This window comes from Hylobates moloch, unplaced genomic scaffold (assembly GCF_009828535.3).
Source record: "Hylobates moloch isolate HMO894 unplaced genomic scaffold, HMol_V3 SCAFFOLD_6, whole genome shotgun sequence".
Lineage (NCBI taxonomy): Eukaryota > Metazoa > Chordata > Mammalia > Primates > Hylobatidae > Hylobates > Hylobates moloch.
In genome coordinates, this window is record NW_026652281.1 from 157,634,679 (window position 1) to 157,706,767 (window position 72,089).

Genomic DNA, 72,089 nt, shown 5'->3' on the forward strand with positions numbered 1-72,089 from the left:
TAGTGTGTTATTAATATTAAACTTAATTTTAATAAAACTTCATAGACATATTTATCCAATTTTTCATATTTGACCATAAGGTAAGATTTTATAGACTCTGTTTAAACTTTTATAGTTTTTGTTAAGGAGCAGGTTGAAGCTTTAAGAAAAAAACCTGTTGCATTTTTACTTTCATGCCTAGTTCACAGAAAAACTGGATGATACTTTTTTAACTTTATTTACACACAGAATTTTCTTTACAATTAACGTTTTAAAACTTGCTTAAACTTTTAAAACAACAATTTTTTTTAACTTTTTAATGTAGGTAAAAATCCACATTCTTATGCCTCTTTATAATCTTTTTATTAAAGGTATATTTTACTTTTTTATACACCTGCACATAAACTGTTTCTTCAATAGTACTCAGGAGGCCTTATTACTTTTAAATTATGCAACATTTTTTGCATAAAATTTTTAATAACTTTTTTTATGACTTTCGCCGACAATTTTTCAACATGTCTCAACTTTCTGACTTATTATGAACATTTTTTTCTTCTCTTTAAACAACCAGTTAATTTAATTCAGGACAAGAATTTACCATATAACACTCGTTTTACATAAATTTTGCCTCTTCCCCCCCCCTTTTTTTTGAACCATTCCTTTTTTTAAAAAGTGAATTTTCTTTATGTCTTTGGACTAGACTGTCTAAGGCCACAAAATTAGGAGTTACCATAATATATGTTACACTGTCAACTTTTAGCAAACTTCACTTTTGTTGAAAATCTTCTAAGTTTGAAATTTCAATTATCCTTTGCTATTAATAAGACCTTGTTTCATCTAAATTAACTTAGAATTGGTATAGATGGCCTTTTTTTTTTTTTCTGTTGGTCTTTCCTTGCCTCTGCCAGCTGCTTATGCTGCTGTTCTCTTAACTACTTTGCAGGGGGAAAGGGGCCTAAAACCAGCTGTAACTGTCGATGTACAGAAACTAGTCTGGGTGCCTTGGCTTACAGGTGACCTTGTGCCATACTTTAGAAACTAAAGACCTATCTAGGCTTCTTTCTGATGGCTAGCCTACCTCTAATGCTGGCCAGTCTATTTCACACAAAGTTCTAAGTTTTCTTGGAGTCATAGTGACTCCATAGTCTCTATTAAATCCTTTCTTGAAATTCATTAACATAGTTCCCAGTGCAGTGGGCTTACTTTGCGCCTGACCTATGTTTTTTTGAGACAAAACACCATGCTCACACCACACACACATCACAAAACAAAGAACAGGTAAAAGGGCACACACAAGCTTTTGCAGTTTACACCAAACCAAAATCAAAACCAAAATCAGAGTATCCAGAAATCCAAGCCAGGTCAAAAACAGAAACCAAAGTATCCAGCAATTCAAGTCAAGTCAAAACCAGAACAAAAGTGCCGATACAGGCACACCTTGGGGTGATCAAGCCATGCTTCCAGTCAGATGGAGTGGGGCGAGTTCAAAGGACTAGTCCTACCAAGTCAAGCCAAGTCAAAACCAGAACAAAGGTGCCAATACAGGCACATCGTGGGTGATCAGGCCACACTTCCACTCAGGTGGAGTGGGGCGAGTTCAAAAGACTAGTCCTACCAAGTCTAGCCAAGTCAAAACCAAAACAAAGGTGCCAACACAGGCACACCATGGGTGATCAGGCCAAGCTTCTACTCAGGTGGAGTGGGGCAAGTTCAAAAGACTAGTCTTATCAAGTTTCAGATGTCTGGACTCCAAGTGCCAGTTCCTTCCCGGTGTTCAGCCACTGTATTAATCCTCCATGGGGGTCTGCTACGTGCTGCTCTGGTGAGGCGTTACACCAGGGCCATTTGCTACGCGGGAGCACTCTTTGGATCACTCAGGCTGGCCAGAGTCCCCTGCAGGGATACTCCACAGGGCAGGCTTAAGCTGCCTAAGGGGCTGACTCGGACTTCTGTCAGTCACCTCGCTTCTGGGTCAGGAGACCAAGAAATGTAGCAGGACAAGCCACAGACAAAACCTCTCAGACACTGAGTTGTAGAAGGAAGGGCTTTATTCAGCTGGGAGCATGGGCAAGCTACTGCCTTAAAATCTGAGCTCTCCGAGTGCACAATTTCTGTCCTTTTTAAGGGCTCACACACTAAAGATTCCACATGAAAGAGTCGTGATTGATTTGAGCAAGCAGTGGGTATGTGACAGGGGCTGCATGCACTGGTGGTCAGAGAGAAACAGAACAGGGCAGGGAGTTTCACAATGTTCTTCTACACAATGTCGGGAATCTATGAATAACATCGGTTTCTAAGTTATGAGTTGATTTTTAACTACTGAGTTTAGGCTAGGCAGGCCCATGCATAGTTTCAGGCCTGGCGCAGGGCTGCCTGTCTTTGGTTTCACTTCCTTGTTGTTTTTTCTTAAAACAGGAACTGAGTGTAAAACAATATAAAATAATATGAGAAGGTTTTTCTCTTTCTTCACATGCACATCAGTCACTGATCTCGCCTACTGCTAAGTTTCCCTGGGAACCCAGTTAACAGGGGAAAATCTGCATGACCTCTCTTGGTTTCTCCTGTCCAAAAATCCAACATTGATCCAAGGAGGGTCCAGTATGTGCCAGGCACTCGCTGATCATCTGATCTTAGGGGGACACCTCTAAGCCATTTTATAACATTCCGGGAACAAAAAAGGCAGAGGTTATGATAACTCCTTTTATTGTTTTCCTCCAGCTGTCCAGGACGGTCTTCTTTTTCCCTGTTCTCCAGAGCCTACCCTATGGTATGGAAAACTCCCAGTCCTCCATACCAAAAAACTGTCCTCCAGGATGCCTCGTAAAAACTCTGCAAACCTTAGGCCTCAGGCAAGATACCCGCCCTAAGCACCTTGTCTTTTTTATACAATAAAACCTGGCCACGGTATGAATTAGATAATGGGTCCAAATGGCCAGCAAATGGAACACTCGACTTTACAATTTTAACTGACTTAAGCAATTATTGCCAATGACTGGAAAAATGGGGAGAATTTCCTTGTGTCCAGGCCTTTTTGCACTCAGATCACAACCTGAACTCTGCAATCCTTGCTTACCTGTTCAAGTTGTTCTCCATTCTCGCCGCCCTCATAACCTTTCTCCTCCCGACCCTACTTCTTTTTCCTTGTTGGATCCAGCAGACTGCTGTCCACCCCTCCCAGCCCCTACCCCCACGTCTCAACCATCTTCATTAACTCCCCAAGCTTCCTCATTGTCTTCTCAGCCACCATCTTCCCAGCCGGCATCACCTCCAAAAGTACCACTTCTTTTCCTACACTGTCCTCTCCTCAGGAAAACTCTAGCCTTACCTGTACTCATTCTCCTTCCTCACTGCCCTCTCCTGAAGCCTGTAAACCCATCAAGCCACCTTACACCCCATGTATCCTCCACTGCCTGTCAACTCAACCCCCCTTCCCTCTTCAAACCCTCAGCAAGAACCCCTTCTGGCTTCTTCCTTCCCTCCTGTCCATACCAGCTGGGGCACCATCTTTGGCCCATGCCCCACCCGTACTTCAGCGCCGGTGCTAGAATGCCCCCTTCAGGAAGTAGCAGGAACTGAAGGTATCATTATAGTTCATGTTGCCTTCTCCTTCACTGATCTCTCAAACTAACAAGGCTCAGTTCATTTCCAGAAGACCCTACCTCTTATATTAGGGAGTTTCAGTACCTTACCTGGTCTTATGAACTAACCTGGTATGACCTCTACTTATCCTCTCTTCCACCCTCACCCCAGAAGACCAGGACTGTACTTGGACCCTAGCTCAGGTGCATGCTAATACAATTCATCATCAAGCTCCTGTCCAGCATACTGGCACAGAGGCAGTCCCCAACCAGGAGCCCCACCGGGATTATCAAGACAGGGCCCCTGGACACAGCCATCAAGACCACATGATTGTGTATCTCCTTGCAGGACTCAAAAAGGGTGCCCAAAAAGTGGTAAACTATGAAAACATTTCAGAAATCACCCAAGGTCCTGACAGAAACCCAGCCCTTTTTCTCTCTCGTTTAACTGAAGCCATGAGAAAATATACCAACTTAGACCCAGCCAACACAGAAGGAACCACTATTTTAAACCTTCAATTCCTCATCCAATCTACCCCTGATATTTGGTGCAAGCTTCAGAAGCTTGAAAATGGCCCTGAAACCCCACAATGAGATCTTCTTAATTTAGCCTTCAAAGTCTTTAACTGTTGTGATAAGGAAAGTAAAAGAAAGAAAAAAAAAGACAGAGTTTCAAATGCTTGCCTGCACCATCAGGGGCCCTGCAGGCCCACGGGCTGCAGCTCCACACAGATGCCTCCTAGCAATCCACCTCCACCTGTCACCTGTTTCAAGTGTGGCAATGAAGGCCACTGGTCCAGGCAATGCCAAACCCAGGTAAGCCCACCAGGCTGTACCCCTTCTGCAGAGGACCTCACTGGAAGTCAGACTGTGAGGTGCCCCAGCAAGGACTGCCCCCATCCCTGCCCCAGCCGGCCAAAACCTCCTACTAGGATCTCATCAGCCTTGCCGCTGAAGACTGACAGTGCCCTGGAACAGATTCCCCAGCAACTACCATTGCTTCGTTTGAGCCAAGGATAACCTTGATTGTGGCAGATAGGCCAGTATTTTTTTTTTAATTAATATTGGGGTAACCTACTCTGCTTTACCTAAATTTTCAGGACCCACCCAGTTCTCCCAAGTCTCTGTTGTGGGAATCAATGGACAAGTCTCCAAATCCCAAGCCCCCCTCCACTTTTCTGCTCCCTGCACACCTTTTCCTTCAGTCACTCTTTCTTAGTCCTGCCCTCATGCCCAGCTACGTTCCTAGACGGAGATATCCTTTCAAAACTCCACACTATTCTCCATTTCCGTGTACCCCATAGTGTCCAACACATCAACCCAGACCTCTCCAAGGCTTCTAACTTTCTTCTACTCCTCCGACCTCCCACCCTAAAACATGCAACTTTTCCTTATCCCCCATCTGTAGTTAACCCCACTGTTTGGGATACTTCCACACCCTCAGTCACAGAGCACCACACCCCCATCTGTATCACCCTTAAAGAGCCCACCCAGTTCCTATCACAGAAGCAGTATCCCATCCCCCAAGCAGCTCTCATAGGCCTAAAGCCTACCATTTCTCTCCTCCCCACCAGTCATCTACTCCGCCCAACAAACTCTCCTTTTAACACATCAGTTCTACCTGTTAAAAAGCCAGATGGAACTTATCACTTAGTCCAGGACCTCAGGCTCATTAACCAAGCTGTACTCCCAGTATGTCCAGTAGTTCCTAACCCATACACTTTACTTTCCTCACTTCCCTCCAATACCACCCATTTTTCTGTTCTAAACCTAAAGGATGCGTTTTCACAATTCCTTTACACCCTGGTTCCCAAAACCTCTTTGCCTTTACGTGGGAAAACCCCGACACCCACTTTTCACGTTAGCTCACCTGGTGCGTACTACCTCAAGGTTTTAGAGACAGCCCCCACTTTTATGGACAGGGCTTTGCTACTGACTTCTGTACTTTATCCCTAAAATTGTCCTCTCTCCTTTAATATGTTAATAATCTGCTCCTGTGTAGCCCCTGTCAAAGAGACTGCAACACCCATACATACTATCTCTCTTTTAAACTTCTTGGCAGAATAGGGGTATCAGGTCTCCCCTAAGAAAGCACAAATATGCACCCCCTCAGTCACTATCTAGGCCTAGCTCTTTCCCCATGAGCCCAAGGGCTCACAACAGACCACATATTCCCTCCTCCAGTCCCTCCCGCCTCCACAATCTAAGCAAGAAATTCTCTATTTTCCAGGATTAGCGGCATATTTTAGGCTCTGGGTTTCCTCCTTTGCTCTACTTGCCAAACCGTTGTACCAAGCTGCTGAAGGCCCTCTCTATGAGCCTTTAAAACCAGCACAGCCTATTACCCAACCTTTCCATCTACTCCAAAAGGCTCTCATCTCAGCCCCCATGTTCACTGTCCCAGACTTCACCAAACCTTTCTCCCTCTATACCGATGAATGGCGTGAGATGCACTTGGTGTTCTAACCCAGTCTAAGGGACCCACCCGCCCAGGTTGCTGCCTACCTCCCTAAACAGCTTGAGGCCACAGTTCTCGGATGGTCTGCCTGCCTCTGAGCATTGGTGGCAGCTGCTCTCCTCACTCTTAAAAGCCTAATACTGTCTCTTCATGCCAACCTAACAGTTTATTCAACCCATAACATCAAAGACATGTTAGCTCACCGCAGTGTACTAAGTCTTTTCTCTGCCCCATGGCTCCTCCAGCTGTATGCTCTATTCATAGAAACTCCCCACATCACCATGCTAACCACCTCCCATCTAAACCCAGCCATGCTCTTACCTGAAGCTACAACTGCCCAAGACTCTACACTCTTCTGTGTAAATAATGCTCAAACCTTTCTTATGCCTTTTCCAAACCTAACAGAACAATCCCTTCCAGATGCTTCCTTTACTTGGTTTGTAGATGGTAGCTCCTTCCTACATCAAGGACACCGACGTGCTGGCTATGCTATAGTGTCACTCCCAACACTATTGAAGCCAATCCGCTCCTCCTAGGCACCACCTCCCAAAAGGCTGAACTCATTGCCGTCACTCGAGCTCTCACTCTCGCATCCGGAAAACAGATCAATATATTCAAATTCTCATTATGCGTTCCATGTAGTGTACTCACATTCATCCATCTGGAAAGAACAGGGTTTCCTAACTGCAAAGAATATTCCTGTCATAAGTGGCTCTCCCATCAGCAAGCTCTTCAAGCTGCCAGGCTCCCGTAGAAAGTTGTCATCATTCATTGCAGGGGCCACCAAACTCCAGACAATCCTAAATCATCTGGAAATGCGCTATCAGATCAGGTAGCCAAACAAGTAACCCTACTACCCTTGCAAGGCCAGTTGCTGTCCCTGTCCTTGTTCTCTCCTCTTTACTCCTCAGAAGAAAAAGAAGACTTCCGAGCCCCAAACCTTCAAAAGCAAGGACCATGTTATGTGAAGGAAGGGTGCTTAGTTCTTCCTCACTCTCAAAGCCTTCCTCACCTCCAAAGCCTCCACAACTCTTTCCATGTTGGTTACCAATCTCTCTTGCAACTTCTCTGCCCTATTCTCACTTGTCCTCGCCTTTCCAGAAATGTTCAAGAAATTATCCAGTCCTGCTCTATCTGCCACTCAGTGTAACCCCAGGACTCCCTCCAGCCGCCGCCTTTTTCTACCCACCAAGGCTGGGGCCAGGTACCTGGGGAAGTTTGGCAAGTAGACTTCATTCCTATGCTGCATGATAAATGGCTCCACTATCTTCTAGTCTTTGTCTGTACTTTCTCTGGGTAGGTAGAAGCATTCCCAACAACTTCAGAAGGTGCAACTGTCATCACACAAACTCATCATGCATACATGCAATTCCCCGTTTCGGACTCCCAACATCCATCCAGTCCTGCCTTCATCAGCCAAATTACCTAAGGCATTTCTACATCCTTAAGAATAAAGTAAGTTCTCCACACACCCTACAGGCCTCAATCTTCAGGCAAAGTTGAGAAAATTAACTCTGTCTTTAAAGCCCAACTCACCAAGCTGACTCTAGAAACCCACCAGTCATGGACAAAAAAAATCTCCCTTTCACCCTCATGAGACTTTGCACAACACCAAAAGCACGCTCTTTTTACAGTCCCTTTGAAATCATGTATGGCCAAATTTTGTCTTGGGGCCTCCACCCTTACCATACTCTGAGCCACTCAGGAATTACCTCCGCCCCTTAATCCAGACATGGTCTTTCATTTGTGAAGCAGCAAATGAGGTCATGCCTCTCCCTGTCGACACCTCCTGGCCCTTTCAACATAACTGTCTTGCAGTCACAGACATGTTTCCAGACAATACAGATGGTGCTCCTGCTACAACGACATGGTAGATACCAACCTGTCTCTCAAGAATAACCCAAAAGTGAAGTTTTTTTTTCCAAGGTGCCCACTTCAACCCCTGTGTAATGCTTGAAGTAGTTATTGAGAAAGTCACCCCTTTTCCCTTTATTCTATAACCAAATAAACAGGAAGATTCTCCCTGGGGCCTGAAAGCTTGAAGGGATGAGTAACTCCTCCTCTCAGGCCCAGTTCCAAGATGCAAGGCCACTTGCATCAACAGCGTGCATCAGAAAGATAGCAGAAGCAGGAGAGAGCCAACTGGAAGACACCTACCCTGACTGGAAGACACATATCCCTGAAGATCAAGAAAGAGGCCGTCTGGGTACTACATAGCCATCACATCAAACTGGGACACTTACTGTTTACAGAGGACTATAAAACCCTTGTCCCATCCTCACTTGGGGCTGACGCCCTTTTAAGCCTCAGCCCTCCCACACCCAGGTGCTCATTAAAACAGCATGTTGCTCCATACCGCCTCGTGGTTTCTGTTGGCACGCTCTCAGGGTTTGAACCGATACAAGAATATTACAGGGGTAAAACTCCACAGTGAGAGGGACTTCTCTAGCTGAACTTTGTAACAATTTGAACAGGCAAGAAGCCTCATGGCCAGAAATTGGGGGAGGGCACGAATCAAGCTTGCAGACTTCACAGGCAGGGGAAGAACTAAAGCCCTTTTCTTTGCAGCTGGGAGGTGGAAAATCTCAGACAAATATTCAAGTCCAACTCGCCCTCCTCCTGGAAAAAGACTTGGGACTGTTGCAGGGGCCACGGTGGAAGTGAGAGTGGCCCTTCAGTGTGCATGGGAGCTGGGTTAGACCTGAGACTGCTGGCTTTCCCCCACTTCCCTGACGACCTCATGACTCAGCAGAGGCAGCCAAAATCCACCTAGGTACACAACTCCAGTGACCTGAGAATCTCACCCCCATCCCCAGCAGCAACCAAAGCAAGGCCCGCTCAAGGAGGGTCTGAGCTCAAACATGCCTATACCTGCCCCCACCTGATGGTCCTTCCCTACCCCCCTGGTAGCAGAAGACAGAGGACCTACAATCTTGGGAGTTCTAGGGCCGTGCCCAACACCAGTCCCTCTCCACACTACTACAGCTGATGCTTTCTGGAAAGCACCACCTCCTGGCAGGAGGCCAACAAGCAGAAAATAGAGCATTAAGCCACCAAAGCTAAGGACCCCCACAGAGTCATTTGCACTCTCCACCTGAACAGGCACTGGTATTCACAGCTGAGAGATCCATAGATATTTCATATCACAGGACTCTGCAGACAACCCCCAGTACCAGCCTAGAGCTGGGTAGACTTGCTCGGTGGCTAGACCCCCAGGAGAGAAAACAATCACTGTAGTTTGGCTCACAGGAAGCCACATCCACAAAAAAAGGGAGAGTACCACAACAAGGGAACACCCCATGGGACAAAAAAAATCTGAACAACAGTCTTCAGCCCTAGACCTTCCCTCTGACAGAGCCTACACAAATGAGAAGGAACCAGAAAACCAACCCTGGGAATAGGACAAAACAAAGCTCATTAATACCGCGCCAAAAATCACACTAGTTCACCAGTAATGGATCTAAACCAAGAAGTTCCTGATTTACCTGAAAAAGAATCCAGGAGGTTAGTTATGAAGCTAATCAGGGAGGGAACAGAGAAAGGCAAAGCCCAATGCAAGGAAATCCAAAACATAATACAAGAAGTGAGGAGAGAAATATTCAATGAAATAGATAGCTGAAAGACAAAACAATAAAAAATTAAGGAAACTTTGGACACACTTTTAGAAATGCAAAATGCTCAGGAAAGTCTCAGCAATAGAATTGAACAGATAGAAGAAAGAAATTCAGAGCTCAAAGACAAGGTCTTCAAATTAACTTGGTCCAATAAAGAAAAAGAAAAAAGAAAAAGAAAATATGGACAAGGGCTCCAAGAAGTCTAGGATTATGTTAAATAACCAAATCTAAGAGTAATCGGTATTCCTGAGGAAGAAGACAGTTCAAAAAGTTTGGAAACATATTTGGGGGAACAATTGAGGAAAACTTCCCCAGTCTTGCTACAGACCTACACAAGAAGCACAAAGAACACCTGGAAATTCATTGCAAAAAGGTCTTCACCTAGGCACATTGTCATCGGGTTATTCAAAGTTAAGATGAAGGAAAGAAGCTGGGCATAATGGCTCATGCCTGTAATCCCAGACCTGATCAGGTGGTCAGAGGTGGGTGGACAACCTGAAGTCAGGAGTTTGAGACCAGCCTGATCAACATGGAGAAACCCTGTCTCTACTAAAAATACAAAACTTAGCTGGGTGTGGCAGCACATGTCTCTAATCCCAGCTACTCGGTAGGCTGAGGCAAGAGAATCACTTGAACCCAAGAGGTAGAGGTTATGGTGAGCTGAGATTGCACCATTGCACTCTAAGCTGGGCAACAAGAGTGAAATTCCATCTCAAAAAAAAAAAAAAGATGAAGGAAAGAATCTTAAGAGCTGTGAGAGAGAAGCACCAGGTAACCTATAAAGGACAACCTATTTGATTAACAGCAGATTTCTCAGCAGAAACCCTATAAGCTAGAAAGGATTAGGGCCCTATCTTCAGCCTCTTCAAACAAACAATTATCAGCCAAGAATTTTGTATCCAGTGAAACTAAGCATCATATATGAAGGGAAGATAGCCGTTTTCAGACAAACAAATGCTGAGAGAATTCGCCATTACCAAGCTACCACTACAAGAACTGTTAAAGGAACTCTAAATATTGAAACAAATTCTAGAAACACATCAAAACAGAATATCTTCAAAATATAAATCACACAGGACCGAAAAGATCATTCAAGGCTGCTACGAACATCTTTATGCACATAAACTAGAAACTTAGAAGAGATGGATAAATTTCTGCAAAAATACAAGCCTCCTAACTTGAATCAGGAAGAATTAAATACACAGAACATACTAATAAGAAGCAGCAAGGTTGAAATGGTAATTTAAAATTACTCAAAATTATTGAGTTCTCTCCCAGTCAAGAGGCATGGGGTTCAGGGACCCACTTGAGGAGTCAGTCTGTCTCTTAGCAGAGCTCGAGCACTCTGCTAGGAGAATCCTCCTTGTCAGGATCCACTGTTCTGTTCAAAGTTGGCAGGCAGGAAGGTTTAATATGCTGAAGCTTTGCCCACAGCTGCTCCTTCCCCCATGTGCTCTGTCCCAGGGAGATGGGACTTTTATCTATAAGTCCCTGACTGGTGCTGACTGGTGCTGCTCCCTTTCTTTCAGAGATGCCCTGCCCAGTGGGGAGTTATTTAGAGAGGTAGTCTGGCCACAGCCACTTTGCCGGGCTGTGGTGAATTCCATCCAGTATGAATTTCCTGGCCTCCTTAACACTGTCAGGGGAAAATCGCTTACTGAAGCCTCAGTAATGGCCCCTCCCCCCGCCAAGCTCCATTGTCCCAGGTTGACTTCAGATTGCTGTGCTGGCAGCGAGAATTTCAAACTAGTGGTTCCTAGCTTGCTGGGCTCCATGGGAGTGGGACTACTAAGCGAGACCACTTGGCTCCCTGGCTTCAGCCCTCTTTCCAGGGAAGTGTACGGTTCTGTCTCACTTGGGTTCCAGGCACCAGTGGGGTACAAAACAAACAAAACAACAACAACAACAACAAACTCCTGTAGCTAGCCCGGTGTCTGCCCAAACAGCTCCCCAGTTTTGTGCTTGCAACCCAGGGCTCTGGTGGTGTCGGCACAGAAGGTAGTACCCTGCTCTGTGGATTGCAAAAACCGGGGGGAAAGCATAATATCTGGGCTGGATAGCACAGTCCCTTATGGCTTCCCTTGGCTGTGGGAGGAAGATCCCTGGCAATGCAGAAACACCCTGTCTTCTGCATTGGTCTCACTGAGAGCTGCAGACAGGAGCTGCTCTTATTTAACCATTTTGCCAGATCTCCATCTTCTGAAAGTTTTACTGTTTCCAGTCTTATGTTGCTGTCTTTCATCCATTTTGAGTTGATTTTTGTATATGATAAAAAACAAGGGTTCAATTTTTTTCTTTTGCTTGTGGACATCCAGTTTTCTCAGCACCATTTTTTGAAGAAACTCATCTTTCTTCATTGAGTATATTTGTGACTCTTGTTGAAGATCAGTTAGCTGTATATATTCATGGACTTATTTCTAGGCTTTCTAGCTTGTTATGTAGATCTGTATCTGTTAATGTGGTATAACATACGTGTTAATTTTTGTATGTTAAACTATCTTTCATTCTAGAAATAAACTTGCCATGTCTTCTAGGAAAGAACTGATGCTAAGTCTGAATACACAGTAAAAGCCAAAGAACACTATCGGTCTTGCAATCTCAAAAGGAAGAGTGAGACTTTTTACCTAATTTAATTATTGAAGATTTCATTGGCAAAAGTAAAAACAAAAATTCTGCTCAAAATGAAGCCAAAATATTCTGAGTATTTGCAAAACAGTGTTGATACTATGAGTGGAGTTCTTAATGTTGTTGTGTTCAAATACAATGTGTGAAACATAAGGAAGTTCAGTAACTTTTGGATTAGAATAATAAATTTCAATATAAGCCCATAAGGTTTTATGTTATTGTTATTTTTCTTTTTTTTTATGACTTGGATGACACTTTATTTTCAAATCAAATAGTAAAAGTTGTTTCCGTGTTCACATTTTCCATCCAGGTTTAAAAAAAATGAGTTTTTTTTTTTTTTTTTTGCTTTTTTTTAATCATACTTTAAGTTTTAGCGTACATGTGCACAATGTGCAGGTTAGTTACATATGTATACATGTTCCATGTTGGTGTGTTGCACCCAGTAACTCATCATTTAACATTAGGTATATCTCTAAATGCTATCCCTCCCCCCATTGTTATTTTTCATAGCTTAAAAATCATTGACATAGAATAATTCCAACTAAAGTACATATTAAATCCCTGGAAAATAAATTTTGACTTAACAGGGTAAGTTGTGAAAAGATGTTTTGTCACAGGAAAAAGGAAATACTCCATTTAAACCGTCCATGCTGGAACAAAGGAGGAGTCCCATCTTTCGGTCATTCCACTTCAGGCTTTTGATATAACTAATCCCTTTTCTTCTTCTTTCCTGTTTTGGCAAGCTTTCGGAAACAAAACAGGCAACATTTTGTGATGATAAATATCACAGTTGCCACGCAGGTCAGCAGGAATGCTATGACATCCAAAGAGTGGTACTGGATCCAGGTGAGGTTGTAAGCTGCGACCCGAAGGTGCTTGGCTCCTTTGTGGCGCATGACAAACTCAATCCAGAAGACTGCTCGATCCAGGGGCTTCATTGGTTGATCATGATGAATTCTTGACAATTTCATAGCATTCTCTTTGTAGCTGAAGGATAAATATAAAGATATCAACATTAAAAGTAAGTTTATTGCTTAAGTATATCAAGTCTATGCATGGTCTTTGAAAAGTGTCACACAAATGATTCAAAGTAAGTGTCACTGGATTGACATAAAATTTCAAAGTTTTAATGTATGTCATTACAGAAAGTTTGGTTTTTAAATTGGAGTTTTATAATTGACAAATACCTTTAAAAATGAAAACTGGAATTTTAGTTGGGAAAGTTAATGTTTTTCTAGAGCAGAAAATATTGTGAGCCATTCTAAGTGCTATAAGTAAGATAGTGGAAATAGAATCTGGGAATGATCATTTTGATATTTTTAATTTTTTTTTATTTTTTGAGACAGGCTTTTGCTCCATTACACAGGCTGAGGGCAGTCAAATGATCATGGCTCAGTGTAGCCTTTCCCTTTCAGTCTCAAGTAATCCTCCACCTCAGCCTCATGAGAAACTGGGATTACAGCTGTGCACCACCATGCCTGGCTATTTTTTTTTTATTTTTTACTTTTTTAGATATGAGGTCTTGCTGTAGTGCCCATACTGGTCTGGAACTCCTGTGGTCTAGTCATTCTCCTACCTCTGCCTCCCGAAGCGTTGACCCTACAGACATGAACCACTGTGCCCAGCCCATTTTGACATATTTGAAGAAAAATTGTGTCACAACTGGTGAAATGCCTCCTAACTAGTTTCTCAGCTTCTACTCTAATCTTCTGTCTTCTACCGTATTTTCCTTCTAGTAGCCAGAATATTTTCTAAATCAATATCAAATTATGGCACTTGCCTGTTAAGATTTCCATCTGGTTTCTTGTTACATTAAGAATAAAATCCAAATCTGTCTTTGGTCTAGAGAACTCTACACAGGCACCTACTTGTCCTAACCCTTTCCCCCTGTACACTCTCTTCTAGAGACAATGGCCTTCTGTTGTTCTTTAAACCCCTGAAGGTGTTCTCACCTTAGCCCCTTTACACCTTTTGTCCCCTGTGTCTCTCTCATTGAGCATTCTTTCTTGCAATTACTTGAGGTTTCCTTCTATTTCTTTTTGAGGCTTCCCCTTAAGTAATACCCCTTAGGGAGTCTTTTCCTGGCCACACTATAGGCACCCATCGGATTTCTCCACTGCTTTGTGCTTACTTTGCTATTTGATTTCTGGAACTTTAAAGCATGTTATATATCTTCTACAATAAAACTTAAAGTATGAAATACAAAGGATAAATATATATACACTGTGTGAGTATCTCAAAATTTTAAGATTATCTAAAACATCATCCCAAAGTGAAGACACCAATTTATCACAAACTGCCTAGAAAGAACTCTCTTCTCCTGGGCCATTTTAGTCACTACTTTTATCCTCAAAGTAAGTATTAACCTGATTTCTAATATCATAGATTAATATTGTTTATGTAATTGAATAATACATATTCATTTCTCTCTGTTTTTGTTTAGCAGTTGTTTAATTGCACTGGTGTAGAGTATTCAGTTGATTGACAAAGACCACAGATGATCTCTTCATTTTATGATTAATGGATATTTGTGTTGTTAACATTTTTTGACCTTACTAATAATTATGGTATTAAGATATTTGTATGTTTTATTAGGTTTACATATTTATTCATTTTTGTTAGATGTGTACTTGGAAGAATAGTTGATGAGAGAAAGGCATATTTATAATTAGAATTTTTTGTTGGCTGAATTTTTTAAAAAATATTTTTTATTTTAAAGAATCAGAGATTGTTTTAGTTATCATTTTTGGATGATTTATAATTTATTTCTAGTATGACTAGAACATATAATTTTTATGAATTTGAATCTTATACAATTTACTTAGTGTTTATTTATGGCCCAGCATATAGTAAATTCAGGTAACTGTTTCATATAATCTTTTTTTTTTTTTTTTGAGACAGAGTCTCTCTCTGTCACCCAGGCTTGAGTGCAATGGAGTGATCTTGGCTGACTGCAATTTGCGTCTCCTGGGTTCAAGTGAGTCTCATGCCTCAATCTCCCAAGTATCTTGGACTACAGGTGCTCATCCTCTACATCTGGCTAAGTTTTGTATTATTAGTGGACACAGGATTTCACCATATTGGCCAGGCTGGTCTCTTAACTCCTGACCTCATGTGATCCTCCCAACTTGGCCTCCCAGAGTGTTGGGATTACAGGCATGAGCCACCTCACCCGGTCTCCATAAACTCTTTTAAAAATGTTTATTTTCTGTCTACACACACACAACCAGAGATATATGTATGGATACATATATACAGATATATGTGCTATATATATATATATATACACACACACACACACACACTTATATAACACATAGGTTACATTTAATTGTGTACTTCAAATGTTTTATCTCCTTAAATAAAAGACTTCAAAGATCATTATTTTTTCTTTTCTTTTTGGTCTATTTGAATTTAATGTGAGTACTGGTAGGTTCACTTTTTTTTTGTTTTTGTTTTTGTTTTTGTTTTTGAGATGGAGTCTCGCTCTGTCACCAGGCTGGAGCGCAGTGGCACTATCTCAGCTCACTGCAACCTCCATCTCCTGGGTTCAAGTGATTCTCCTCCCTCAGCCACCCAAGTAGCTGGGACTACAGGTGCACACCACCATGCCCAGATAATTTTTGTATTTTTAGTAGAGACAGGGTTTCACTATGTTGGCCAGGAGTATGGTCTCGATCTCTTGACCTCGTGATCGGCCCTCCTCGGCCTCCCAAAGTGCTGGGATTACAGGCATGAGCCACCACAACTGGTCAGTTCACATTTTTTTTAAAAACAGTTTTATTTTTACTTTAAGTTCCAGGATACATGCAGAGAATGTGTGGGTTTGTTACATAGGTATATGCGTGCCATGGTGGTTTGCAGCACCTATCAACCTGTCATCTAGATTTTAAGCCCCTCATGTATTAGCTATTTGTCCTGATACTCTCACTCCCCTTCCATGCCCCAAATGGCCATGGTGTGTGTTGTTCCCCTCCCTGAGTCCATGTATTCCCATTGTTCAGCTCCCTCTTATGAGTGACAACATGTGGTGTTTGGTTTTCTGTTCCTGTGTTAGTTTGCTGAGGATAATGGCTTTGCATTTCATCCATGTCCCTGCAACAGACATGATCTCATTCCTTTTTATGGTGTATAGTATTGCATAGTGTACATGTATATTTTCTTTATCCAGCCTATCACTGATGAGCATTTGCATTGGTTCCATATCTTTGGTATTGTAGATAGTGCTGCAGTAGACATACATGTGCATGTGTTTTTATAGTAGAATGATTTATATTCCTTTGGGTATGTACCAAGTAATGATATTGCTAGGTCAAATGGTGTTTCTGGTTCTAGATCTTTGAGGAATCACCACACTGTTTTCCACGATGGTTGAACTAACTTACATTCCCACCAAAAATGTAAAAGCTTTCCTATTTCTCCCCAGCTTCACCAGCATCTCTTGTTTTTTGACTTTTTAATCATCGCCATTCTGACTAGCATGAGATTGTATCTCATTGTTGTTTTGATTTGCATTTCTCTAATGATCAGTGATATTGAGCTTTTTTCATAAGTGTGTTGGCTGCATAAATGTCTTTTTTTGAGAAGTATCTGTTTATATCCTTTGCCCACTTTTTGATAGTGTTGTTTGTTTTTTTCTTGTAAATTTGTTTAAGTGTCTTGTAGATTCTGGATATTAGACCTTTGTCAGAGGGATAGATTGCAAAAATCTTCCCTCATTCTGTAGGTTGCCTGTTCCCTCTGATGATAGTTTATTTTGCTGTGCAGAAGCTCTTTAGTTTAATTTGATCCCATTTGTCAATTTTGGCTTTTTTTGCCGTTGCTTTTGGTGTTTGTGTTATGAAATTTTTGCCCATGCCTATGTCCTGAATGATATTGCCTCGGTTTTCTCCTAGGGTTTTTATGGTTTTAGGTTTTACATTTAAGTCTTTAATCCATCTTGAGTTAATTTTTGTATAAGGTGTAAGGCAGGGGACTAGTTTCCATTTTTTGCATATGGCTAGCTTGTTTCTCCAGCATCATTTATTTCATAGGGAATCCTTTCCCCATTGCTTCTTTTTGTGAGGTTTGTCAAAGATCAGAAGGTTGTAGATGTGTGGTGTTAATTCTGAGGCCTCTGTTCTGGTCCATTGGTCTATATGTCTGTCTTTGTTCCAGTGCTATGCTGGTTTGGTTACTGTAAGGTGTAAGGAAGGGATCCAGTTGCAGTTTTCTCCATATGGCTAGCCAGCTTTCCCAACACCATTTATTAAATAGGGAATCCTTTCCCTAGTTGCTTGTTTTTGTCAGGTTTGTTAATGATCAGATGGTTGTAGATGTGTAGTGTTATTTCCGAGGCCTATGTTCTATTCCATTGGTCTATATATCTGTTTGGTACCAGTAATATTCTATTTTGGTTATGTAGCCTCATAGTATAGTTTGAAGTCAGGTAGCATGATGCCTCCAGCTTTGTTCTTTTTGCTTAGGATTGTCTTGGCTATATGGGCTCTTTTTTGGTTCCATATGAAATTTAAAGTAGTTTTTTTTCTAATTCTGTGAGGAATGTCAATTGTAGTTGGATGGGAATACCTTTGAATATATAAATTACTTTGGGCAGCATGGCCGTTTTTACAATACTGATTCTTTTTATCCATGAGGATGGAATGTTTTTCCATTTGTTTGTGTCCTGTCTTAATTCCTTCAGCAGTGGTTTCTAGTTCTCCTTGAAGAGGTCCTTCACGTCCCTTGTTAGCCATATTCCTAGGTATTTTATTCTCTTTGTTGCAATTGTGAATGGGAATTTATTCATGATTTGGCTCTCTGCTTGTGTATTGTCAGTGTATAGGAATACTTGTGATTTTTGCATATGGATTTTTGTGTCCTGAGGCTTTGCTGAAGTTGCTTATCAGCTTAAGGAATTTTGGAGCTGTGACAAAGGGGTTTTCTAACTATAGAATTATGTCATCTGCAAACAGAGACAATTTAACTTCTTCTCTTCCTATTCGAATACCCTTTATTTCTTTCTCTAGTTCACATTTAAATCCACCATCTTATTCTCTATATATATTTTTTATTTTCTAACCTGTTTTATGTTTCTTTGCTTTCTTACTTTTCTTGAAGTATCTTAAATCATTTCTTGTCTTACTAATTTTTTGGTAAAGTGTTTTTAATGTATTCCCTTAGCTGGTACCACCTTACATCATAATAATATTGGTAGGATTAATAGACTCTGAATTGATGGTAGCTGGTCTAGGCACAGCATTTTCCATAATATTTCCTTTGGATTATGGAAAAGTTAAGTATTACATATTTATTTTATCAATATTAAAACCTTTGTATTTCAAAAAGCATCTTCCAAAAAGTAAAAAAAAAATCTATTCTGTCCATAGGGGAAGAAAATATTTGAAAATCATATATTTGATAAGGGATTGTATCTATAATATATAAATAATTCTTATGAATCCATAATAAGATAAATAGAAAAAGACAAAATATTCACAAGATTAAAATAGAAATTTATCTAAGGAAGATGTGTGAATGACCAGTAAGCACATGAAAAGAGAGATCACTTTACATACACTAGAATGGCTGTAATAGAAAGACAAGTGATAACAAGTGTTGGGAAGAGTGTGAAGAAATTAGAGCCCTCCTATCCAGCTGGTGGTAATGAAAAATGATGCAAATACTTTGAAAAACAGTTCAGCAGTTCTTCATAAACAACAATTTCCCATATGCCTCAGCGATTCCACTAATATCCCCTCAAAAGAAATAAAAACATATTTTTACACAGAAAATATGTATAACAATGTTCATAAGTGCCAAAATTGGGAAGACCTAAAATGTCCGTGACCAGATAAATGGGTAATTTTGGTATAAACATATCAAATAATATGATATAGAAATAAAAATGAATGAGTTCTGATACATCCTACAACATAAATAAAACTAAAAATAATTATGCTAAGTGAAAGAAGTCATTTACAAAACACCATAAATTGTATGATTTCATTTATATGAAATATGTGAAGAGAATAATCTATTGGGAAACAAAGTAAGTTGGTATTTTTCTAGGACTAGAGGTTTATTGGGAGTGACTTCATACATTACAAGTTTAATTTGAATTCATTAAAATGTTCTTTAGGGTTGTGGCTTTATAACTATGTAAACATACTAAATATATTTAGATTTTAAGTTTTAGTGAATGTTATGCTATGCAAATTATAATTCATTATCACATTTCTTAAAATAATGATAATAAAAATAAATTTTTGAGAAAGAATAGATTCATACTTTCAGAAATTTTAGGTATTGAATTGAAATATTTTATCATATTTCTCTAGTTGTGTTATTTCTTTTCATTGTGTATTCTATCATTAAAAATATTTAAAATAATTATCTACATATCTTTAATTTTTTTGATTTTATAATTCATTGTAGTCATTGGTAACCCATTAAATCTGTGGGGTTGAAATGTAACTTTGAAATAACTGTCTGGTGGAAAGTAAGAACAGATTTTACATTGGTTAAATCACTTCAATCCCTTCAAAATTAGTCACTTAAAAATGGGTTAAAATTCATATTCACTGTTGACAAAATAATTTATAAATACCACCTGGTCACAAAATTGCAATACTCACAAAGGGTCATTAATGACTGACTTCAACGCATTGAGCAAATCTCTACTTGACATGGTCCTGATGTCCACACTGAGGGCTGCTCCCTTGGCTTTCATGTGAACAATGTTATCATGTTGATCTGCAAACAAAGGAATGCCCACCATAGGGATCCCATGGTAGATCGCCTCATAGATGCCATTGGTTCCACCATGAGTTATAAAAGCTTTGGTTTTGGGATGACCTAAAAGTGGATGAATTTTAACAAAATTATTAATTATAAGGTACTGGAATTGAATAAGAAATGCACAATATAAGAACTTAAAGCAAAACTGTTCCCTAGGTAACATTATACCCACAAAAGTGCATTGAAATTGTTTTCAAATTTCAGAGGAATTGCCAGGTGAACAAAATGAAAAAGCATATTCTTAATTAAAAAATTAAAATGTGCAAAAAAAAATAAGATTGGATATACAAGAACATGGTCTCTTAAGTATTATAAATAATGAAGTCACATTTACATATGTAAAAAATATTTAAATACTTAAAATATTTAAAATATTTAATTTTTTTTAAAGGCAGCAGGGAGTAGGGTGGAGGTGGGGCTGAGGAAGGACTGGTTACACATCATCATGAAGTGTGTTATCATTTTATCATGATAAAGATTGGTGATTTATTCCCATAGAAAGTAGAGTTACTGGTAATAGAAGAGTGTCTGCTATTTTTCAGTGCCTGTTGAAATAACCCTGCAATAGGGGAAAGAACAGAGGTAAAGTTGTAGAAATAGGAGACAGACAGAAAATCCAGGAAGTTATTTAAAACCTGTGTGAGGAAATTACACCTGAACAAAGAGATTTTTATTCTGACCATAAAGAATGTGACTATATGTAATAAAATGCCAACTACTATAGTGTATTCTTTTTATACTGACAGGAAAATAAATATAAAGTAGTTAAATTTGATTTGTTTTTTTAGCTTCCCAATAATAAATGCTAAATATGTTTGTTTTATGTTGAACTATTATCACTTCTAATTGGCTGTTACTAATATATTCAGTATTTGTTCTCCAGAGTCTTACCAAGAAGGTCATTCTGGGGTAACCACTTGTACAGTCGAGTATTGGAACCTAAAGTATTTGGCTTCTTGCCATCAAATCTCCATAGAACCTGTTATGGCAAGGAAAATATCTTGTTCAATGAATAGAACTCTAAAAACATAGCATGTTAGAATTCTGAAGAGATTAATAATCAGTTAATCCATATAAAAGATGAAGAAATAAGAAGAAGTGATGTCAAGTAATGAGAACTACTAAAAATCTGAGGTAAGTTGAATACCCACATTTAATGTCTTTACTCTTATAATCAATTTGGTATATAAAGAAATAATGACATTTCTAACAATAGCTAGACACATGAGATTGTGAAAGGAAAATAAATCTTGGCAACCCAAACTTTATGCTAAAGGAAAAAGTTAAGCTGCTCAGGGCAAATCTACCTCCCATTCTATTCAAAGTAAGCCCTTGGCACACTGAGATAAATGCATATCTAATTGCCTCATTTGGAGAGGCTAATCAGAAACTCAAAGGAATTCAGCCATTTGTCTCTTATCTACCTATGACCTGGAAGCCCGTTCCATGCTTCAAGTTGCTCTGCCTTTGTTTCTACTTGTCCCCCATTTCTGGATGGAACAAATGTTCATCTTATATATGTTGATTGATGTCTCATGTATCCCTAAAATGTATAAAACCAAACTGCCCCCCCCACCACCTTGGACACATGTCATCAGGACCTCCTGAGGCTGTGTCATGGGTGCACATTTTCAACCTTGGCAAAATAAACTTTCTAAATTTACTGAGAACTGTCTCAGATATTCAGGGTTCATATTTTGGTAACCATCAAGAGATTCTGAGTGGAGGTTCCCTGACTTTTGATAAAAGTCCTATCAGTGCTTGGTACCAGCATGAGCTAACTTTAGGGCTCAAAAAAATAAGACAATTGCTAATCAGCTTAAGGAGATTTTGGGCTGAGACAATGGGATTTTCTAGATATACAATCATGTCATCTGCAAACAGGGACAGTTTGACTTCCTCTTTTCCTAATTGAATACCCTTTATTTCCTTCTCCTGCCTGATTGCTCTGGCCAGAACTTCCAGCACTATGTTGAATAGGAGCGGTGAGAGAGGGCATCCCTGTCTTGTGCCAGTTTTCAGAGGGAATGCTTCCAGTTTTTGCCCATTCAGTATGATATTGGCTGTGGGTTTGTCATAGATAGCTCTTATTATTTTGAGATACGTCCCATCAATACCTAATTTATTGAGAGTTTTTAGCATGAAGGGTTGTTGAATTTTGTCAAAAGCCTTTTCTGCATCTATTGAGATAATCATGTGGTTTTTGTCTTTGGTTCTGTTTATATGCTGGATTACATTTATTGATTTGCGTATGTTGAACCAGCCTTGCATCCCAGGGATGAAGCCCACTTGATCATGGTGTATAAGCTTTTTGATGTGCTGCTGGATTCGGTTTGCCAGTATTTTATTGAGGATTTTTGCATCAATGTTCATCAAGGATATTGGTCTAAAATTCTCTTTTTTGGTTGTGTCTCTGTCTGGCTTTGGTATCAGGATGATGCTGGCTTCATAAAATGTGTTAGGGAGGATTCCCTCTTTTTCTATCGATTGGAATAGTTTCAGAAGGAATGGTACCAGTTCCTCCTTGTACCTCTGGTAGAATTCAGCTGTGAATCCATCAGGTCCTGGACTCTTTTTGGTTGGTAAGCTATTGATTATTGCCACAATTTCAGAACCTGTTATTGGTCTATTCAGAGATTCAACTTCTTCCTGGTTTAGTCTTGGGAGGGTGTATTTGTCGAGGAATTTATCCATTTCTTCTAGATTTTCTAGTTTATTTGCATAGAGGTGTTTGTAGTATTCTCTGATGGTAGATTGTATTTCTGTGGGATCGGTGGTGATATCCCCTTTTTCATTTTTTATTGCATCTATTTGATTCTTCTCTCTTTTCTTCTTTATTAGTCTTGCTAGCGGTCTATCAATTTTGTTGATCTTCTCAAAAAACCAGCTCCTGGATTCATTAATTTTTTGAAGGGTTTTTTGTGTCTCTATTTCCTTCAGTTCTGCTCTGATTTTAGTTATTTCTAGCCTTCTGCTAGCTTTTGAATGTGTTTGCTCTTGCTTTTCTAGTTCTTTTAATTGTGATGTTAGGGTGTCAATTTTGGATCTTTCCTGTTTTCTCTTGTGGGCATTTAGTGCTATAAATTTCCCTCTACACACTGCTTTGAATGTGTCCCAGAGATTCTGGTAGGTTGTGTCTTTGTTCTCGTTGGTTTCAAAGAACATCTTTATTTCTGCCTTCATTTCATTATGTACCCAATAGTCATTCAGGAGCAGGTTGTTCAGTTTCCATGTAGTTGAGCAGTTTTGAGTGAGTTTCTTAATCCTGAGTTCTAGTTTGATTGCACTGTGGTCTGAGAGACAGTTTGTTATAATTTCTGTTCTTTTACATTTGCTGAGGAGAGCTTTACTTCCGACTATGTGGTCAATTTTGGAATAGGTGTGTTGTGGTGCTGAAAAGAATGTATATTCTGTTGATTTGGGGTGGAGAGTTCTGTAGATGTCTATTAGGTCCACTTTGTTTAGAGCTGAGTTCAATTCCTGGATATCCTTGTTAACTTTCTGTCTAGATGATCTGTCTAATGTTGACAGTGGGGTGTTAAAATCTCCCATTATTATTGTGTGGGAGTTTAAGTCCCTTTGTAGGTCACTCAGGACTTGCTTTATGAATCTGGGTGCTCCTGTGTTGGGTGCATATATATTTAGGATAGTTAGCTCTTCTTGTTGAATTGATCCCTTAGCAACTTCAGCAAAGTCTCAGGATACAAAATCAATGTACAAAAATCACAAGCATTCTTGTACACCAATCACAGACAAACAGAGAGCCAAATCATGAGTGAACTCCCATTCACAATTGCTTCAAAGAGAATAAAATACCTAGGAATCCAACTTACAAGGGATGTGAAGGACCTCTTCAAGGAGAACTACAAACCACTGCTCAATGAAATCAAAGAGGATACAAACAAATGGAAGAACATTCCATGCTCATGGGTTGGAAGAATCAATATCGTGAAAATGGCCATACTGCCCAAAGTAATTTATAGATTCAATGCCATCCCCATCAAGCTACCAATGACTTTCTTCACAGAATTGGAAAAAACTACTTTAAAGTTCATATGGAACCAAAAAAGAGCCCGCATTACCACGACAATCCTAAGCCAAAAGAACAAAGCTGGAGGCATCACGCTACCTGACTTCAAACTATACTACAAGGCTACAGTAACCAAAACAGCATGGTACTGGTACCACAACAGAGATATAGATCAATGGAACAGAACAGAGCCCTCAGAAATGATGCCGCATATCTACAACTATTTGATCTTTGACAAACCTGACAAAAACAAGAAATGGGGAAAGGATTCCCTATTTAATAAATGATGCTGGGAAAACTGGCTAGCCATATGTAGAAAGCTGAAACTGGATCCCTTCCTTACACCTTATACAAAAATTAATTCAAGATGGATTAAAGACTTAAATGTTAGACCTAAAACCATTAAAATCCTACAAGAAAACCTAGGCAATACCATTCAGGCCATAGGCGTGGGCAAGGACTTCATGTCTAAAACACCAAAAGCAATGGCAACAAAAGCCAAAATTGACAAATGGGATCTCATTAAACTAAAGAGCTTCTGCACAGCAAAAGAAACTACCATCAGAGTGAACAGGCAACCTACAGAATGGGAGAAAATTTTTGCAACCTACTCATCTGACAAAGGGCTAATATCCAGAATCTACAATGAACTCAAACAAATTTACAAGAAAAAAACAAACAACCCCATCAAAAAGTGGGCAAAGGACATGAACAGACACTTCTCAAAAGAAGACATTTATGCAGCCAGAAAACACATGAAGAAATGCTCATCATCACTGGCCATCAGAGAAATGCAAATCAAAACCACAATGAGATACCATCTCACACCAGTTAGAATGGCGATCATTAAAAAGTCAGGAAACAACAGGTGCCGGAGAGGATGTGGAGATATAGGAACACTTTTACACTGTTGGTGGGACTGTAAACTAGTTCAACCATTGTGGAAGTCAGTGTGGCGATTCCTCAGGGATCCAGAACTAGAAATACCATTTGACCCAGCCATCCCATTACTGGGTATATACCCAAAGGATTCAAAAGAAGACATTTATGCAGACAAAAGACACATGAAAAAATGCCCATCATCACTGGCCATCAGAGAAATGCAAATCAAAACCACAGTGAGATACCATCTCTGGCCATCAGAGAAATGCAAATCAAAACCACAGTGAGATACCATCTCACACCAGTTAGAATGGCCATCATTAAAAAATCAGGAAACAACAGGTGCTGGAGAGGATGTGGAGAAATAGGAACACTTTTACACTGTTGGTGGGACTGTAAACTAGTTCAACCACTAGTTCAACCATTGTGGAAGTCAGTGTGGCGATTCCTCAGGGATCTAGAACTAGAAATACCATTTGACCCAGCCATCCCATTACTGGGTATATACCCAAAGGAGTATAAATCATGCTGCTATAAAGACACATGCACATGTATGTTTATTGCGGCACTATTCACAATAGCAAAGACTTGGAACCAACCCAAATGTCCAACAACAATAGACTGGATTAAGAAAATGTGGCACATATACACCATGGAATACTATGCAGCCATAAAAAATGATGAGTTCGTGTCCTTTGTAGGGACATGGATGAAACTGGAAAACATCATTCTCAGTAAACTATCGCAAGGACAAAAAACCAAACACCGCATGTTCTCACTCATAGGTGGGAATTGAACAATGAGAACTCATGAACACAGGAAGGGGAACATCACATTCCGGGTACTGTTGTGGGGTGGGGGGTGGGGGAGGCGGGGACAGCATTAGGAGATATACCTAATGCTAAATGATGAGCTAATGGGTGCAGGAAATCAACATGGCACATGGATACATATGTAACAAACCTGCACATTGTGCACATGTACCCTAAAACCTAAAGTATAATTAAAAAAAAAAAAAAAGAAACAAACAAAAAAAAATAAGACAATTGGCTGAGGTCTGGGAGCAACCCCTCCAGAGAATCCCTAATACCCCAAAATTCAGTCAAGATCTAAAGTTTATTTTGCTGTACAACTCCTTTTTTTTTTTTTTTTTTTTGGAGTTTTTACTTGCTTCCTACAAGAAAGGCAATATTTCCTGTTTCGATGACAATGGAAGTCAGGTAACTATGGAGTTTGAGCTCATTCCCAGGAGGGAGGATGAATTTGAGGTTTCTTTCTTGATTCTAGGATGGCAGAGGGCAGTTTTTGCCTGAAACCCATCCTTAGGTAAATAGCTGAATTGGGGTTTTGTCTTGGTTAATGTTTACCAACTAGCTCGACTTAATTTCTCCTTACCATTACAGTGCTTAGTGATCACATTTTTGGGATTTTTTTTTTGTACATTCCAGTATTTCTCCCATCAGATTTGACAAACTTTACCTGACTTGATCAAATCTGAGTGAAAATTCCAAATTGTGGGTAACAAAGCCTGTCTAATTTGGCTAAAATTCTTTGCAGACGCAAAAGAGAAAACAAAACAAAACAAAACAAAACCTAAAAACCATGCTCTTTGTTTCTGTGTTTGCTTCCTGTCTTCAAAAAAACAAATGTTCTTTTGTTTACTTTTCTTCCACCCTATACCTCCTTTTGCCTTGTGCCATTTGCAGTACAAAAAATCTAGAGAAGGCTTCTAATGACTTGAACTCTTTTAAAGAATTCAGAACAAGGGCACCACTCACCACTTTGGGAGTGTTCTGTTTTCTTTATGGAGTTACAAGAGTTGTGGGCAGATTTTTTCTTCAGTCTAAAGCTCTGTTTTCCTATGTTGAATGACCTGACCTCTTTGGCTTTGCGATTACCGCAGATTACCTTGTACTGTGAGAGGATTTTACCTCGGCATGTGTAATGGCAGATGAGAGTTAAAAGTAGGGGGTGGCTGAGTACAGATTACAGGAAGTAATATTGACTGTTGTAATTTTTTTCCTCCTAGGAAGTTGTTGTTTAAGGATCCTAATTCTAGTTTGGAGATGCATTGTAAAGGGTCTCCTCTATTGTTTTTATTCCCCAAATTAATCTAGATTTGGCTTGTCTGTGTGGATTTGCATGAGACACTGAACTATGGTTTACATAGGTAAATGAGAGACTGAGTTTTCCCATCTCCAAAGAGAAAGAGCATTTGCTCCTCTCAGCCAAAAGGCACCCCTAAGTGACTGGGGGCCTTGTGGGAGTGTCTTGGGCTTGACCCCCTATGACATTCAGTGTCCCTGCAGGGAAATCCCCAACAAAAATTAACTTTTAAAACCAGGCTAGTCCAGGAAACACATATAAGAGCAGATCACCCAGCATTTTGAGCCCTCTCAGAGGTCATAGACCTCTGGAGAGAGAAACTGAGTCATGTAAGAGGGTGGAAACAACTCAGTGGTGACACACTGTGGAGTGCTGCCCACAAGCAGCACACATTGATTGACCACACATAAACCCTAGGCCACAGCTCAGTTTCTCCATTTAGGAAGAAAAGTGGGGAATAAATAATCTAAGAATGAGGAGAAAACAAGAGGAATGATCCCCTGATATCGCCCGTTAGGATTTATGACACCTCTACTTGGCAGAATTTATGTAAAATGAAGGTAATATGGTCTTTGGGCACATATACATTAAGAGGCTTAAAGTTGTCCTGCAAGCTATAGAGTTCCTAAGTTCTCTCTTTTTAAAAAAATTTCTTTTCTTCTTGCTTTAAATTTGTTTTTATTTTTCTATTAAGATAAAAACCACAGTATGGATTCAACAGGTTTTTGTCTGCAAGCTGGTCAATTTTTTTTATCTCATGGCTAAAGTTCTGAAGTAAAAGCCATAGAATCTTTTGTGTGTGTGTGTGTAATGTGTTTGCATATATTTAAAAGGCCATTATAATTTCTATAATTTTATGTTTAATAGGCAATTAAATCCATTTTATTTTCCTTCCAGCACACCAAATTTTTTCTCTCTGTACCTCATGGTGTAAATTTTGCTATTTGATTTTCACTTGGTTTCTTTCAATATGCAAATTTAAGACTATTTAGCTTAAAACTGCCTATGGTGATCAAGTATTCATACAGATTACCTATTGAAACAGGTTATCAAGAATTTGGAAGTCTAATATGGCAAAAAGTAGTTTTCATAAATCTATAAGATGTACTTCTATTGGCATGCTTAACATGTGTCTGGAATTATGTGTTTCGTACACAAAGTTTCACTACTGAAAATATATAAAAGAGCTCTAATTAATTGGCTCAAGAAAATAAAAGTGCTTGAATTAAATACTTTGCCAGAAAAAAAGACTAGTCAAATACTTTTTCAAGTTTATGTAACTTAAATAAAATCTTTTATAAATAAGATAGCTTTACAATTATTGCTAAAGTATGATAATATTAGAAATGTCTTAAAAATTTCCAGCATACATTTTTGTTTGCATTTATTAATCAAGCAATTTCATAGTTATTCTTGCCAAATACTTTAAGTTGTCAAAATTTGACATAGGGGTTACAAAACTGTAAACCAAGCCCAAAATAGAATGATCTTTGCTTGTGTAATTTTTTTAATAAATAAGACATTGATGTTGGTTTAATGAAAATATCCACATCTTGAATTAAGTAAGGTTATCATAACTTCTAACCCTGTGGCATTAAGCAATCTAGTCCACAGGCAGTAAGGTTTGTTTTGGGAAAAGACTGTTATCATTTTGGTTTCAAAGCTAAACTATAAAGGGTGTGAAATAGCAACACTATCCTTCATTTTCAACTCATTTAAGTTTTTTTCCTCAAGTTCTGTTTGTTGTGGCATAATGCTAACAGTGTTTTCTAAAAGCTATTCAGCTCCTCAAGGTCCAGGGACTATCACAGAAGAGGTGGGTGTGTGAGATTGTAAGAACTGATACTGAGAGATAAAATAAGTTAGTTTATTTATAAATTGATCATTAATGTCAAAGACACACTAATGCAAGACCAACATATGGGCCCCTGTGTCAGATTAACAAGGTTTTCTGGAAGCATAACCTGACTTCTTAATAAAGATTATAAAGGTTATGAAAGGCTCAGGAAAGTTATATCTTATGGTCAGGATTAGAATTTTGTAGATTGTTCATACAATTTTGAAACACAAACTTATTTGGCTTCATGCTGTTTTATTAGGGCTTATTGTTTGGAAAATTGAGTCTCCTCTCTCAAAGAATGAAGATTTTTGCCTTTTTTTGAAATCCCTTGAGTTACCAGTTTAGTCAAATGAATGATTTATCTTACCTCTGATATTAAGTGTTTTAAACCTTTGATAGTTGAGAAATTTTCCAAACAAATTAATAAATTATGTTTTTTTCTGACCTAAGTAATCCTTTAATTTATGTTTCCATAAAGTCCAAAAATGACATAATTTGGCTTATTTGGTATAAAAATTATACAGGAAACATTTTCAAATATGAAATGGTGTTTGGTCTTTTTGAGCTGTATTTCTATAAATATGTTATTGGTATGTGTTCCAAAATTATGGGAAACTCCTATAATTCTCATATGACTTAGTGTGTACATTATCAGTAACAATTATATTTGTTAAGTTATTGTGTGCCACAGAAGTAACAAATTTCCTTGTGCATTGTGTCTTTGACTGAGGCTGCCCTAAAACTTTTTGTCATCCACAGACAATTGTCTGACTTCGGTCCTCTTTAGAAGGTGGTTTTATAATCAGCCATAAAATTCTAACAGGTGCTCTTCAAAAAAGGTTTTCAATAATTTTGGAGATTGTGACATTATAATAGAAGAAAAACTTTCAGGACTCATGGAGAACTAAAATGTTCATGAATATCAAGCAGAACAGGAATTAACTACATGGACTGAACTAATAGAAAACTAAAGTAATCTTTATGACTTTGCTTAAAACATTGCTGATCCTCTGTTTTGTTTTTTTTTTTAGAGTCAAGGATTCTTTTTTTTTGAGCTATTAACAGCTTTTAACAATTTAATATATGCTTATGAACAAAATTTAGAACATATTTGTTTCCCTCTACCTGATTTCTTCAGAATTTGGAAACTATTTGTGAGTATTTTTTACTTTTGTCAATATAGTTATTTGCATAAGTGCAATAAGAATCTATTTTCATTTATAACAAAACACAATTGGAGAAACCACTTATTTTACCAAGGCTTTCACAGGAATTGTGTGCTTTCCTTTAGGGAATCAAACTTGACTTATGGAGCCAATAAAAGGCCCTTGAGAAAACTGGCCTCACACCTTCATCTATAAGGTCCCTGTACAGGGTTCCTGAACTGTGTTAAGCAAAGAATGTAACTTTCTGACAGGCCCAGGATCACCAAGTTTATTTTTGAACCCCAAGAAGAGAGGAATTCACCCAACTCATAGATATTTGATGGTACAAATCTATGATTTGCCTCAGCTTTAAAAAAGTCTTATCTGAGATTCTTTCTATAAGACAAAGTTCCATCAAAGCCACTTTAAAAGCCTATGTAAATAACAAATTATTCTTCCTCTTCTGTATACAAATAATCAGGCCAAGTATAATAAAGCAAATCAGTTCTACCATGGTTTGACTTTAGTAAAATTGGGAAACTGAAGAGAGAAAAATTATGTTTCAAAAATTACTGTGCACCTGTTGTTAGATTACAGTCTTGCCTAATGATTTTCAATTTTTATTACAGTCTACAGTTTAGACTGAATTCTAATTTTTTCATGGCCACACATCTTCAAAATATTGTCTTCAGATTTATTTTCCTCCCCTGCCCCACCATTTTTCCTAATTTGGAGTCACTGTAAACTAAGCCATGCTTTCATAAAGCCCTACAAATTAAGCTGGACAACTTCGACTTCAGAAGAAAATAACAGCAACCAATTTACATACATAATCCACTTTCATACCTGCCTACTGATATATGGACTTCAGAGTAATGTGGCCTATATTAATTTTACAGGATTGTTCTTTTGTTTGGTTTTGTTTTTCTCCCTTCCTCCCTTTATTTTGTCTTCATAGGACATGAGACTTCACAACTTACTAAAGATGAACTTTCCTAATAACTCAGGAACTGCTTAGGAATAAATCATCGTTGCCATTAGAGATCAGAAGAAAACCTGAGACCAGAGACTCATTTTCTTCTAAAATGCTTTCTCCAAAAGATTTTTTTTTAATGTAAAAGGAAAATAAGCCTTGGGGCCCCAAAGTCACTAAGCAAATCACTGCCTCCCATTCTATTCAAAGGCACACCTCTGCTCTCTGAGATAAATGCATATCTGATTGCCTCCTTGGAGAGGCTAATAAGAAACTCAAAGGAATGCCTCCTCCCTGCTTCAAGTTGGCAAAAATAAACTTTCTAAATGTACTGAGACCTGTCTCAGATATTTGGGGTTCACAAGATTATCAATGAAATATTCAAATATTTAAGAACGGTTAGTCTTAAATCTAGTACAAAAAAAGTAGTAAATTAGTAATAACCTATACATTTATTTTACATAGTTTATACTAGCTGTAACCTTCCAAATTTAATATTTATCAATTTTTGAGTGATATGAGAAGAGTTTACTTATATCCACTTGTCTACTAGTCATAAGTTATTTTATGAATTTGACATCATTGATTACAAAAGACTAAATATTTAAACTGTGCATATGGTGAGAAATAATGCTACATATGTAGTATGTGTAATTTCTTTTAATTTGCTAACTATCAAGTGCTACTTTCAGGAAAAATTTCAAGTGGCAGTGTTTGACACAAATTCAGACTGTTATCAGTATTGCTACTTTTGTAAATGCTAACAATGTAGGAAAAAAGAACCCATTGACAATTCATGATTAACAATACAGATGCTGAAAATGGATAAAATTGTATTTTGCCACATTTTGCTTAACTGATCTTTCACACTTGGATGACGCACTACATAGCATTGACAGCATTGATATATGGTCAGCTACAGCCAGTCATTACCATGTCTAGTACTAAACTAAGGTACTGATTTTAGAATTCCCAAGCAATCTTTATAAACTGGAGTAGAATTTACAAGTGTTGACCTTGTATTTCATATGGGAGTGTTAAAGTAACTCTGTGTTTTCAGCAAAAACTTGCATAGATCATTCGGAGAGGGCTATGTCAGATAAGAAACTAAAATGTAAATTGAAAATACACAAAGATTGTAGAGATTAGAAAATAAATTCCAACCATGTTTATTTAAGTTTTCTGCTCCTTCTTAATCTGCAGAAGGCACTAATCTGATTCTTAGAGCATAGCCTTTGTTGGGCCACATTTAATAATACACACAGTCTACCTTAAAAGCAGGATTCTATATCCACCCTTTCCATTACATTTTTCTGCTTAAGACATTAGCGGCACCCAAGCCAGCAGAGCAGACAATTTTTTTTTTTTTTCTCTAAATCTACTTGGCTAGGTGGGTACTTCCAGAGTAGCAGTTTGTCAGGCTAGGACATTCTTTCTCTGAATGGCACCCTGAACAGAACACTAAATAGACCTATTCCAATACATGGGAAGTAAAAACAGCCAGATTGCTTGGTAAGATGAAGCTACATGATGCATTTCAAAGTTTTTTCAACACCTGCTTATTGTTATTGTGATAGTACAGTAACTTATTAAAATTTAACTGCTTTTTGATAATATCTACTTTCTAAAATCCTGTAAACCAAAAGGAGCAAATGACAGGGCAGAATTTAGTGATTTCTATGTACCTGCCTACCATACCATGATAATATGAAACTTCACTAGCACCTGTTAAATGTATTTCCTTCTGATCACAATATTAATGCCAACATTATTATCAATCGAAACTCCTCTCGTTATGATCTTAAGATCTTCCATATATGTTTTTTGTTTTGAACAGATGTCTGAGATAATTAGAACTATCATAGCAGTTAAATTTTCAGGCAGAACATTTCTGTAATGGACTCTTGAAGAGTTTAACAGATTCATTTCGTAGCCATTCACAATTAGGGCACTTTATCTAACCTTTTGTGGGATCTGGGCAAGGGCTGATGCAATCTTGTTGGCCCTTTCTTCTGACATGTTACTGATCATTGACCCCAGAGAAAACACCACAATACCATCTTCTCCAGAGCTCTGCACAAACTCTTCCATTTCCTGTGAAGAAAGAATTTGTTCTATCAGAAAAGAGCAACAGCATAGAAAACACTATTGACAGGATTGTTACATACACCTAAGAAGAGAAAGTCAGAAGCTATTGGAGTAATTTTTTAAACTGACCTAATCATTCAGTTGCTTTGAAAGGAGATGTGTAATATAATATATGTGGGATCTTTCATGCAAATTTGTGTAAATATGTGTGCATATGCATGTATGTATGTGTGTGTAAGGAAGAACTGAAAACTATGACACTGCAGTAGGAAGAGATAATGCTAGAAAATATTACACCCAGACACTTTATTTATAATATTATAATTACTAACATAGGTTATTGAAGGTAGCTTTACTTGGCTTTAATTCTATTTTTTTTGTAATTCTACTAAATCTCTTGTGTTTATTTGGGGCCATTTTATTTTATTGTTTTCTGTTCAGTTCTTTTAGTTAGGAGTCATTGGAGCCATTACATGTCTATGAGCAATGAGGAAAAGTTAGTTACAATTAGAATGATTTTACATCTACATTTATTTAGCTTCTTTAGCTCTCTAACCATTTATATTTCACTTAGAGTTTCCTAGTCTTACCGCACTACCCCTCACTTCCCCCCGATACCCTCACCCCCCAAAAAGCCTTAAAAGCTGAAGTATAAGCATCACTCACATTCAACAGTCTGGTATTGTGGTTTGGAATTTCTGGGAAATATTTCTGAGAATTTCATTTATAATACAGTATTATATACTATATAGTTCCATAATTAAGTGATCTTATTTCTCAGGTCATTGTTTAGGTATGACTATGACACCTTTTGTCCTGAAATCACACTGTGAAATTGATGTGCTATTTATAACTGAATGTGAGGGACCCTCATCATCACTTTGTCGTGTCTCACAGGGAGCACTTGAACCACAATGGGAGAGGTCACCAGGCCTTTCTCCAGTGGAGATCTGCTCACCCTCTAGAGTAGCTCCCTCATACTATATGAAGCTCCTGGTGAATATGTGTTTGCTTCGAAATGAATGAGAATTATTCTGACTTGTGTTTCCTGATGTGTTCCTGTTTTTAAACTTAAATCCATTCTCTAATGCCACATCACTCAATGTATTCTCACACCAAAAAAATAAAAATAAAAAATAAAAGAGTAAGAGAAAAAGAAATGTAGACCCATACATTTCCTAGATATCATATGAAAATTGTATACTCATCTTTTTGTTGCTGTTGTCCCTTTTGTTCTAAATTCTTTTTTTCTCAGTAAAATAATGACCAACCCCTTCTATCATAACAAATATACTTTCTGGTCCTAATCATTGGGGGAAATTTCTTTATAAAACTGTTTACAAATAAAAAAAGAAATTCTAAAATATGTCAATGCAGACCATAGATTGGTAAGTATTTTTCAAAAATATAATTTAACTTCATGACTTTTTTTTTTTTTGAGATAGAGTCTTGCTCTGTCACCCAGGCTGGAGTGCAATGATGCAATCTTGGCTCATTGCAACCTCTGCCTCCCAGGTTCAAGCAATTCTCCTGCCTCAGCCTCCTGAGTAACTGGGATTACAGGCACCTGCCACCACGCCTGGCTAATTTTTCAGTTTTTAGTAGAGTCAGGTTTCACCATCTTGGCCAGACTGGTCTTGACCTCCTGACCTCGTGATCCACCCACCTCAGCCTCCCAATGTGCTGGGATTACAGGCATGAGCCACTGTGCCTGGCCTGACATCAGTTTTAATTGGAGATTCAGTGTATGGCTATTAGAGATAATTCATGAGGCATCCAGGAACTCAGTGTAATTGCAGTTGCCTGTAGCCACATTTAATGTAACTTGAGTTCAATGTTTTGTCTCATTCACTGCCAAAAATCTTCTTCATCCACCCAGTATTGAAGTAATAAAACATCTCTTTATAGACAGATCAGCACTGATCTCATTCTGTGACGTCTTTATGAAAGTAATGGTAATAGAAGATCAACGTAAGTAGTCTTATAAAAGTATGAAAATTTAGAAAAAGAAAATCATTTACCCATATCTCTATCTCAATTTAAAATGTGTACCATTTCATTATGGGTTTAATTCTATTTATATAACTCAATGTACATGTGTGATGTTTATTTAGAAAATTTTATTCTCATTGTATATGCCTTTTTATTCTACAAAAAAATTGTGATCTTGTTCTACTCATCATTTTGTTCCTTAATTTCCAACTATACCTGTACCATGGCTGACAGTGTAATTAAACATTTTTTTTGAAAAAAGGATTGTAATGGCTTGGTATGCACATTATATAAATTTTTAACCATTTCTTAATGTAAGATATTTGAATTCTTTCCAGTTTTTTAATGAATATTTGCTACCAATATTGAATCTTACCATCATAATTTATCCTCTGTACAGTTTCATGTGAGTATATTATAATGGCAATGCCTATATGATAGGCATCAAACACTTGATACTTTTCGGCAAGAGTCTTATTCTTTTGAAATATACAAACATTATCTGAGAATCTAATACATAATGGAAAAGCAAGCAAATTTATGGCAACAATTATTTTGTGTACAAAAGAGTTAGAGAAGCAGTTTCACAATTATTTACTTGGATTCAAGTCTACCTTCTGCAAGTTAACAATAATGGAGGCTCACACTTGTAATCCCAGCACTTTGAGAGGTTGAGGCAAGTGGATCACCTGAGGTCAGGAGTTCAAGACCAGCCTGGCCAACGTGGCGAAACTCTGCCTCTACTAATAATACAAAAATTAGTCAGGTGTGTTGGCAGGTGCCTGTAATCCCAGCTACTTGGGAGGCTGAGGCAGGAGAATCAGATCGCTTGAACCTGGAGGGTGGAGGTTGCAGTGAGCTGAGATCATGCTAGTATTAGTAATAATCACTATTGTACTACTAGTCATTTATCCCTGTCCTCCTTATTCTCCTACTCTCTTCCCCCTGCTACTGGCACTATCACTTTCTTTTAATGTGAGTGAGAAGTTTTTTTTTTGAGAATAAGATAAGAGTACACAGAATTACCTTTTAAGCTAGAATATTAATGAAGAGCCTCCATCTTTACAATACAACTTTAGCTTTCCAGCTTGCTCAACTGACTGCCCAAACTTAAACATTTACATTTAAACAAGTACACAGAGTATCTGTTCTCTAGGACTTTGCTAAAGAATATAATCTTGATGTGTTGGAAAATCAATCACTATTAAATGAAGACTGATATCTTAAATGGCTGGCACATGTTAGCTAATTTAAAGTATTAGAAATAATGACTAAAATAATCATAATATCAACAATATTTTTGGATCACTGGCTATGTGTCAGAGACAACTTAAGTGTTTCATCTGTGGTAACTACATTTTTTCCACACAGCACAATATGAAGTTGTGATTACTATTGTAAAAGTAGTCATGATTGCCTAAACTCATGTAAAATTTCCTAAATGATCTTTACATTTTATAAACGTGCCTTTTTGTAATATTATATATTGGGAATATTGGGATTTTTTTGAAAGGAAATCTGATCATATCTCTTCATTTCTTAACTATTTTCAGTAGCTCTCCATTGTCCTTAATGGGTATATCAAATTTCATATATACATATATATATATACATATATATACACATATATACACATATATATATACACACACATATACATATATATACACATATATATATATATTTTTTGAGACAGAGTCTCACTCTGTTGCTCAGGCTGTTGTGCAATAGCGTGATCTCGGCTCACTGCAACCTCCGCCTCCCGGGTTCAAGCGATTCTCCTGCCTCAGCTTCCCGAGTAGCTGCTATTACAGTCACCTGTCAACATGCCTGGCTAACTTTTGTATTTTTAGTAGAGACGGGGTTTCACCATGCTGGCCAGTCCGATCTTGAACTCCTGACCTCAGGTGATCTGCCTGCCTCGGCCTCCCAAAGTGCTGGGATTACAGGCGTGAGCCACTGCACCCGGCCCATCATTGACTCTTTACTCAACCTTTTCCTGTAAACTAAATTTGGAGTCCTGGGAACTGCCCTTACTGCTTTTCTACTTTTTTTCTTAATGCAAGCCTTTACTTTTTTGTTCTTTTGTTTGTTTTTGAGACAGTCTCACTCCGTCGCACAGGCTAGAGTTCAGTGGTGTGGTCTCAGCTCACTGCAGCCTCTGCCCCCAGACTCAAGCAAGCCTCCTGCCTCAGCCTCTTAAGTAGCTGGGACTATGAGACTACAGGCACACACCCCCATGCCTAGCTATTATTTTTACTTTTGTTAGAGATGAGGTTTTACCATGTTGCCCAGGCTGGTCTCAACCTCCTGAGCCCAAGCAATCATCCTTTCTCTGCCTCCCAAAGTGCAGGGATTATAGGAGTGAGCCACCTTGCTTGGCCTCTGTTTTTCTTTTTGTGTCTTTCTCACCCCCTCATCATTTCACCTATCTCTGCACATTATTGAGTACTCACTTTAATTGTCGATGAGTTTGGGATCTCTTCTGCATATTTCTTTATCGTTGTGGTCTTTCCTTATAACACTTTTAGACTTTCCTTTTTCACTTGTTTTTATTCTATCTTTCGAAGTACATTGTAAGGCATGAGGGAGCAGAAACTGTGCTACCTTTATTCTCTGAAAATCCAGCACTTACCTGTGGTTTGTATTAATCACTCTACAAATATTTTTGAAGAAATGAATCATACTAATTTTGGGTTGCACAACGAAGGCCTTACTTTAACTAACCCTGTTTTCAAAATCTCCCTAGTAATCCTCTTTGGTCTTTAATGACAATAACATCCACATACTTGTGATAGTATAGAAATACATGATTTTCTAGCAGCAAGTCCTTTTTTCTGACCTCCCATATTCCCCTCACTCTGAGTTAAACACTCTGAAAGAAATATATCCAGCCATTCCTTCTGAAAATGTCAAGCAAACAAATGAAACAAGAATACATTTACCTTAGGCAAGGGTTTGGCTGGTTTACAGTGAAGTCCTCCAACAAAATCAACATTTGGTAAGAATGGGCGGGGAAATTCAAAATCCCAATAGGTTCGAATGAGCCACATTTCAGCTTTTCCCATTGTCTCAAATAATGTAGTGGGTCTTCCTGATGGAAAAAAACAAAACAAAACAAAACAAAAAGTAGCTAACATGAGAATTGTTATTTGAATATGCAGGTATTTTCCTGAAAGGACTTGGAATAACATACCCAAAGATATATAAAATGTCTGTGCATTGATAAAATATATATAAATACATTTATATATAGTCATAATTTAAATTTTATATATTGCATATATTGCTCATATGTATACGTAAGGAAGGCAAAGTATTCAGAGATCTGTAAGAAGAAATTACATCTTTAATGTAACATCAGTATATTCACAATCATAAATAATTATTAAAATAAGTCACTAATATGGTTTGGCTGTTCCCACCCAAATCTAATCTCCTCTCATCTTGAATTATAATTCCCATAATCCCCATGTGTTGAGGGAGGGACCCAGTGGCAGGTGATTGGATCATGGGGTGGATTCCTCCATGCTGTTCTCATCATATTGAGTGAGTTCTCATGAGATCTGATAGTTTTATAAGTGTCTAGCATTTCCCCTGCTTGCACTTCTCTCTCCTGCCACTAAGTGAGAAGATCCAAGCTTGCTTCCCCTTAGCCTTTCACCATGATTCTAAGTTTCTTGAGGCATCCCAGCCATGTGGAACCATGAGTCTATTAAACTTCTTTTCTTTATAAATTACCCAGTCTCAGGTATTTCTATATAGCAGTGTGAGAATGGGCTAATGTAGCTCCTATGAACTTAAATACGTATTTGTCTTCTCTCTGATGCTGCAATAGTAACAAATATACCTTTAAACAACTCTTTCAGTTCCACAAGTAATTCATCTTACCCATGAAAACAGCTTTCCAGGAAGTACTCTAGCGTCTACAATTTATTAAGCTAGTCCCTTGATCCTTGGTTCTCCAAGTAAACCATGAGTTTTTTTAGCTTAACACTGAAATCTTTATACCTACTACTGTCTTGATTCATCTTAAGATCTTAATATAATTAGATTTTTTAAATAAATATATTTACAAATGAGAATTAAAAAATTTTCAGAATTTATTGACATAGAGATATGTGCTCTCCCTTAATTTGGCCCCTATTTTCTTTGATGCAGAGATGCAGTTTAATAAAATATAGATTAAAACTTAGATGTTCACTTTCAACAAGATTTCAGTTTTTGAAAGAAATAATTGTCAAGCTGTTATTGAAGGAATGTATGAACATTAGAAATCTCAAGTTTTAGGCTTCTGTTTCTGGAGTAAAGCCACTATATTTCTCAACTGTGAGGGAATCCTTCTTACATGAAAAACAAAATTTAATTTCTAAATGAGGAAACTGAGGTACTCAAAGAGAAACAAATTCCTCAATCCTGCATTGATAATTTTTCTAGAAATATGTGTAAATACTAAATTTATGTGTCTGCCTTCATGAAGATGTTTCTTGAAGTATCTATTGACTTTTTTTAAAGATAAAAAAATGTGTAGCAAAATGATATGTGATGGTTTAAAGAAATCATAAGTGCTTTACATTGAAGGTTTATCACTCTCTGGGTGTCCTGTAGTAGTGATGGACCCAGGGTTCTGATTCTATAAGGTCAACATTCTATAATATTTTTGAGATTGATAGATCATCTTACATTTGCAATACATAATTTCCCTTAAAAACACTATCTTCTGACATTATATTTATATAAGCTCACCTTCAAAGGCACAGAAATGTTAGAACTTAATAAGCACCAATTAGACACATGACTTACCTAGAACTTCACTATAAAACTGGTCCCACTTCTTCAGATCATAAATTTGAAACCAAAAGTCAAAATAAAGCATATGTATCATATTTTTTATCCTCTCTGTGAAAATCATTTGATCACTTAATTCTGACATAACAACAGGTACATAGGAAGGGGGGAACAGAAATCCTCCACCATGCTTCTCAAACGTGTAGCCAACAGAGAAGCGGAGACTGTACAGAAAGGGCATGTTAAATAGCTCGGCCAGTAGCTCACCACAGGGATTAAGGGCATCTGCCAGAACGACATCAAACTTTGACTCTTGTAGTTTTGTCATAAGTTTCTTATTCAAAACTGCATCTTTACAGAGCTTGTAACTATAGTCATAATATTCCCAACACAATTCTTGTAATTGTGAAAAATATGACCAAAATGTATCTTTTGAAATAACATATGTCCATCTATCAAGCATTTTCAGAAGAGAATCTTCGAAATCATTTTTAGTTAAAGACGTAGGATAAACTTCAAATTGAATAGCAGATGATTTACTGGCATTGACAAGAATAGAAGCCGAAGATGTCAACACAGTCACCTCATGACCCCTCTGAACAAGCTCTTCCAGGATTGTCTTCATATTTATCCAATGGCTGTATTCTGTGGGCCACACCAGCACCTTTCCACAACTTCCAGAGCTAAAGTAAAAACTGAGCTGTATCAGCAGAAAGACTGACGTCCATTTCAGAGACATCCTGTTCTTATGCAATGCTTCTTTTCCAATTGTTGTTTCTTTCTGTCATTTCTCATACTTATATCTGAGAAAAAAATCAATCAAGTTAAAATATAACTGCTAAAATTCAAAGTACATACATAATATTAACAGTCTGAATGGGTGCATGCCAAGGAGACAAACAAAAGATTGATGAGTAACCTGTCTTATGTAATTATTGTATAATACTGTTAAGAACAGTGGCAAGTGAGAGGCTCCTGCCTGTTCGGTGCCCTTGACATAGAGAGAAGAAGTAATTATACAACTGAAACAGCATTTTTTAATATCATGGTGCAAGGAATGTCTTCTAAAACTTTGTTGACATATAATTCATATACCATATTATTCACCAATTAGTGTGTACAGTTCAATGTTTCCTAGTATATTCACAGAATTTTACATCCACTACAACAATCAGTATTATCTCCAAAAATTTCTATACAATAGCCTTTAACCCCCCAATCTGAAATTTTGCACCCATCCTGCCCTAGGCAACCACTAATCTAATTTCTATCTCTATAGATTAGCAGTTTCTGGACCCCTTAAAAAATAAATGAGGATTTTCCAGTGATCATGGCAGATGGGATGCAGGACTAGATTTCAGCTCCAGACAGAGCAGCATGCAGAGGCTTGCATTGTGAATTTTAGCTGCAGATCAACTGCAAGAACAGACCAGCGATTCTGAGAGGACCACAGACCCTCTGCAGAAGTGTACTGCTCCTGGGGGACATCCCAAATACTGTGAGTGCCCCAACAATGGAAGTGGCAAAGGGAGATCCCCCTCTCCCGAATACACATCCCCACTGGAGAAGCTGAAGGTCTGTTTGTGGGAGAAGTTCCTGACTTTACGTGCAGCTGAGTCAAATTAGAGAACCAAGCCAAGCAAAATATAGGGGTAGGGGAAGTAGCAGAAAGGTACTGGGAGCTCTCTGGATACCCAAGCAGCTCATTCCTGCCTGGCATCACAGGGATCTATCAGGAGGGTGGTCAGTAATGCAGGGGGTTCAAAGATTCTCCTCAGGGCCTGAAAGCTTGAAGGGATGAGTAACTGCTCCCTTCTCAGGCCCAGTCCCAAGATGCAAGGCCACTTGCATCAGCAGCGTGTGTCAGCAAGACAGTAGAAGCAGGAAGAGAGCCGGCCAGAAGACACTTACCTGGAAGACATGTACCCCTGAAGATCAAGAAAGAGGCCGTCCAGGTACTACATAGCAGTCACATCAGACTGGGACACTTACTGTTTACAGAGGACTACAAAGCCCCTGTTCCATCCTCACTTGGGGCTGACGGCATTTTAGGCCTCAGCCCACCTGAAACCAGGCACTCATTAAAACACCATGTTGCTCCACACCGCCTCGTGTTGTCTGTTGGCGCGCTCTTGCGGTTCAAACCGATTCAAGAACCTTACATCTGGTGCCAAATCCTAGGAGGGGCTCAGGTCTGTGTCTCTTGTGGACCTACCCCTCCACCCCAGACAGCAGGCCACAGCAACCAGACAAAGCAACCTCCTCAGCCTCCAGTCGCCTCTCTGTGCATGCGCATCTGCCACTGATCTCGCCTACTGGTAAGTTTCCCTGGGAGCCGGGTTAACAGGGCAAAATCTACATGGCCTTTCTTGGTTTCTCCAGTCCAAAAATCCAACACTGATCGAAGAAGGCTCCAGCGTGCGCCAGGCACTCGCTGACCGTCTGGTCTTAGGGGGATGCCTCTAAGCCATTTCATCCCGTTCCAGGAACCAAAAAGGCAGCGGAGACCATAACTCCTTTTATCGTCTCCCTCCAGCTGTCCAGGATGGTCTCCTTTTTCCGTGTTCTCTCGAGCTACCCTTCATTATGGGAAACTCCTGGTCCTCATTTCCAAAAAACAGCCCTCCAGGCTGCCTCATAAAAAATCTGCAAACCTTAGGCCTCAGGCAGGATATCTGCTGTAAGTGCCTTGTCTTTTTTATACAATAAAGCCTGGCCGCAGTATGAATTAGATAACGGGTCCAAATGGCCCACAAAGGGAACACTCAGCTCTACAATTTTAACTGACTTAAGCAATTATTGCAGATGACTGGGAAAATGGGGAGAAATTCCTTCTGCCCAGGCCTTTTTGCACCCAGATCACAACCCGACCTCTGCAATTCTTGCTTACCTATTCAAATCCTTCTTCATTCTCGCCGCCCTCATCGCCTTTCTCCTCCCGACCCTACCTCTTTTTCCTCATTGGATCAAGCAGACTTCTGCACCCCTCCCAGACCATACCCCTCCATCTCAACCATCTTCATTAACTCCCCAAGCTTCCTCATTGTCTTCTCAGCCACCATCTTCCCAGCCGCATCATCTCCAAAAGTACCACTTCGTTTCCTACACCGTCCTCTCCTCAGGAAAACTCTAGCCTCACCTGTACTCATTCTCCTTCCTCACTGCCCTCTCCTGAAGCCTGTAAACCCATCAAGCCACCTTACACCCATATCTATCCTCCACTGCCTGTCAACTCAACCCCCCTTCCCTCTTCAAACCCTCAGCAAGAACCCCTTCTGGCTTCTTCCTTCCCTCCTGTCCATACCAGCTGGGGCACCATCTTTGGCCCATGCCCCACCCGTACTTCAGCGCCGGTGCTAGAATGCCCCCTTCAGGAAGTAGCAGGAACTGAAGGTATCATTAGAGTTCATGTTCCCTTCTCCCTCACTGATCTCTCAAACTAACAAGACTCAGTTCACTTCCAGAAGACCCTACCTCTTATATTAGGGAGTTTCAGTACCTTACCCGGTCTTACGAACTAACCTGGTATGACCTCTACTTATCTTCTCTTCCACCCTCACCCCAGAAGACCAGGACCATACTTGGACCCTAGCTCAGGTGCATGCTAATACAATTTATCACCAAGCTCCTGCCCAGCATACTGGCACAGAGGCAGTTCCCAACCAGGACCCCCACTGGGATTATCAAGACAGGGCCTCTGGACACAGCCATCAAGACCACATGATTATGTGTCTCCTTGCAGGACTCAAAAAGGGTGCCCATAAAGTGGTAAACTATGAAAAACTTTCAGAAATCACCGAAGGTCCTGACAAAAACCCAGCCCTTTTTCTCTCTTGTTTAACTGAAGCCATGAGAAAATTACGAACCTGGGCCCAGCCAGCCCAGAAGGAACCACTATTTCAAACCTTCAGCTCCTCACCCAATCTACCATGATATTTGGCACAAGCTTCAGAAGGTTGATGACGGCCCTCAAACCCCACAGTGGGACCTTCTTAATTTAGCCTTCAAAGTCTTTAACAGTTGTGATGAGGAAAGTGAAAGAAAAAAACAGAGTTTCAAATGCTTGCCTTTACCCTGTAGGCCCACAGGGCTGCAGCTCCATACAGAAGCCTCCTAGCAAACCACCTCCACCTGGCGCCTGTTTCAAGTGTGGCAATGAAGGCCACTGGTCCAGGCAGTGCCCAAACCCAGCTGTGCCCACCAGGCTCTGCCCCCTCTGTGGAGGACCCAGTGGAAGTCAGACTGTGAGCGGCTCTAGCAAGGACCGCCTCCATCCCTTTCCGAGCTGGCCAAAACCTCCTACTCGGATCTCATCGGCCTTGCCACTGAAGACTGACAGTGCCCTGGAACAGATGTCCCAGCAACTACCATTGCTTCATCTGAGCCAGGGGTAACCCTGATGGTGGCAGGTAGGCCTGCATGTTTTTTAAAAATTAATATTGGAGAAACCTACTCTGCTTTATCTAATTTTACAGGATCCACCCAGTCCTCCCAAACCTCTGTTGTGGGAATCAATGGACAAGTATCCAAACCCCAAGCGCCCCCTCCACTTTTCTGCTCCCTGCACACCTTTTCCTACAGTCACTCTTTCTTAGTCCTGCCTTCAGGCCCAACTCTGCTCCTAGGCAGAGATATCCTTTCAAAACTCCACACTACTCTCCACTTCCACCCCTCCAAGGCCTCTAACAGGCTTCTAACTTTCTTCTACTCCTCCGACCTCCCACCCTAAAACATGCAACTTTTCCTTATACCCCATCTGTAGTTAACCCTACTGTTTGGTATACTTCCACACCCTCAGTCACAGAGCACAACACCCCCATCTGTATCACCCTTAAAGAGCCCACCCAGTTCCTACCACAGAAGCAGTATCTCATCCCCCAAGCAGCTCTCATAGGCCTAAAGTCTATCATTTCTCTCCTCCTCACCAGTCACCTACTCTGCCCAACAAACTCTCCTTTTAACACATCAGTTCTACCTGTTAAAAAGCCAGATGGAACTTATCACTTAGTCCAGGACCTCAGGCTCATTAACCAAGCTGTACTCCCAGTATGTCCAGTAGTTTCCAACCCATATACTTTACTTTCCTCACTTCGCTCTAATACCACCCATTTTTCTGTTCTAAGCCTAAATGATGCTTTTTCACAATTCCTTTACACCCTGATTCCCAAAACCTCTTTGCCTTTACGTGGGAAAACCCTGACACCCACCTTTCACGTCAGCTCACCTGGTGCGTACTACCTCAAGGTTTTAGAGACAGCTCCCACGTTTTTGGACAGGCCCTTGCTAGTAACTTTATCCCTAAAATCATCCTCTCTTCTTTAATATGTTAATAATCTGCTCCTGTGTAGTCACTCTCAAAGAGATTGCAACACCCATACATACTATCTCTCTTTTAAACTTCTTGGCAAAATAGGGGTATCAGGTCTTCCCTAAGAAAGCACAAATATACACCCCCTCAGTCACCTATCTAGGCCTAGCTCTTACCCCCTGAACCCAAGGGCTCACAACAGACAACATATTCCCTCTTCCAGTCCTTCCCGCCTCCACAAACTAAGCAAGAAATTCTCTCTTTTCCAGGATTAGTGAGATATTTTAGGCTCTGGGTTTTCTCCTTCGCTCTACTTACCAAACTGTTGTACCAAGCTGCCCCTCTCCATGAGCCTTTAAAACCTGCACAGCCTATTACTCAACCTTTCCATCTACTCCAAAAGGCTCTCATCTCAGCCCCCTCCCTCACTCTCCCAGACTTCACCAAACCTTTCTCCCTCTATACCGATGAACGGCGTGGAGTTGCAATACGTGTTCTAACCCTGTCTAAGGGACCCATCCCCCCCAGATTGCTGCCCACCTCCCTAAACAGCTTGAGGCCACAGTTCTCGGATGGCCTGCCTGCCTCTGAGCATTGGTGGCAGCTGCTGTCCTCACTCTTAAAAGCCTAAAACTATCTCTTCATGCCAACCTAACAGTTTATTCAACCCATAACATCAAAAACATGTTAGCTCACCGCAGTGTACTAAGTCTTTTCTCTGCCCCATGGCTCCTCCAGCTGTATGCTCTATTCACAGAAACTCCCCACATCACCATGCTAACCACCTCCCATCTAAACTTGGCCACGCTCTTACCTGAAGCTACAACCGCTGAAGACTCTTCTTCACACTCTTCTGTGTGAATACTGTTCAAACTTTTCTTATACCTTTTCCAAACCTAACAGAAAAATCCCTTCCAGATGCACCCTTTACTTAGTTTGTAGATGGTAGCTCCTTCCTACATCAAGGACACCGACGTGCTGGCTATGCTATAGTGTCACCCCCCAACACTGTTGAAGCCAATCCGCTCCTCCTAGGCACCACCTCCCAAAAGGCTGAACTCATTGCCGTCACTCGAGCTCTCACTCTCGCATCCGGAAAACAGATCAATATATTCAAATTCTTGTTATGCGTTCCATGTAGTGTACTCACATTCATCCATCTGGAAAGAACGGGGTTTCCTAACTGCAAAGAATACTCCTGTCATAAGTGGCTCTCTCATCAGCAAGCTCCTTCAAGCTGCCAGGCTCCCGTAGAAAGTTGCCATCATTCATTGCAGGGGCCACCAAACCCCAGACAATCAGCTGGAAATGCGCTAGCAGATCAGGTAGCCAAACAAGTAGCCCTACTACACTTTCAAGGCCAGTTGCTATCCTTGTCCTTGTTCTCTCCTCTTTACTTCTAAGAAGAAAAAGACTTCCGAGCCCAAAACCTTCAAAAGCAAGGACCATGTTATGTCAAGGAAGGGTGCTTAGTTCTTAATCACTCTCAAAGCCTTTCTCACCTCCAAAACCTCCACAACTCTTTCCATGTTGGTTACCAACCTCTTGCAACTTCTCCACCCTATTCTCTCTTGTCATCACCTTTCCAGGCATGTTCAAGAAATTATCCAGTCCTGCTCTATCTGCCACTCAGTGTAACTTCAGGGCTCCCTCCAGCCTCTGCCTTTTCCTACCCACCAAGCCCAGGGCCAGGTACCTGGTGAAGATTGGCAAGTAGACTTCACTCATATGCCACATGATAAATGGCTCTGCTATCTTCTAGTCCTTGTCTGTACTTTCTCTGGGTTGGCAGAAGTGTTCTCAACAACTTCAGAAGGTGCAAATATCATCACACAAACTCATCATGCATACAATTCCCCGTTTCAGACTCCCAACATCCATCCAGTCCGATAACGGTCCTGCCTTCATCAGCCAAATTACCCAAGGCATCTCTACATCCTTAAGAATAAAGTAAGTTCTCCACACACCCTACAGGCCTCAATCTTCAGGCAAAGTTGAAAAAATTAACTCTGTCCTTAAAGCCTAACTCTAAGCGTGACAGGCAAGAAACCATTACACCACCACCCGGGTTGTACTCTCCGGCTCCCTCTGCCACCCCCACCCTCGCCTTCGCCTCCACCTCCGATCCAAAGTCATGACTGATTCCAGGTATTTCACAACCAATAAAAAAGGAGAAATATTTGAACTAAAAGCTGAACTCAACAATGAAAAGAAAGAAAAGAGAAAGGAGGCTGTGAAGAAAGTGATTGCTGCTATGACTGTGGGGAAGGATGTTAGTTCTCTCTTTCCAGACGTAGTGAACTGTACGCAGACTGACAATCTGGAACTAAAGAAGCTTGTGTATCTCTACTTGATGAACTATGCCAAGAGTCAGCCAGACATGGCCATCATGGCTGTAAACAGCTTTGTGAAGGATTGTGAAGATCCTAATCCTTTGATTCGAGCCTTGGCAGTCAGAACCATGGGGTGCATCTGGGTAGACAAAATTACAGAGTATCTCTGTGAGCCGCTCCACAAGTGCTTGAAGGATGAGGATCCCTATGTTCGGAAAACAGCAGCAGTCTGAGTGGCAAAACTCCATGATATCAATGCCCAAATGGTGGAAGATCAGGGATTTCTGGATTCTCTACGGGATCTCATAGCAGATTCAAATCCAATGGTGGTGGCTAAGGCTGTAGCGGCATTATCTGAAATCAGTGAGTCTCACCCAAACAGCAACTTACTTGATCTGAACCCACAGAACATTAGTAAGCTGCTGACAGCCCTGAATGAATGCACTGAATGGGGCTAGATTTTCATCCTGGACTGCCTGTCTAATTATAACCCTAAAGATGATCAGGAGGCTTAGAGCATCTCTGAGCGGGTAACTCCCTGGCTATCCCATGCCAACTCAGCAGTGGTGTTTTCAGCGGTAAAAGTCCTAATGAAGTTTCTAGAATTGTTACCTAAGGATTCTGACTACTACAATATGCTGCTGAAGAAGTTAGCCCCTCCACTTGTCACTTTGCTGTCTGGGGAACCAGAAGTGCAGTATGTCGCCCTGAGGAACATCAACTTAATTGTCCAGAAAAGGCCTGAAATCTTGAAGCAGGAAATCAAAGTCTTCTTTGTGAAGTACAGTGATCCCATCTATGTTAAACTAGAGAAGTTGGACACCATGATTCGTTTGGCATCTCAAGCCAACATTGCTCAGGTTCTGGCAGAACTGAAGGAATATGCCACAGAGGTGGATGTTGACTTTGTTCAAAAAGCTGTGCGGGCCATTGGACGGTGTGCCATCAAGGTGGAGCAATCTGCAGAGCGCTGTGTAAGCACATTGCTTGATCTAATCCAGACCAAAGTGAATTATGTGGTCCAAGAAGCGATTGTTGTCATCAGATCTTCTGCAAATACCCCAACAAGTATGAAAGTATTATTGCCACTCTATGTGAGAACTTAGACTCGCTGGATGAGCCAGATGCTCGAGCAGCTATGATTTGGATTGTGGGAGAATATGCTGAAAGAATTGACAATGCAGATGAGTTACTAGAAAGCTTTCTGGAGGGTTTTCTCAATGAAAGCGCCCAGGTGCAGCTCACTCTGCTTACTGCCATAGTGAAGCTATTTCTTAAGAAACCATCCGAAACACAAGAGCTAGTCCAGCAGGTCTTGAGTTTGGCAACACAGGATTCTGATAATCCTGACCTTTGAGACCGGGGCTATATTTATTGGTGCCTTCTCTCAACTGACCCTGTCACAGCTAAAGAAGTAGTCTTGTCTGAGAAGCCACTGATCTCTGAGGAGACGGACCTTATTGAGCCAACTCTGCTGGATGAGCTAATCTGCCACATTGGTTCTTTGGCCTCTGTGTATCATAAGCCTCCCAATGCTTTTGTGGAAGGAAGTCATGGAATTCATCGTAAACACTTGCCAATTCATCATGGGAGCACTGATGCAGGTGACAGCCCTGTTGCCACTACCACTGCAACAAACTTGGAACAGCCTCAGGTTATCCCCTCTCAAGGTGATCTTCTAGGGGATCTTTTAAACCTTGACCTTGGTCCCCCAGTCAATGTGCCACAGGTGTCCTCCATGCAGATGGGAGGAGTGGATCTCCTAGGAGGAGGACTAGATAGTCTAGTGGGACAATCCTTCATCCCATCATCAGTGCCTGCAACCTTTGCTCCTTCACCTACACCTGCTGTGGTCAGCAGTGGACTGAATGACCTGTTTGAACTCTCCACAGGGATAGGCATGGCACCTGGTGGATATGTGGCTTCTAAGGCTGTCTGGCTACCTGCAGTAAAGGCTAAAGGCTTGGAGATTTCAGGAACATTTACTCACCGCCAAGGGCACATCTATATGGAAATGAACTTCACCAATAAAGCTCTGCAGCATATGACAGATTTTGTAATCCAGTTTAACAAAAATAGCTTTGGTGTCATCCCCAGCACTCCTCTGGCCATCCATACACCACTGATGCCAAACCAGAGCATTGATGTCCCCCTGCCTCTCAATACCTTGGGCCCAGTCATGAAGATGAAACCTCTGAATAACCTCCAGGTGGCTGTGAAAAACAATATCGATGTCTTCTACTTCAGCTGCCTCGTCCCACTCAATGTGCTTTTTGTAGAAGATTGCAAAATGGAGCACCAGGTCTTCCTTGCAACATGGAAGGACATTCCCAATGAAAATGAACTTCAGTTTCAGATTAAGGAATGTCATTTAAATGCTGACACTGTTTCCAGCAAGTTGCAAAACAACAATGTTTATACTATTGCCAAGAGGAATGTGGAAGGGCAGAACATGCTGTACCAATCCCTGAAGCTCACTAATGGCATTTGGATTTTGACTGAACTACGTATCCAGCCAGGAAACCCCAATTACACGCTGTCACTGAAGTGTAGAGCTCCTGAGGTCTCTCAATACGTCTATCAGGTCTACGACAGCATTTTGAAAAACTAACAAGACTGGTCCAGTACCCTTCAATCATGCCGTGATAGGTGCAAGTCAAGAACTCTTAACTGGAAGAAATTGTATTGCTGTGTAGAATCTGAACACACTAAGGCCACCTAGCAAGGTAGTAACTAGTCTAACCTGTGCTAACATTAGGGCACAACCTGTTGGATAGTTTTAGCTTCTTGTGAACATTTGTAACCACTGCTTCAGTCACCTCCCACCTCTTGCCACCTGCTGCTGCTATCTGTCCTTACTTGTGGGCTTCTCCATGCTGTACCAATGGCTGGCTTTTTCTACACCCTCTTTTGAGTGTAGTTTGGTGTTTTGTAATTGAGAGCTCATTTCAAAAGCAGAAAAAGACAACAAATATTAAAGCAAGGAAAAGTATCAAAAACAAAAAACAAAAAACGCCTAACACACCAAGCAGGCTCTAGAAACCCGCGAGTCATGGACAAAAAAATCTCCCTTTTGCCCTCATGAGACTTTGCACAACACCAAAACCAACCTCTTTTTCTTTTTGCTTTGTTTTTGTTTTGTTTTGTTTTTATTATACTTTAAGTTTTAGGGCACATGTGCACAACGTGCAGGTTAGTTACATATATATCCATGTGCCATGTTGGTGTGCTGCATCCATTAACTCGTCATTTAACATTAGGTATATCTCCTAATGCTATTCCTCCCCCCTCCCCCCCCCACAACAGTCCCTGGTGTGTGATGTTCCCCTTCCTGTGTCCATGTGTTCTCATTGTTCAATTCCCTCCTATGAGTGAGAACATGTGGTGTTTGGTTTTTTGTTCTTGTGATAGTTTGCTGAGAATGATGTTTCCAGCTTCATCCATGTCCCTCCAAAGACATGAACTCACCATTTTTTATGGCTGCATAGTATTCCATGGTGTATATGTGCACATTGTCTTAATCTAGTCTATCATTGTTGGACATTTGGGTTGGTTCCAAGTCTTTGCAATTGTGAATAGTGCCACAATAAACATACGTCTGCATGTATCTCTATAGCAGCATGATTTATAATCCTTTGGGTATATACCCAGTAATGGGATGGCTGGGTCAAATGGTATTTCTAGTTCTGGATCCCTGAGGAATCGCCACACTGACTTCCACAATGGTTGAACTAGTTTACAGTCCCACCAACAGTGTAAAAGTGTTCCTATATCTCCACATCCTCTCCGGCACCTGTTGTTTCCTGACTTTTTAATGATCGCCATTCTAACTGGTGTGAGATGGTATCTCATTGTGGTTTTGATTTGCATTTCTCTGATGGCCAGTGATGATGGGCATTTTTTCATGTGTCTTTTGTCTGCATAAATGTCTTCTTTTGAGAAGTGTCTGTTCATGTCCTTTGCCCACTTTTTGATGGGATTGTTTGTTTGCTTTTTTTTTGTAAATTTGTTTGAGTTCATTGTAGATTCTGGATATTAGCCCTTTGTCAGATAAGTAGACTGCAAAAATTTTCTCCCATTCTGTAGGTTGCCTGTTGATTCTGATGGTAGTTTCTTTTGCTGTGCGGAAGATCTTCAGTTTAATTAGATCCCATTTGTCAATTTTGGCTTTTGTTGCCATTGCTTTTTGTGTTTTAGACATGAAATCCTTGCCCATGCCTGTGTCCTGAAAGGTATTGCCTAGGTTTTCTTCTAGGGTTTTTATGGTTTTAGGTCTGACATTTAAATCTTTAATCCATCTTGAATTAATTTTTGTATAAGGTGTAAGGAAGGGATCCAGTTTCAGTTTTCTACATATGGCTAGCCAGTTTTCCCAGCACCATTTATTAAACAGGGAATCATTTCCCTATTTGTTGTTTTTGTTAGGTTTGTCAAAGTTCACATGGTTGTAGATATACAGCATTATTTCTGAGGGCTCCAGCTTTGTTCTTTTGGCTTAGGATTGACTTGGCAATGTGGGCTCTTTTTTGGTTCTATATGAACTTTAAAGTAGATTTTTCCAATTCTGTGAAGAAAGTCCTTGGTATCTTGATAGGGATGGCATTGAATCTATAAATTACCTTAGGCAGTATGACCATTTTCATGATATTGATTCTTCCTACCCATGAGCACGGAATATTCTTCCATTTGTTTGTATCCTCTTTTATTTCATTGAGCAGCAGTTTGTAGTTCTCCTTGAAGAGGTCCTTCACATCCTTTGTAATTTGGATTCCTAGGTATTTTATTCTCTTTGAAGCAATTGTGAATGGGAGTTCACTCATGATTTGGCTCTCTGTTTGCCTGTTATTTGTGTATAAGAATGCTTGTGATTTTTGCACATTTATTTTGTATCCTGAGACTTTGCTGAAGTTGCCTATCAGTTTAAGGAGATTTTGGGCTGAGATGATGGGGTTTTCTAGATATGCAATCATGTGATCTGCAAACTGGGATAATTTGACTTCCTCTTTTCCTAATTGAATACCCTTTTTTTCCTTCTCCTGCCTGATTGCCCTGGCCAGAACTTCCAACACTATGTTGAATAGGAGTGGTGAGAGAGGGCATCCCTGTCTTGTGCCAGTTTTCAAAGGGAATGCTCAGTTTTTGCCCATTCAGTATGATATTGCCTCTGGGTCGCTCATAGATAGCTCACATTATTTTGAGATATGTCCCATCAATACCTAATTTATTGAGAGTTTTTAGTATGAAGGGTTGTTGAATTTTGTCAAAGGCCTTTTCTCCATCTATTGAGATAATCATGTGGTTTTTGTCTTTGGTTCTGTTTATATGCTGGATTAAGTTTATTGATTTGCATAGGTTGAACCAGCCTTGCATCCCAGGGATGAAGCCCACTTGGTCATGGTGGATAAGCTTTTTGATGTGCTGCTGGATTCGGTTTGCCAGTATTTTATTGAGGGTTTCTGCATTGATGTTCATCGGGGATATTGTTCTAAATTCTCTTTTTTTGTTGTGTCTCTGCCAGGCTTTGTTACCAGGAGATGCTGGCCTCATAAAATGAGCTAGGGAGGATTCCCTCTTTTTCTATTGATTGGAATAGTTTCAGAAGGAATGGTACCAGCTCCTCCTTATACCTCTGGTAGAATTCGGCTGTGAAACCATCTGGTCCTGGACTTTTTTTGGTTGGTAAGCTATTAATTATTGCCTCAATTTCAGAGCCTTTTATTGGTCTATTCAGAGATTCAACTTCTTCCTGGTTTAGTCTTGGGAGGGTGTATGTGTCGAGGAATTTATCCATTTCTTCTAGATTTTCTAGTTTTATTGCATAGAGCTGTTTGTAGTATTATCTGATGGTAGTTTGTATTTCTATGGGATCAATGGTGATATCCCCTTTATCATTTTTTATTGCATCTATTTGATTCTTGTCTCTTTTCTTGTTTATTAGTCTTGCTAGCGGTCTATCAATTTTGTTGATCTTTTCAAAAAACCAGTTCCTGGATTTATTGATTTTTTGAAGGTTTTTTGTGTCTCTATTTCCTTCAATTCTGCTCTGATCTTAGTTATTTCTTGCCTTCTGCTAGTTTTTGAATGTGTTTGCTCTTGCCTCTCTAGTTCTTTTAATTGTGATGTTAGGGTGTCAATTTTAGATCTTTCCTGCTTTCTCTTGTCGGCATTTAGTGCTATATATTTCCTTCTACACACTGCTTTGAATGTGTTGCAGAGATTCTGGTATGTTGTATCTTTGTTCTTGTTGGTTTCAAAGAACATCTTTATTTCTGCCTTCAATTGTTTATGTACCCAGTAGTCATTCTGGAGCAGGTTGTCCAGTTTCCACGTAGTTGCATGGTTTTGAGTGAGTTTCTTAATCCAGAGTTTTAGTTTGATTGCACTGTGGTCTGAGAGACAGTTTATTATAATTTCTATTCTTTTACGTTTGCTGAGGAGTGCTTTACTTCCAACTATGTGGTCGGTTTTGGAATAGGTGTGGTGTGGTGCTGAAAAGAATGTGTATTCTGTTGATTTGGGGTGGAGAGTTCTGTAGATGTCTATCAGGTCACCTTGGTGCAGAACTGAGTTCAGTTTCTGGATATCTTTGTTAACTTTCTGTCTCATTGATCTGTCTAATGCTGACAGTGGGGTGTTAAAGTCTCCCATTATTATTGTGTGGGAATCTAAGTCTCTTTGTGTGTCTCTAAGGACTTACTTTATCAATCTGGGTGCTCCTGTATTGGGTGCATATATATTTAGGATAGTTAGCTCTTCTTGTTGAATTGATCCCTTTACCATTATGTAATGGCCTTCTTTGTCTCTTTTGATCTTTGTTGGTTTAAAGTCTGTTTTATCAGAGACTAGGATTGCAACCCCTGCCTTTTTTGTTTTCCATTTGCTTGGTAGATCTTCCTCCATCCCTTTATTTTGAGCCTATATGTGTCTCTGCACGTGAGATGGGTTTCCTGAATACAGCACACTGATGGATCTTGACTCTTGATCCAATTTGCCAGTCTGTGTCTTTTAATTGGAGCATTTAGCCCATTTACATTTAAGGTTAATATTGTTATGTGTGAATTTGATCCTGTCATTATGATGTTAGCTGGTTATTTTGCTCATTATTTGATGCAGGTTCTTCCTAGCAGCAATGGCCTTTACAATTTGGCATGTTTTGCTGTGGCCGGTACCAGTTGTTCCTTTCCATGTTTACTGCCTCCTTCAGGAGTTCTTTTAGGTCAGGCCTGGTGGTGACAAAATCTTCCAGCACTTGCTTGTCTGTAAAGTATTTTATTTCTCCTTCACTTATGAAGCTTAGTTTGGCAGGATATCAAATTCTGGGTTGGAAATTCTTTTCTTTAAGAATGTTGAATATCGGCCCCCACTCTCTTCTGGCTTGTAGAGTTTCTGCCGAGAGATCCACTGTTAGTCTGATGGGCTTCCCTTTGTGGGTAACCCGACCTTTCTCTCTGGCTGCCCTTAACATTTTTTCTTTCATTTCAACTTTGATGAATCTGACAATTATGTGTCTTGGAGTTACTCTTCTTGAGGAGTATCTTTGTGGCATTCTCTGTATTTCCTGAATTTGAATATTGGCCTGCCTTGCTAGATTGGGGAAGTTCTCATGGATAATATCCTGCAGAGTGTTTTCCAAGTTAGTTCCATTCTCCCAATCACTTTTAGGTACACCAATCAGATGTAGATTTGGTCTTTTCACATAGTCCCATATTTCTTGGAGGCTTTGTTTGTTTCTTTTTATTCTTTCTTCTCTAAACTTCTCTTCTCGCTTCATTTCATTCATTTGACCTTCCATCACTGATACCCTTTCTTCCAGTTGATGGAATTGGCTACTGAGGCTTGTGCATTCATCATGGAGTCTCATGCTGTGGTTTTCAGCTCCATCAAGTCCTTTAAGGACTTCTCTGCATTGGTTGCTCTAGTTAGCTATTCATCTAAATTTTTTTCAAGGTTTTTAACTTCTTTGTCATGGGTTTGAATTTCCTCATTTAGCTTGGAGTAGTTTGATCATCTGAAGCCTTCTTCTCTCAACTTGTCAAAGTCATTCTCCATCCAGCTTTGTTCCATTGCTGGTAAGTAGCTGCATTCCTTTGGAGGAGGAGAGATGCTCTGATTTTTAGAATTTCTAGTTTTCCTTCTCTGTTTTTTCCCCATCTTTGTGGTTTTATCTACCTTTGGTCTTTGATGATGGTGATGTACAGATGACGTTTTGGTGTGGATGTCCCTTCTATTGTTCTAACAGTCAGGACCCTCAGCTGCAGGTCTGTTGGAGTTTGTTGGAGGTCCACTCCAGACCCTGTTTGCCTGGGTATCAGCAGTGGAGGCTGCAGAACAGCTGATATTAGTGAACAGCAAATGTGGCTGCCTGATCGTTCCTCTCAAAGTTTTGTCTCAGTGGAGTACCCAGCCGTGTGAGGTGTCAGTCTGCCCCTGCTAGGGGGTGCCTCCCATTTAGGCTACTCGGTTGTCAGGGACCCACTGGAGGAGGCAGTCTGTCCTTTCTCAGATCTGCAGCTGCGTGCTGGGAGAACCAGTACTCTCTTCAAGGCTGTCAGACAGGGACGTTTAAGTCTGCAGAGGTTTCTGCTTCCTTTTGTTTGGCTATGCTCTGTCCCCAGAGGTGGGGTCTACAGAGGCAAGCAGGCATCCTTGAGCTGCAGTGGCTCCACCCAGTTTGAGCTTCCTGGCTGCTTTGTTTACCTACTCAAGCCTCAGCAATGGTAGGCAGCCCTCTCTCAGCCTCACTGCCACCTTGCAGTTTGATCTCAGACTGCTGTGCTAGGTATGAGTGAGGCTTCATGGGCATAGGACCCTCCAAGCCAGGTGCGGGATATAATCTCCTGGTGTGCCATTTTATAAGACTGTTGGAAAAGCACAGTATTATGTTGACAGTGACCTGATTTTCCAGGTGCCATCTGTCACCCCTTTCTTTGATTAGGAAAGGGAATTCCCTGACCCCTTGCACTTCCTGGGTGAGGCAATGCCTCGCCCTGCTTTGGTTCATGCTCGGTGCACTGCACCCACTGTCCTGCATGCACTGTCTGATACTCCCCAATGAGATGAACCCAGTACCTCAGTTGGAAATGCAGAAATTACCCATCTTCTGCATCGCTCATGCTGGGAGCTGTAGACTGGAGCTGTTCCTATTTGGCCATCTTGGATCCACCTCCTCTCTAATTATTAATATTTCTTTTTCTATAGTAATTTTGGTTTTGGTTTGTTCTTGTTTTTCTAGTTCTTTGAGATAGGTCATTATATTTTTTATTTGAAACCTTTCTACTTTTTTTCATGTAGGCATTTCTTGTTCTAAACTTGTCTCTTAATAGTGCTTCTGTTGAATCTCATAGATTTTGCTACTGCATGATGTCATTTTTATTTGTTTTAAGCAATTTCAAAATTGTTTCTTTTTTACCTATTGGTTATAAGGAATATGTTGTTAAATTTTCATGGATTTTTCTAGTTTTGTCTTGTCATTGATTTTATAATTTATTTCATTGTATACAGATAAAATAATTAGTAAAATTTTTATTTTTAAAAATTTGTTGAGACTTGCTTAATGTCATCATATATGGTTAATTCTGGGGATGTTATATGTGCAGTAAAAAGAATCTTACATTCTGCAGCTGTTGGTTAAAATGTTCTGTAAATGTCAACTACTTCGATTTGGTCTGTGGTACAGTTTAAGTCTCATGTTGATTTTTTGTCTAAATATCTATCCAATGCTGAAAAGGTGGTGATGACATCCTCAACTATTATTGGACTTAGGTCTATCTCTCCTTTCAGATATAATAATATTTGCTTAATATATCTCAATGGTTCATGGTTGTTTGCATATATATTGACATTTTTGTCTTTTTGAACAATTGATTCGTTTATTATCATATTAAGTCTTTCTTTTTCTCTCCTTAAAGTTTTGGCTTAAAATGTTTTGCTGATGTAAGTGTAGCTATTTCTGTTTGATTTGGGTTTCTGTTTGCATAGCATATCTATTTCATCTTTTCAACTGCAGTCTATGTGTAACTTTATGGGTGAGATGAGTATTTTTTAGGCTGTTTATAGTTGAGTCTTGTTTTTAATCCATTAGTCTATGTTTTGAGTTGTGTAATTTAATCCACTTATTTTCAAGATATTTATTTATTTATAGGTAAAGGCTTATCCTTTTATTTTTTCTCTTTATTTTGTATATCTCTTTTTCCTTAATTTCTCTCTTATTACTTACTTTGACAGTTTTATAGTTTTCTATACTGATAAAGTTTGATTATTTTTTCTTTCTCCTTTGTCTATTGGCTCTATGAGTGAGTTATATAATTTTGTGTGTTTTTATGAAGTGGATTATCATCTTTTCACCTTCAGAAGTTAGACTTTCTCAAATATTCCTTTTAAGGCTGGTTTAATGATAATAAATTCTTTAAGTTTTTGCTTGTTTGAGGAATACTTTATTCCTCTGTCTCTGACTTTTTTATAGGATCAAAGTTTGCTTTATATAATATTCTTCATTGACATGATTATAAAACAAATTTTATCACTTAGCATATATCATCCTATCCTTTCCTGGCCTATAAGTTAATGCTGAGAAATCCACTATTAGCTGAATGGAGATTCCCTTATAGATGATGTGTCAGCTTTCTTCTGCCATTTTTAGAATACCTGCTTTGCATTTGACTTGACAATTTGACTATATGTGCATCAGTGAAGACCTTTTTGGATTGAAGTAACTTGGTGGAACTTTCAGGTTCTTGGATCTAGATGTTCATAATTTGTTAAAAACTTAAGAAGTTTTCTGCTATTATTTCATTGAATATAATTTCCATGCTGTTTATCTTCTCATTCTAGAATTCTCATAATGTTATTTTTTTCTTTTTTACTTAGTGATGTTGCATAAATTCTGTAGGATTACTTTATTCTTTTTCTTCTTTCTTGTCTGTGTGAGTCATTTCAAAAACATGGTAATAGTTGGAAATTATTTCCTCTGCTTTGTCCCTTATGTTCTTGAAGCACTAAATAGTATATTTTTTTAAAAATTTTGTTCATTGCATTAAAGTATTTTATATTTTTGTGGGTACATAGTTGGTGGATATGTTTATGGGGTACATGAGATATTTTGATCCAAGCATGTTCTAGTGAAAAATTTTTACAACTAACAAATTCAATAAAGTTGCAGAATATAAAATTAACACACAAAATCAATAACATTTCTATTTACCTACAATAAGCAGCTGCAAAATAAATCAAAAAAGTCAAAAATAGTCACAAATAAAATTGAACATCTAGGAATTAATCAAAGAACTGAAAGAGCTCTATAATGAAAACTACAAAACACTGATGTAAGAAATTAAAGAGAAAACCAAGAAATGAAAAAATATTCCAAGTTCATCGATTAGATGAATAAATATTGTTAAAATTTCTATATAAAGCAAAACAATCTACTGATGCAATAAAATCCTGAAAATACCAATTACATTCTTCACAGAAATAGAAAAAAAATCTCAAAATGTATATGAAACCACAAAAGACCCAGAATAGTCAAAGGTATCCTAAGCAAAAGAAACCAACCTGGAGGAGTCACATTACCTGGCTTCATATTACACTGTGCAGCTATAGTAACCAAACCAGCATGGTACTGGCATAAAAACAGACAGAGTGCTCAATGAAACAGAATAAAGAACCCAGAAAACAATCTACACACCTGCAGTGAACTCATTTTCACCAAAGTTGCCATTAACATATACAGAAAAAAGACAGTCTTCTTAATAAATGGTGCTGGGAAAACAGAATGTCTATATGCAGAAGAATGGAACTAGATCCCTAGCTCTAGCCATATACAAAAATCAAATAAAAGTGGTTTAAAGACTTATATCTCAGACCTCAAATTATTAACTACTACAAGAAAACATTAAAGAAAATCTCCAGGATGTTTTTCTGGGCCAAAATTTCTTGGGTTATACCCCATAATCACAGGCAATCAAAGCAAAAATGGACAAATGAGATCACATCAAGTTAAACAGCTTCTGTACAGCAAAGGAAACAATCAACAAGTGAACAGACAGTCCACAGAATGGGAAAAATATTTACAAATTATCCATCTGACAAGGAAGTAATAACCAGAATATATAAGAGGCTCAAACCCTCTATAGGAAAAGATTAAAAAATGGACAAAAAATTTGAGTAGCGATGTTTCTCAAAAGTAAACAGAAAAATGGCAAACAGACATGTGAAAAGATGCTCAGTATCACTGATCATCAGAGAAAGTCAAATCACAACTACAATGAGACATCTTCTCACCTCGTTTAAAATAGCTTATACCCAAAAGACAGACAATAATAAATGCTGATGAGGATGTGGAGAAAAAGGAACCCTATACACTTTTAGTGGGAGGGAAAATTAGTATGACCACTGTGGAGAACAGTTGATGGTTCCTCAAAAACATGAAAAATACAGATACTATATGATCCAGCAATCTCATTGCTAGATATATACCCAAAAGAAATAAATCATTATGTCAAAGAGATACCTGCACTCCCATGTTTGTTGCACTATTTACAATAGCTAAGATTTGGAATTAGCCTGAATGTTCAAAGAACATGTGTTGCATAGACACAGTGGAGTACCATTCAGCCATGAAAAAGAATGAGATCCATTCATTTTCAACAACATGGAACTGGAGCTCATTGTGCTAAGTGAAATAAGCCAGGCACAGAAAGACAAACATAGTATGTTATCACTTATTTGTGGGATCTAAAATTTAATTAAACTAAGGAACATAGAAAGTAGAAGGCTGATTACTTGAGCCTGGGAAGGGTACTGGGGGTATGGGGGTAAGCAGGGATGTGTAACAGGTACATAAAAAGGAATGAATAAGACATACGATTTGATCACACAACAGGGTGACTATAGTAAATAATAACTTCATTGTACATTTTTAAATAACTAAAATAGTGTAACTATGTTGTGCATAACACAAAGTAAAAATGCTTGAGGGGATAGATACTCCATTCTCCATAATATGCTTATTTCCAATTGTATGCCTGTATCAAATTATCTCAGGTACCCCACAAATATATACATTTACTCTGTACCCACAAAAATTTTTAAAAATTGAAAATTTAAAAATTTGAAAGATATACTTAATGGAAAAACAAGCAATTTGTGATACAATTATTTTATGTAATAAACAGTTAGGGGACAGGTTTCAAAACTATTGACTTGGCTTTAGTAACAACAGTAAGTATTAGCAATTATCTTGATTGTACTATTAATCATTCTTTCACTTGTCCTACTTCTCTACCAACTCTTTTCCATTTCCTGGTGGCACTATTAATTTCCCTTAATGTACATGGAAAAATTATTAAAACATAAGGTTAGATTACTTTGAATTTTTATTAGTATTTCATCAATTTTTATCTCATGAGAAAGTTACCACATAGACCTTATATAATTTGCATTCAACATGGATATTATGTTTTAGCCACTGAATAAGATTTTAGTTGTATGTTGATGTTAATAAGAAGGTAAACAGAAATGATCTCCTAAGAGACTGTATAATAATGTTGCAAAGAATAATTGCTATCTATATATGTCTTAAAAGTGTGATATTAATTTAAAACACGTGAGATTCTTGTGTTCTCTCATAAGGAATATTCTATAGACTAAATAATTGTTATTATGAACTAAGGGCACTTTTCAGATACAAGTGGTAGAATTATTTGGTTTTTATTATGCAAGCACTTTTCATTTTTTTCTTGGATTCTCTGAGATGCAGGTATGATGTTGAGACATAAGTTGCCTCAGGGAGCTTTCCTGAGTTGTCCTGCAGGCTTGGCATAAGGTGGAAAAGCACCTGTTCTTATAGGGCTAAAATGACCTTTTTTTTGCTGTAACATGTAGATCTCTGGAATCTCAGGAATGAATGGTTTAAATGCTGGAGTGAAAGCAAGTAAACACTGGGTTTTGTTGCAAATATTTTGGGGGCACAATTTCTTTTTTTGTTGAAGAATGGTGTACATTTTTTAAGCTAGAATACTGGCGAAGAGCCCCAATCCTCACAATACATCATTAGCATTTCACCTTGCTCATCTGTTTGCAAAAACTTCTGCTTCTGCTTTTAAACAAGTCCACAGGATATCTGTCATCTATGACATTGCTAGAGAATGTAATGTTGATGTGCTAGATGATAATCAGTATCTATTAAATGAGGAATGATATCTGAGGTGACTGGCATATGATAGGTAATTAATGTTATTGGAAATAACAAAAATAACAAAAATTGCAATATTAATATTTCTGGATCACTGACTTAATGCCAGAGACATTTTAAGTGTTTTACCTGCTTTAACTTTTTTCCACAATACAATATAAAGCTGATACTATTAATATTACTGCAAAAGTACACATAAATATCTCTATCAACATTCTGGTATATTTTTCTATCATTTGCTGCCTGATTTTATGAAAAAATTTCTAAATTGTGTATTCTTTTTATTCTGACCCTCTGCAGTCGAATCTATTGAATATCTTGGAAACTTTTTAAAGGAAAGAAATATAATCAGATCTCTCCCTTTGTTAACTCTTTTTAGTAGCTTCCCAATGCCATAATAAATATTTCAAGACCCTAATAATTATTTGGCTCCAACTTGCCTCTTCAGAATCATCTGTTTCTTAGTATTCTTCTGCAAACTAAACTTGGGGACTAGAGGAACTATCTTTACTACTTTACCTGCTTTTCCTTTTGTGTCTTCCTCTCCCCCTCATTCATCACCTATTTCTTCACACCTTTAAGTTCTCATCTTGATTATCCATGACTCCAGTATACTTTCTGTTATCCCAACTGGATATATCCTTGCTTTTGTGGTACTGAAGATAATGCTTTTCACACATTTTATTACTTGCTTATATTTTATCTTTCAACATAGAATGTAAGGAATGTGGGGACAGAAACTATGTCTACTTTTCTTGTCTTCTTAAAATCCAAAGCAGTCGTTTGCGTGAAGCATTTTATAAGTATTCTTTGGTTGAATAACTAGTACTTTCTCATATGTTGCAAAATGAAGGCTTTAATTTAAACATTACTAGGTTCAGATAGTCTCTAGTAGTACTCTTTATTCTGTAGTAATAATGAAATTCATATAATTGTGATGGTATAGAAATAGGAATCTTTAATTGGCATCTGGTTTACCCCACCCACTAAACATCTTTCTTTCACTTTAAGCAAAAACACTGAATGAAGAATATAGTATCATTCTCACCAAAAATTTGAAACAAACAAAACAAAACAAAAAAATAGATTTTTTTTTTTTACCTTTGGCAGGGATTTTGCAGGTTTGCCGTGAAGTTTTCCAACAAAGTGAACATTTCGTAAGTGTGGGTGAGGAAATTAAAGATTCCTGTAGTTTTGAAGAAACTTTGTTTCACTTTTCTCCATTATCTCAGATAATATAGTATTTCTTCATAATGGGAAAAAGGAAAACAAAGGCAGATGACACAAGATAATTGTTATGAGAATACAACTGATAATTATCTGAAAGGAGTTAGAATAATGTAGCCAAAGATATATAAATTGTCTATGCTTAGGTAAAACAATATACATGTATTTATACATGGTGATAATTTAGTTTTTGTGTGTTATCTATTTTGCTCATATGTATTTACAAGAAAGACCAAGTGCTAAGAGAATTGTGAGAGAAAACTTCTTCTTCTCTTATGTCACATCAGTATATTCACCATTGTAAACCTTAATTAAAATAAACCTTAGAGAATAAACATGCATTTGTTTACTCTATAAAGCAGCAATAGTAACAGATATAGAGTTAAACAAGTCTTTGAGTTCCATGATCAATGGATTCTACTGTACTCATAAAAACAATTTTCTAAGAAGTACTCATTTTTTTTTTTCAAAAATTAAGCTAGTCCCTTGATCTTTTGTTCTTCAAGTGAACTGTTGAGTATTTTTGTGAGTATGGCTGAAATCTTTGTACCTACTACTGCTTTGGGTTCATGCTAAGGTCTTAATAATGTTAGATTTTAAGTAAACATATTGTCAAATAGCAGCTGAAGTTTTTTCAGAAATTATTGAAATAGAGACTTTTGCCTAACACAGATTTCACTCATATTGTTCTTAGTGAAGAGACACAGTTAAAAAAAAAAAAAACTATACAGAAGTAACTTGATGTTCACATTTCAACCAATGTTTGGCTTTAAGACAAATGATTTTTAATCCTTTAGTGAAGGAGTATAAAGATACTAGAAACTTTAAATTATCTGCATTGATTTTTGAGTCTTTGACAGAGAAATTGTATGTTTCAAATGTGAAGGCAACATTATGGTACTGTGGGAAAATATTTTAATTTCTAAATAAGAAACCTGAGATATACAAGTCAAAACAATCCCCTCAATGATAACTAGATAGTTGTGCTAGAAAAATGCATAACTCCTCAATCTACATGTCTGCATTCAGCAGGATGTTTCTTGATGTGTCTAATGACTTTTCTTAAATGAAAAGTGTGTTAAGTAAAATGGATGTGTGATTGCTGAAAGAAATCCTAATGACATTAATTTATAGGTTTATGAGTTCCTGGAGTGTGCTGTATTAGTGATGACCACAGGGTTCTAACAGATGCTATAATGTAAGTCTTTCCATAATATTTGTGAGATTGATAGATTATTTTATATTTTCATTTCCTCATTTCCTTTATTAAAAAACAGTACTTCTCTGACTTTATACATACTTACCTTCTGTATTAGTCAATTTTCACACTGTTGACAAAGACATACTCAAGATGGGATAAAAAGAAGTTCGAAGGACTCACAGTTCCATGTGGCTGGGAAGGCATCACAATCATGGCGGAATGCAAAGAGCAAGTCACGTCTTACATGGATGGCAGCAGGCAAAGAGAGAGAACTTGTGCAGGGAAACTACTCCATATAAAACCATCAGCTATTGTGAGACTTATTCACTATCATGAGAACAGCACAGGAAAGACCTGCCCCCATGATTCAATTACCTCTTACTAGGACCCTCTCACAGCACATGGGAATACAAGATGAGATGTGGGTGGGGACACAGCCAAGCCATGTCATTTTTCCCCGGCCCCTCCTAAATCTCATGTCCCCACATTTCAAAACCAATCATGCCTTACGGACAATCCTCCAAAGTCTTAACTAATTTCAGTATTAACTCAGAGGTCCACAGCCCAGAGTCTCATCTGAGACAAGACAAGTGTCTTCTGCCTATGAACCTGTAGAATCAAAAGCAAGTTAGTTAATTCCTAGATACAATGAGGGTACCAGCATGGGATAAATACAAATATTTCAAATTGGAGAAATTGGCTAAAATGAAGGGGCTACTGGCCCCATGCATGCCAGAAATCCAACAGGGCAGTCATTAAAACTTAAAATTACAGAATGATCTATTTTGACTTCATGTCTCACATCCAGGTCACACTGATGCAAGAGGTGGGTTTCCATGGCCTTGGGCAGCTCCACACCTGTGGCTTTGCAGGGTGCAGCCTCCCTCCCAGCTGCTTTAAAGGGCTGGCATTGAGTGCCTTCAGCTTTTCCAGGTGCATGGTGCAAGCAGTTGGTGGATCTACCACTCAGGTGTCTGGAGGATGGTGGCCCTCTTCTCACAGCTCCTCTAGGCAGTGTCTGAGTAGCAACTCAGTGGGAATTCCAACTCCACATTTTCCTTCTTCAAGTCCCTAGGCTACACAGAATACTGGGACCATTTTTTTCTTTCTAGCCCTCCAGGCCTGTGATGGAAGGGGCTGCTGTGAAGACCTCTGACACGCTCTGAAGACATTTTCCCCATTGTCTTGGTGATTAACATTTGGCTCCTCATTACTTATGCAAATTTCTGCAGCTAGCTTGAATTTCTCCTCAGAAGAAGTTAACTCTTATGGTTTAATGTAAACACAGTATATTAAAAGTCTAAGTATGTGCATGGCAAAGAGACAACTTGCTCTTTACTTGAGTCTTTAATGTCCCTTTTATGTTTGTAAATGCTATTATCCAGGTAGTATCAATGATTTTGCATGGATGAGTCACCTATTTTATGTAATATATTTTACAGTAGTGTCAAGAACATTCACAGTGAGAAGCTCCTTTAGTTCTGCAATCACTTTGAGATGGAATTAAAGATGAAAATTACATGAGTGTATCAACATTCCTTGGATATTGTGCTTCAAGGAATTTTTTGGTAAAAGTTGACATATAATTGCTATGCTATACAATTTACTGATTATTTTGTAAAATCCATTATTTGTGGTATATTCACAGAATTGTGCATCCATGACAACAGTCAGTTTCCGAGCATTTTTATTTGTATCACAAAATAAACCCTGTACTTTTTAGTATTTTTCCTCACCCTGAGTTTCTGCATTTCTCCTGCCCTGCTCAATTGCTAATTAAATTTGTATCTATAGATTTGTCTATTCTGGAAATTTTAAAATAAACATAATCGTACAATATGTAGTTTCTTTTGACTGGCTTCCTTCATTTAGCATAACATTTTAAAGCTTCATTTATGATGTAGCATATATAAGAACTTCATTCCTTAATGGCAAAATAAACATTTTATATATGAGCATACACATTTTATCGATTTATTTATCAGTTGATGGGCATTAATTTTTCCCAAGTTTTGGCTAGTATGAATAATGATGCTTATCATGTACAAGCTTAGTGTAACTGTGTTTTCATTTGTGTCAGATATATATTCTTAGAAGTAGAATTGCTGTGTTGTGTTTCCTTGCATGTTTAGCTATAAAAGGTTAAACTGCATGTGTAACCTTTTGAGAAATTGCTAGACTGTTTTCCAATGTGGTTGCACCATTTTCCATTCCCATCAGCAATGTGTAAGGGTTACAATGTCTCCACATCATTTTCAACAAATGATTGTGTGTCTTTTTATTGCAGCTAGACTGGTGGGTTGAAGTAGTATGTTGTGGGGAAAAGAAAGAGAGATCAGACTGTTACTGTGTCTATGTAGAAAGAAGTAGACATAGGAGACTCTATTTTGTTCTGTACTAAAAAAAATTCTTCTGCCTTGAGATGCTATTAATCTATAACCCTAGCCCCAACCCTGTGCTCGCAGAGACATGTGCTGTGTTGACTCAAGTTTTAATGGATTTAGGGCTGTGCAGGATGTGCTTTGTTAAACAAGTGCTTGAAGGCAGCATGCTTGTTAGAAGTCATCACCACTCTCTAATCTCAAGTACCCAGGGACACAATACACTGCGGAAGGCCGCAGGGACCTCTCCTTAGGAAAGCCAGGTACTGTCCAAGGTTTCTCCCCATGTGATAGCCTGAGATATGGCCTTGTGGGAAGGGAAAGACCTGACCATCCCCCAGCCCAACACCTGTAAAGGGTCTGTGCTGAGGAGGATTAGTAAAAGAGGAAGGCCTCTTTGTAGTTGAGATAAGAGGAAGCCATCTGTCTCCTGCTAATCCCTGGGCAATGGAATGTCTCAGTGTAAAACACGATTGCATGTTCCATTTACTGAGATAGGAGAAAACCACCTTAGAGCTGGAGGTGAGACATGCTGGCGGCAATACTGCTCTTTAATGCACCGAGATGTTTATGTATGTGCATATCAAAGCACAGCACCTTGTCTTAACCTTGTTTATGACACAGAGTCATTTGTTCATATGTTTTCCTGCTGACCCTCTCTCAACTATAACCCTATTGTCCTGCCACATCCCCCTCTCAAGATAGTAGAGATAATGATCAAAAAATACTGACGCAACTCGGGGACCAGTGCCAGTGCGGGTCCTCTGTATGCTGAGCGCCGGTCCCCCGGGCCCACTTTTCTTTCTCTATACTTTGTCTCTCTGTCTCTTTCTTTTCTCAGTCTCTTGGCCCACCTGACAAGAAACACCCACAGGTGTGGAGGGGCTGGCCCCTGTCAGTATCTCATTGTGGATTATGTTTCCTTGGTGTCTAATGATGTTGAACATTTTGTTTTTGCTTATAATTTTTTTTCTTTTTTGGAGAAATTTCTATTCACATCCGTTGCCCATTTTTAATTAATTTCTTTTTCTTATTATTAAGTTGTAAGTTGTATTTCTGATACAAGTACTTCATGAGTTATATCACTTGCAAATAGATTCTAAGACTATGTGGGTTGTGTTTTTGTTTTCTTGATGCTATCCTTTGAAGCACAAAAGTATTAAATTTGATAAGGACCTATTTATATATTTTTCATATTTGATTGCCTATGCCTTTGATGTCATATGTAAGAAACCGCTGCCAAATTCAAAGCGATGAAGATTATCTCCTGTGTGTTCTTTTTGGAATTTTATGATTCTACCCCTTAAATTTAAGCCTTTGATCTATTTTTAGTAATTTTGTAAATGGCTTGAGACAAGAAGTCAAACTTTATTCTTCTGTATGTGGGCAATCTGTTATTCAATAAGTGTTTGTTCAAGACTGTTCAATTTTTTCATTGAATTGTTTTGGCATCTTTGTCAAAAACCATAAATATGTGGGTATGTTTCTGGCTTCTAAAACCTATTTTGTTTGTATATATGTCTATTTGCATGCCTATACCAGGCTTGTTTGATTATCATAGATTTGTAGTTGGCTTTGAAAGCAGAAAGTGTAAATCTTCCAACTTTGTTATTATTATTATTATTATTTTAAGACAGGATCTTACTCTGTTGCCCAGGCTGAAGTAAAGTGGTGTGATCATGGCTCACTGCAGCCTTAAACTCCCAGGCTCAAGCAATCCTATCACCTTAGCCTACTGAGTTGCTAGGACCACAGACATGTGCCACCTCTCCTGGCTAATATATTATTAGTATTATAAAGACAGGAGTCTCCTTATGTTGCCCAGGCTGGTCTTAAACTCCTGTGCTCAAGTGATCTACCTGCCTTGGCATCACAAAGTACAACTTTGTTCTTTATTTTAAGACTTTTTTGGCTATCTTTAGGTTTCTTGAATATCTTTGTGAATTTCAGAATTAGTTTGTCAATGTACTGGAAGAAGTCAGTTGGGATTTTGATAGGGATTGCATTAAATCTGTATATCTATTTGGGGAGTGGAGTATGGACACTACAACAATACTGTGTTTTAATCTGTGAACATGAGATGTCTGCATTTATTTAAATCTTTTAAATTTCTTTCCACTATTCTTTATAGTATCCATAATGCAAGTTGTACACTTATTTTGTTAAAATTGATTCCTAATAGTTATATTCTTTCGGATGTTATTTGAAGTGCGATTGTTTTCTTAATTTCATTGTGGATTTTTCATTGCAATTATGTAATTTTTTTGTTTATTGATCTTTTATCCTGAAAACTTGCTTTGTTTATTGTTCCAATATTTTTTCTAGCAGATTCCTAAAGATTTTCTAGATGTCAGGTCATGTCATATGCCAAAAGTTTAACTTCTTTCTTTTCAATGTAGATTTATTTTATTTCATTTTCTTGCCTTTATCTTGACTAGAAGCTCCATTAAAATATTCAATATAGATAAAGAGTGGATTTAGTCTTTCTCCATTAAGTATGATGTTAGCTGTGCGTTTTTTGTAGATAACACATCAGTTTGAGAAAGTTTCCCTCTATCCCTACTTTACTGGGTATTGTTATAATGAAGGACATTGAATTCTATTAAATGAATTTTTCTGCATTTATTGAGATGATCATGCAGTTTTATTTCTTTATTCTAATTATATGCTGTATTATGTTAATAGAGTTTTTAACATTAAAGCAACTTTGCATTTCTAATAAAATTTTGCTTATTCAGAGTACATAATTGCTTCTGTATATTCTTACATTCATTTTTCTAGCAAATTTTATGGATTTCTGAGTTCATACTCATAAGATTTATCAATCTGTTATTTTTTGTGATATCTTTGTGTGGTTTTACTAGAAGGAATTAGTTAAATATGTTGGTAATGCATTCCTCTTTTCTGTGATTTGAAGCATTATTTTTGAGGAACTGTTAATTTTTCTTCTTTAAATGACTTATAGATTTCAAAATAAAGGCATCTTGACCTAGGCAATTCTTCGTGGGTTGCATTTTGGACTAATTTAGTCTCTCTTTTTGTTATAGGTGTATTCAGATGTTCTGTTTCTTTTTGATTCAGTTTAATATACATTCTTGTCTGTGTCTGCCTGTAGTAGAATTTATGTCAAATTAAGTTGGGAGTGGGTGAGGGAGCAGGTCATGGTTGAAATTAATAGGACCTCATTACTTTTACCAGGACTTAGTAGATTTTCTTGAATAAATATTGCTTAATATTATACTTTATAATTTTAGGTCAATGCCTGGACACTTTAATTTTTTATAGAAAACACAGTATTTTAATGCTAAAGATGTGTTTAAATTGTTTCTTTTTTACAATCATGATGTTCTATGAAGATTTAAACTTTTGACTAGGTAACAGAGGATTTAAATAGAAAGGTAGCATATGTACTCAGTGTACATGTGTATATTTAGCTTGTCAGCACTGAGTTATCTTTCATAAACTTATATTTATTTATTTGACACAGCCAGGTGGGAGGGGTTCCCAGAGAAGCACCAGATAGCCTGTGCACTGGGAGGAGTGCACACTGGGGTGGAGCCACAGAAGTTCATATGATTTGCAGTGAGGAGGAGCCTGGCCCCTCCTCTTTTTGGATGGAAACTGGAATTCAGTCTATGAGGTGGCAAACCCACTGGCAGGAAAACACACTCTCTTACTTCACTGAGAGCCTCTGTTTCCCCTTTTCTTCCTTTTTACCTAACAAAACCCTGCCTTATTCACCCTTCAAAGTCCATGTGCCTAATTTTTCATGGCCATGTGACAAGAGCCTTGTTGTTAGCTGAAGTAAGAAAAAGTCCCACAACATATAGATACACACACAGACACACACACACACACACACACACATACACACACAGAGGCAAAAATGCAAAATCATTCCTCATTTTATTGTGTTTTACAGATATGGTCTTTTTTACAAATTGAAAGCTTATTGCTACCCTGCATTGGGCAAGTTTACCAGTGCCATCTTTCCAACAGGATGTGCTAATTCTGTCACTGTGGCACATTTTGGTAAATTTCACAAAGTTTCAAACATTTTTATTATTTTTATATCTATTATGGTGATTTGTGATAACTGATTGTTGATATTACTGTAGTATTGTGTTGCGAGCACCAGAAACTGTATTGGGATAATACGATAAACTTAACTGATAAGTGCTGGTGTCTTCTGACTGTTCTACCAACCAGCCATTCCCCCATTTCTCTCTCTCTCCTTAGGCCTCCCTATTTCCCAAGACACAGCAATGTTGAAATCAGGCAAATTAGTAATCCTACAAATGACCTCTAAGTGTTCAGAGGAAAGGAAGGCTCTCTCATCTCTCAATATCAAAAGCTGGAAATGATTAAACTTATTAAGAAAGGCATGTTGAAAGCTGATACAGACTCAGATCTGTACCTCTTATGCCAAACAGTTAGCCAAGTTGTGAATATAAAAAAAAAAATGGGAAGGACATTAAAAGTGCTACACATGTACACATGAATGATATGAAAGTGCAACAGCCTTATTGGCTGGATAAAAGATCAAACCAGTGACAATATTCTCCAAATTTAGCCAAAGCCTGAACCAGAGCAAGGCCATAATTCTCTCCAATGCTGAGAGGGGTGCAGAAGAAATCTTGGAATCTAGCAGTGGTTGGTTCACGAAGTTTAAGGGAATAAGCCATCTCCATAACATAAAAGTGAAAAATAAAAGATGCTACGGAAGTTATCAAGAAGATGTAGCTAAAATACTTACTGAAATTGGCCACACTAAACAGGAGACTTTTTCTTGTGTACAGAGCATCTTTCTCTTGAAGGAAGATACCATTTAGCTCTTTCATATCTCCACAGGAGAAGTCAATGTCTAGCTTCAAGGCTTCAAAGGACAGGATGACTCTTTCATTAGAGGATAATGCAGCTGGTGGCTTGAAGTTGAAGCCAATTTTTTAATTTTTTTTTTTTGAGATGGAGTCTTGCTCTGTCACCCAGGCTGCAGTGCTGTGGCACCATCTCAGCTCACTGCAAGCGCCACCTCCCGGGTTCACGCCATTCTCCTGCCTCAGCCTCCCAAGTAGCTGGGAATACAGGCGCCCGCCACCATGCCCGGCTAATTTTTTTTGTATTTTTAGTAGAGACGGGGTTTCACCGTGGTCTCGATTTCCTGACCTCGTGATCCGCCCACCTCGGCCTCCCAAAGTGGTGGGATTACAGGCGTGAGCCACCGCACCCGGCTGAAGCCACTGCTTATTTACCATTTGGAATATCCTAGGGCCTTAGATAAATTATTCTAAATCTACTCTCTCTGTGCTCTATTAATGGAATATCAAAGCTTGGTTGATAACACGTTTCTTTACAGCATAAATTACTAAATATTTTAATCCCACTGTTGAGATCTATTGCCCAGAAAGAAATATTCCTTTAGAAATATTAGCATTCATTGACAATGGACCTGGTAACCCAAGAGCTCTTATGGAGATATACAGGGAGATTAATGCTGTTTTTATTCCTGGTAATACAACATTCATTCTGTAACACATATATCAAAAAATAATTTCAACTTTTAAGTCAATT

General features: G+C 38.7%; 2 protein-coding genes and 1 pseudogene across 4 annotated transcripts; 2 read left to right on the forward strand and 1 right to left on the reverse strand.

Moving 5' to 3' along the window:
• Positions 1–12,457: 12,457 nt before the first annotated feature.
• On the reverse strand, positions 12,458–40,650 carry LOC116471979 (UDP-glucuronosyltransferase 2B15). Of its 3 annotated transcripts, XM_032158958.2 has the most exons (7): positions 40,304–40,616; positions 39,893–39,952; positions 38,035–38,183; positions 32,972–33,103; positions 20,925–21,012; positions 19,871–20,090; positions 12,962–13,241 (listed from the first exon to the last, which is right to left on the reverse strand). In XM_032158958.2, the coding sequence occupies exons 1-7, from the start codon at positions 40,614–40,616 to the stop codon at positions 12,962–12,964; spliced, it is 1,242 nt and encodes a 413-aa protein (XP_032014849.1). The 3 variants fall into 3 exon arrangements, with proteins under 3 accessions (XP_032014846.1, XP_032014849.1, XP_032014848.1); XM_032158955.2 differs by having other exon boundaries at positions 12,458–13,241; positions 39,893–40,650; XM_032158957.2 differs by lacking the exon at positions 39,893–39,952 and having other exon boundaries at positions 40,145–40,616.
• A 103-nt stretch (positions 40,651–40,753) lies between these two features.
• Positions 40,754–44,271, forward strand: LOC131383750 (transcription factor NF-E4-like; annotated as a pseudogene).
• Positions 44,272–47,319: 3,048 nt separating this feature from the next.
• Positions 47,320–50,388, forward strand: LOC116471978 (AP-2 complex subunit beta-like). Its single transcript, XM_032756125.2, is given in 2 exon segments — positions 47,320–48,559; positions 48,562–50,388. Coding segments are annotated over 2 exon segments (2,808 nt in total). The 3' UTR covers positions 50,130–50,388.
• Positions 50,389–72,089: the final 21,701 nt, after the last annotated feature.

Excerpts from the sequence above, each read along its gene's own strand:
- LOC116471979 (XM_032158955.2), bottom strand. The coding sequence starts at position 40,616 with ATGTCTCTGAAATGGACGTCAGTCTTTCTGCTGATACAGCTCAGTTTT. Across the intron at positions 21,013-32,971 it reads TTGCCCAGATCCCACAAAAG|GTTCTATGGAGATTTGATGG; the intron begins GTTAGATAAAGT and ends TTGCCATAACAG. Across the intron at positions 13,242-19,870 it reads TCAGTCATTAATGACCCTTT|CTACAAAGAGAATGCTATGA; the intron begins GTGAGTATTGCA and ends TTTATCCTTCAG.